The sequence below is a fragment of the Xenopus laevis genome, chromosome 4L (assembly GCF_017654675.1).
Source record: "Xenopus laevis strain J_2021 chromosome 4L, Xenopus_laevis_v10.1, whole genome shotgun sequence".
NCBI classification, from domain to species: Eukaryota; Metazoa; Chordata; class Amphibia; order Anura; family Pipidae; genus Xenopus; species Xenopus laevis.
Window position 1 is genome coordinate 26,200,834 of NC_054377.1, and position 63,959 is coordinate 26,264,792.

Sequence of the window (63,959 nt, forward strand, 5' to 3'; positions counted from 1 at the left end):
TGCTTTAGAACTTAGAATACCCCAATCTTAAATTATAGTGTAAAGTAAGCAAGAGGCTAAGCATGAGGAACATAAAGTCACAAATGACCCTCACCCCATTTAAGTGTATATGCTCATCATTCATGTCATACAAATAATGTGAGTCTCTCAAAAAGTCATAAGCAATAGTTATAACAGAATCATTTTATTTTAGCCTTATGTCCAAATAAAATATTTCAGATATGGGATCCTTTATCCAGAAAGCTCAGAATTATGGCATGGTCGTCTCCTATAAACTCCATTTTATCCAAATAATCCAAATTTTTAAAAATGATTTCCTTTTTCTCTGTAATAATAAAACAGTAGCTTGTACTTGATCCAACCAAATATAAAATGAATCCTTATTGGAAACAAAACCAGCCTTTTGGGTTTATTTAATGTTAACATGATTTTAAAGTAGATTTAAGGTATGAAGATCCAGATTATGGAAAGTTCCATTATCCAGAATACCCCAGGTCCCGAGCATTCTGAATAACAGGTCCCATACCTGTAATGCTTTTGACCAGGCCCAGGTGTCCGTACAGGCAAATGCCCAAGGGGCCGCTTTATATTTAGTTCAAGTGGGCCGCTCCCAAGATAATTAAGAAGGTGAACACGCTCAAGTACCTAGGCTTATTGGTGGCCAAACCTTAGTGCCATTGAACGTCCCGAAAAGAAGTCACTGAGGGGTTCTGTGACCATATAAAGACACAAGGCTGCAGGCTGAGTTATACAGGGAACTCTGAGTATCACTCATGTATTATAAGGGATAATGTACCCCCTACTGTAAATGATAAGGATATTAGAAGTCACTGAGGGGTTGTTCTGTGACCATATAAAGGCACAAGGCTGCAGGCTGAGTTATACAGGGAACTCTGAGTATCACTCATGTATTATAAGGGATAATGTACCCCCTACTGTAAATGATAAGGATATTAGAAGTCACTGAGGGGTTGTTCTGTGACCATATAAAGACACAAGGCTGCAGGCTGAGTTATACAGGGAACTCTGAGTATCACTCATGTATTATAAGGGATAATGTACCCCCTACTGTAAATGATAAGGATATTAGAAGTCACTGAGGGGTTGTTCTGTGACCATATAAAGGCACAAGGCTGCAGGCTGAGTTATACAGGGAACTCTGAGTATCACTCATGTATTATAAGGGATAATGTACCCCCTACTGTAAATGATAAGGATATTAGAAGTCACTGAGGGGTTGTTCTGTGACCATATAAAGACACAAGGCTGCAGGCTGAGTTATACAGGGAACTCTGAGTATCACTCATGTATTATAAGGGATAATGTACCCCCTACTGTAAATGATAAGGATATTAGAAGTCACCGAGGGGTTGTTCTGTGACCATATAAAGGCACAAGGCTGCAGGCTGAGTTATACAGGGAACTCTGAGTATCACTCATGTATTATAAGGGATAATGTACCCCCTACTGTAAATGATAAGGATATTAGAAGTCACTGAGGGGTTGTTCTCTGACCATATAAAGACACAAGGCTGCAGGCTGAGTTATACAGGGAACTCTGAGTATCACTCATGTATTATAAGGGATAATGTACCCCCTACTGTAAATGATAAGGATATTAGAAGTCACCGAGGGGTTCTTTGACCACATAAAGGCTCAGGCAGCAGAACCTTTAACATATTTTACATTTATTACACTAAAGTGAGAAATGCAGCTTTTTTGCAGTTGTACCCCAATATATGAGTGGATGAGTACGAGACCATCACATGTTTACATGTGGGCTGCTTTTTATTCCCAGTCCGGCCCTGCCAGACATCATGGGGTATATTTATGGTATGGGGTATATTTGGTGTGGATCAGTAAGTGGGTATATTTATCAAAGAGTGAAGTTTGAGATCGCCACAGTCTGCTAGAGTGCAATTCCGCCACTCTCCATTCACTTCTATGGGATTTTTAAAAGAGTATTTATCAATGGGTAAAAGTGAAAATACACCCTTTGATAAATATGCCTTTCAAAATCCCATAGAAACTAATGGAGGGTGGCGGAATTTCACTCTAGCAGACGATCTCGAATTCACTCTTTGATAAATATACCCCCATGTCTCTCTACAGGCAGGATTTATGCAAAAGGCAGTTATTTTGTTAGATTTGTTTGTACTGGAATCATTTATTCCTGCTAGGAAAGGAAGCCCCCCCCTTTAAGATATATTGGATCTTAATGTCAATGACTATCTGACACCCAACTGCTGCAAGAAGACAGAATGAAGAGAAACAGATGCTGAGAGAGGGATAGTGAACATTAACTTGATTGTTTCAGAACGTTTAATTGATTTTATTAAGAAAGATTCTTATTTCAGTATGATGAAGCTTCTATAACTTTTTTTCACAATAGTTCCCCTTTAAGGCCTGTGGGAAATAACGTTTTTACTGCCATTTTCAACATATCATATATAACAACAGCATATATCATATATAACATATATAACATCAGCAATATGAAGTAAAAATACCAGAAGGACAATGGTTTTTTTTGCACAAAGGCTGCCAACCCAACTTTAAGTTTCGGGAAGGATGTAAAAGAAGGAATGGCTATTGAGGCAAGTATGTTATTTTGTGCTTTGCTTCATATGCACCTCGAGAGACAAAGCTTCTCTCTGCTTTCCCCGTAGGCTCCCACCCTAATGCTTGTGCTTCCTGGTCTCCAAGCTCGTGAAATAAAAGCAATAACTTACAGTTAAGTGCTAACATCCATCCCACTCCAATTCATGTTTAATGAGATTCATGAGTAATATATTACAGGTACTAACTCCCTTCATTAAAATAATTAGTGTTTGAAGTTTGTTTCAGACCATAAAAAACTAGAACACTTTGGAATGTTTTACATCCACTGGTTACTGTTCTGCTAGGTACCATAGTACAGGTATTGGACCTGTTATCCAGAATGCTTGGGACCTGGGGTTTTCCAGATAATGGATCTTTCCGTAATGTGGATCTTCATACCTTAAGTCTACAAGAAAATCATGTAAACATTAAATAAACCCAATAGACTGGTTTTGCTTCCAATAAGGATTAATTATACCTTAGTTGGGATGAAGTACAATGTCCTGTTTTATTATTACAAAGAAAAAGGAAATCATTTTTAAAAATTTGGATTATTTGGATAAAATGGAGTCTATGGGAGAGGCTCTAATTCGGAGCTTTCTGGATACTGGGTTTCCAGACCTGTACTCTCAATAGGTCGGTGGTCAAAAAGTATTCCCTGCAACACTAGTTTGTAGAATGTTTTGAAGAGAACCTACCATTGTCCCTTCCTTAGGTGCATCTCTTCCACAACTGTCATGCCCCTGGTCCACCCCCATGCTGTGCTCCCTGCTTAGGATGACTTTGTGTGACGATTTCAAAAGAGCAGGTAAATTAGGTTTGGGGAGAAAATTTAGTAAGACAGACCTGTTACGGCAGGGGACTAAGGGCTCTTACTCCGTTTTTCTGCGTTCAGCCGCAGGGGAGCGCAGGAATAGACGCATTACATTTTTTCCAATGGGGCTGTACTCACACAGGCGCCAAACGCAGGTTGAGACGCAACATGCTGCATTTTTGCGGCTGAACGCAGAAAAACGGAACGCAGGGGAGCGCAGGTAAAAACGCTCGTGAGCAAGAGCCCTTAGTATATTGTAGAGAGTGCTATTCTGAGACAATTTGCAATTGGTCCTCTTTTATTATTTGTGTTTTTTTAAATCATATCTTTTTGTATTCCAGTGTGCAATTTCAGCAATCTGGATGCTAAGGTCCAAATTACCCTAGCAACCATACACTGATATAAATAAGAGACTGGAATGTGAATAGCAGGGGGCCTCAATAAAAGGACAAGTAACAAAAAGTAATAATAACAATAAAATTGTAGCCTCACAGAGTAATGTTTTTTTTTTGGCTGCTGGGGCCAGTGACCCCCATTTGAAAGCTGGAAAGAGTCAGAAGAGGAAGTCAAATAACTAAAAAAAACTATAAGAAATAAATTATGAAGACCAATTGAAAAGTTGCTCATAATATGCCATTTTATAAAATACTAAAATTTAACCCGGAGGTGAACCATCCCTTTAAATCAGAGAGATAGCTGACAAACATGTAGAAGTTGACATGCCCGCTTATTTACCATTAAATGCAGCTTCCATTTTAACCTCATCTCTATCAATTGATAGAGAGGCATTTTGTATCACTCTGACAAGCTGACAAGTTATCAGTCGTGTCAATGTTTTTTGAAAATTCTATTTATAACTGCAGCTCGAGTCTAGAAAGGTGTAATTAAATTACGCATACAGTCTTTGCAATTCCAACGGAATTGATATGAACTTTAGAGAGGTTTGATAAACCCTTATATAGTGTTACATCTCTTGTATGAATGCAGCCCTTATTGAATACTGCACAGACCTAGTATAGAGGTCAGCGTGATTCAATGAAGTTAGACAGGTTATACATGTCCGCTTGGGTGACTAGAGGAGGTTAAGGTTGCCATAGACGCACAGATAATATTGTTCTAAGCTAATTTTTGTATGATATTCTGTGCGTGTATGGTGAGAAAAGAGCCAATCAATATCGGCAGAAGACTTGGATTTCGGTCGGCTCGCCGATCGGGCTGGACGGAAAATTTTGATTGGGTGCTTTTGAACATCAGCCATTGTTAGTGCTGAATAGTCAGATACAGGTAGAATTCTATTGTTTCCACCTGTATATCTGCCGATTCAGCTCTACATATGTGTATTGAAACGAACAATCTTTCTTTCTAATGTTGTCTATGGGAGATGATCTTTCCGTAATTCGGAGCTTTCTGGATAACAGGTTTCCAGATAACGGGTCTCATACCTGTACTACGGGCTTGAGGTAGGAACTACTGTAATTGACTAGAATTAGTGGGAAACACCTAACAACTTGCCCCCTCCAAGTAATTCTGTGATTCCATTATTCTTTAACAATACGAAGTAGCATTGGAAACATTCCTTTACTGCATTGTGAACCCAATTCAGATTTTTTTTCTGCCAATTCAACAAATGGAACATAAAGGGAGCAGTGTTTCCTTAAACAAATGATTAGCCTTCATTTCTAGCTTTAATAGCAGCTCTGGTGCTCACTATAAATGTACCTGCTACTGTTTCCCTCCCTAAGGGGTACTCAAAAGGGGCCAATATTTTCAACTGCATATTGTTACGTTGCTCCAGAAATGAGGTAAGGTATAATAAGGTAATGACAATATTTTTATGTTGGTTCACTAATGCAATAAATAATGTATTATTTACGTAATATTTTAAAATACGTTAGGCTGATGGCACAAATGGGGTTATATTTACTCAGAAGTACCAGCGTTTTACCCACAGGAAAGTAGAGATTTTGTGGGTTGAGGACTTGCAGATACGAGTATGGGTGTGTGTTGGCAGATCTCAATATAAGTAGTCACCCCCCACCCAGGACTTTTGACGTTGTCACTTCAGCTTTGCAGCTATAGCAGTTAGGGATGCACCGAATCCAGGATTTGGTTCGGGATTCGGCCAAAATTCGGCCTTTTTAAGCAGGATTCGGCCAAATCCTTCTGCCTGGACGAACCAAATCCAAATTTGCATATGTAAATTAGGGGTGGGGAGAGAAATCACGTGACTTTTTGTCACAAAACAAGGAAGTAAAAAATGTTTTCCCCTTTCTACCCCTAATTTGTATATGCAAATTAGGGTTCGGATTTGGTTGGGTATTCGGCCGAATCTTTCGCAAAGGATTCGGGGGTTCGGCCGAATCCAAAAAAGTGGATTCGGTGCATCCCTAATAGAAGTTCAAGTAACCAGCAGGTAGGGGGCAGATTTCATACAACGCAATTTTGTTATGGATTGGTTAGTGGGGTATATTTATCAAAGAGTGAAGTTAGAGGTTGCCACAGTCCTCTAGAATGAAATTCCGCCACTCTCCATTCATTTCTATGGGATTATGAAAGGTGTATTTATCAAAGGATGAACTTTCACTTTCACCCATTGATAAATATTCTTAAAAATCCCATAAAAATAAATGGAGAGTGGCGGAATTTCACTCTAGAGGACTGAGGCGACCTCTAACTTCACAGTGGGTCCACACGGGTAAAAATACAGAAGAATTTAACAAGATAAAGGGGCAGATTTACTAAAGGGCAAATCGTTGCCAGGGACCACTTCGCACGTATCGCACCACTGCGCCAGGCGCAAATGCGATAAGAATACGCTAATTCACTAAAATACGAAGTTTTGCTAGCGTTACTTCAGAGGTGCGAACATTTCATAGTGAAGTGCGCTAGCATTCCTTTGTGCCTATTGAAAGTTTGCTAGTGATCTTGTGCTTAGATCAATTTGCATACAGTTGGTAATTTAAAGTTGTTTGGACGTCTTTATTATAAATGTTGGTGCAAATGCTTGAAGTTACCACTTTTTATTACACGTCCAGGGAACCTTAATAAAGACAAGAGAGTTAATATACTGCCCTACACATGCGACCACTGTAAAATGAATGTTCCATATGTTATGAAATGTGTGGAGAAAACCAAAAAAATTGTGTCAGCCAAAAAAAGTCAGGATTTTTGCAGGCAATTCCACTTCAAAAAAGGAAAAGTCACCAGCGTTTTTTGAACTTTGATGCATTTTCGGCACACAGGATATGAGGTAAGTGACAGAAGATTGAGGAAGATCTAGCTGCTTTATAGCACTTCACCTGGTCTGAGGTGGCGAAGGCAACTCTGCCAAGAAAGGAAACGTTCAGTAAAATCAGCTTTTTGGTGAATTTGTGGAGTAACGTCCGTTCACCAGAGCGAAATTATTGGAAGCGACGGTCCCGTTCGCTAGCAAATTGTCGCCTATGCCTGTTAGTAAGTTAGCGGTGCCAACGCTGGTGAAAAGCCACTAGCGTTCGTTATTTCACTTTTTAGTAAATCTACCCCAAAGAGCCTTCTGGCTCATTATGTTGTTGAATTCTGTATTTTTACTAGGGATGCACCGAATCCACTATTTTGGATTCGGCCGAACCCCCGAATCCTTTGCAAAAGATTCGGGCGAATACTGAACCGAATCCTAATTTGCATATGCAAATTAGGGGTGGGAAGGGGGAAACATTTTTTACTTCCTTGTTTTGTGACAAAAAGTCACGCAATTTCCCTCTCCGCCCCTAATTTGCATATGCAAATTAGGGTTCAGTTCAGTATTCGCCCGAATCTTTTGCAAATTAGTAATCAGTTCGGCCAGGCAAAAGGATTAGGCCGAATCCTGCTGAAAAAGGCTGAATACTGGCCGAATCCCAGATTCGGTGCATCCCTAATTTTTACAGCCTCTTTTATAGCCTCTGCTATCACAACTGGTTAAGAAGTGCATACAACCTCCAACCTCCATAGTGTATCAAGACTACTTGCAGCATACTTCCCAATGCATTGGAGTATTTTGAAGCTGACTCCTTTTTTTTAAATTAATGCTGATCATTTTGGATGACGGCAATGCACATTTCCCCTTTGTTTGTATTATCCTGCTGTCAAATAATTCCTTGTAATTAGGTTTCCTGACCCAAGCAATAAGGTAGTAGTTTCATTAGGTTGGCAGATGACCTGAAGAAAGTCTGGAATCTTTACAATAGCAACTACTATAATGTAGCTGGTTTAATATCAGGTTAGAGAGAGGCACAACAAAAAGGCACAATAAATAAAATATAAACACAAAATGCAAATTTGCTCAGAAGTTGAATTTTAGGCAAGACTTTCTATTAAAGGGGTACATTTTTTGTGTTATAGAATATCCAATTCCTAGCAACGTTGCAATTTGTCTTCATTATTTATAGTTTATAATATTGCCTTGCTCTTTTGCCTCTTTCCAGCTTCCAAATGGGGGGGTCACTGACCCCATCTAAAAACAAATGCACTGTAAGGCTACACATTTATTGTTATTGCTAATCTTTCTATTCAGACCCTCCCTGACACATATTCGTTTCTTATTTAAATCAATGCATGGTTGCTTGGGTAATTTGGACCATAGCAACTAGTCTACTGAAACTGCAAACTGGAGTGCTGCTGAATAAAAAAGCCAAATAACTAAAAAAAACTTTCTAAATCATACTAAAAGTTGAAGAAATGTAAAGGTGAATAGCCTCTTTAAGTTAATATCAGTGGCCCCCTAATCTCACTGCTTGTATAGGGCCCAGAGGGTTTCTGGTGGCAGCCCTGCCTCTATATAACAACACACATGCAGACATAAATTCTCCCACCTGACTTCCCTGAGCCAAGGGGCTCTCTTTATAACTGGGGGAGCTGAAGGCAGTAACACACTGCTCTGCAACATGATAAATGGATTAGTTTCCGCTCAGAAATCACTTTCCCAAGGGAGTCATTTAGTTCAGAGAAAACAGAGCTGGAGGGCAATGCCAAGCAACAATCTGCCTGCTTTGCATTTTCAGAGAGGCAAAATGGTTTTTCGCTTGCAGCTAAGTAACATTTAAGACGTTATAGAAGAAATACTGTCACACTTGTTATTAAGTATTCCCTTCCATGTAGCGGCAATTTGTACTTCCGAATTACACTTTCTACAGTGACACAATTCATAGCTTGTACAGCTTCATCAAACTGTTACAACCACACAGAGATATTAGGGATATATTAAATCATTAATGTTTTGCCAAATGCTAAATCCTTCACAAAGGATTTGTCCGAATACCAAACAGATTCACAACCCTTATTTGCATATTTCAATTTATAAAAATAAATCTCTTTTTCTTCAGTCGCTTGGGAGACACAGGAAACAGTGGGATGTAGCTAGTAACACTAGGAGGCAGGCTATACTCTCCAGTAGGCGGAGCCCTAATCAGTTTGTACCAAAGAAGGTCTAAAACGTGACCCACGTAAACAATCAATGAACAAAACTGTTAGCTAATGCCAAACCATGTCTAATTACAAAAGCAGGACTCCAACCAGATCCAAAAATCTCCTTTTCTCCATTGTCTGCTTGGGGGACGCAGGAAACTGCGGATGTAACAAAGCTGTTCCCGAAGTAGGGTGGACAAGAGGCCCTATGTGAAAGAGACCACTGGTATAGTGAGCTTTGATCAGGTGGCGTCTGACCTTGTGCAGAGTAGGCTTTCTGAATGGTCTGTTTTATCCATCTAGAGATGACTTTGCCCAGAAGGACTTTCAGATATCTTGTACACTGTGTAGGTAGAACTTGAAAGCCCCGACAGGGTCCAGAGAGTGCAGTGCTACTTCCTTGGGATAAACCGGAGATGGACAAAACGTTGGAATAGTCAGGGCTGGTTTAGATCGAAACTTTAAACTACCTTTGATAGAAATGAAGATACTGTGCGAAGGACTGCTCTATCATGGTGGAAAGCTAGGAAGGGTGATAGAGCACTGAGTTCTGAAACTCGTTTTGCTAAAGTGACTGCCAGCAGGAAAACTGTCTTCCAAGTGATTCACTGAAGGGGACTGAAGCCATTGGTTTGAATGGAGAATGGTGCAGTGCCCTTAAAACCAAGGTCAGGTTCCATGTGGCTACAGGAGTCCTGAATGGGGTAGCTATGTAAGCCACCCCCTGTATGAATATTTTGACATCCGGCAAAAATGCCAGTCTTCTCTGAAAAAGAACTGAGAGGGCTGAAATTTGCGAATTAATAGACCCATAGGAGAGGCCCAATGAAAGACCTTCCTTGAGGAACTAGTTTGGTAATGTTTTACAGAGAATGTCTCAAAATCGTTTTTGCGTCTTAGACACCACTAGTGGTATGTTGCCCACACTCTGTAGTATGTCTTGGCCAATACTGTTTTTCATGCTGCTCACATGGTGTGCACTACTGCTTCTGAAAAATATTTCTGCTTTAATATTCGGGTCTCAAGAGCCACGCCGTCAAGCTGAAACTGGCTATGCTGGGATGACGAATCAGCCCTTGATGAAGAAGGTCTGTCTGGGCAGGCAGGGGCCAGGGTTCCGCTATTGAGGATTGAGGAGGTCTGAAAACCACATTTACCGTGGCCACCTTGGAGCTACCCTAATAAGAGTGGTTTGTTCCCTTTGTAACTTTTTTATCGTTCTGGGAAGTAATGGCAGTGGAGGAAAAGGATACGCCAGACAAAAATTCCAGGGTGCCGTCAGATCGTTCGCATTATCCCACGTCTGGTACTCCCCATGGTAGCATTATCTCTCGAAAGACTTCCTCTTTTAGTGACCACTTGCCTGGATCCAGCTTAACGACTGAGAAAATCTGCTTCCCAATTTTGGAGGCTTGGGATGTAAATGGCCGAGAGGTGAGCACGGTGGGCTTCCTTCCGCCCATTGAAATATGTACTTTACCTTATTCAGTGCTCCTCTGCTTCTTGTGCCGCCTTGGTGGATTATGTATGGGGAGGCCAAGAATAGGCCCAGGTTCATTGCCGCGATGATGGATCTCAGGGATTCCATCTTGAATTTTTGCAGTCAAATATACTTATTGCGCTCCTTTAAATCCAGTACCGGACGAACCGATCTGTCTTTTTTGGGAACCACGAAAAGGTTGGAATAATAGCCCTTGAATTGCTTCACAGGAGACACAGATGCGATTACTTCAGCCTGAAGGAGGGATGTTATCACTTTGTGGAAAGCCTTGCGATTTGCTGTTTCCTGCGGGAGTCTTGACATAAAAAATCTTCAAGGTGGTAAAGACGAAAATTCTAGATGATAATCCTGTGTGACAACCTTGTGAATCCAAGAGACTTGTGTAATCCTGAGCCAATTGTCCACAAAATTGAGTAATCTTCCCCATAGGACAGGCCCGCCCTACTGAGGGGGTACCCCTTAATGCCGAAGACTTATTTGCCGGTCCGGAGGATGGCTTGCTTGATTCCTAAACGTCCCCTACCTGAATACGACTGTCGCTGTGGGGAAAGACTGGACCCTTGTTCTGTGAGGGACGAAAAAACTTTCAAAAGAAAGATTGTGCCTTCGGTTGTGGCAATAGGGTGCTCTTGCCCCCTGTGGCTTGTCTGATAATCTTATCCAGGTTGTGGCCAAATAGTAGTTGCCTTTGAATGGCAGAGAAGTTAGGGATTTTTTAAACGACATGTCTGCTAACCACAGTTTCATCCATAGAGACCTGCGGGCTGCTAAGGACAGTGCTGACGTTCTGCTGATCATGCCATTGGGAAAGCTCATGATGTGGTGCACCAGAGACAATTGCTTGTTGAAGTGAATCTGACCACGATTGGATAGCCCTGCTCACCCAGGCGGTGGCTAAAACTGGATGGAGAGAAGTAACGAAGCTGAAAAGAGAGCGAAGAAATCCCTCCATCTTTTTATCCATGTGGTCTTTAAAGGATTAAGCATCTGGTACTGGAAGGGCTGTATTCTTGGAAAGTCTTGAAACTGGGCCATCCACTGATGGTGGTGAGGCCCATTTTTCAGTAAGGTCTGTAGAAAAGGGGTACAGCTTAAGAAATCTTCGGATAGCCCGAAACTGTCCTTCTGGCTTGTCCCATTCATGTTGAATTATTTGATCAAGCTGAGCGTGACTAGGAAAAACAGGAGACCTGCTGTTGCGCTTGAAAAGGGATTTGGAATTATCAGAACTGCTTCCCGGTTCCTGCACATTGAGGATTTCTAACACTGATATGATCAGTGAGACTCCTCCTCTTGGTCACCTGAATTATGAGATAATTTCCCCTCTGTGCGGCCTCCTTCGTCCCCCCATCTTGGTTAAGTTGCCATCGCTTTCATTCTCTGAGGGAGAGGGTGCCCTGAGGGATGATTTGCTCTTAGGGTTGTCAAGGCAGGTTAGCAAATTGTCTAGAGACATAGCTAGCTTGGGCATACTGGTAGCTAATTAAGTTGCCTATTCTGGCATGGCTTGTGTCCCTGATGAGGATGGGTTGCTCATGGCCCCAGAAGGATCTTCCTGTGGGGGTTTGTCTCCCTCGGCATATACCGAGTGTTCTGTTCAGGTGATTTGCATTTTGAGCAAAGCAGGTATTTGTGACCTGATGGTAGCCTTTTCCACTTGGCGCACGACAGGAACTCCACCAAAGTGTGCTCTCCCCTTGGTTTTCTTAAGGGGTAACCTGGCAGAAGGAGTGACTGTAAACTCCTAGTTTTGCCTCACTACCAGCCTAGTGACATAAAAGAAGCACTAAATTCCCCCGGGTCTGCTCCCTTCACAGCGCTATGGCTTCCAGTCGCGTGCTACCTGATGGCTCCGCAGTCTGCCGCAAAAAAAGTTTCAGTGCAAAACTAACTGGACTGCGGACTCAGAGGAGTGCCACGTAATCAGCCAATATGTGTTCACATAATTCAGCCAAACACCAATTTTGTCAAAGCCTGAAAAAAATGCTAGGATTCAGCCATACACTTTACAACTTCGATGTTTACCGAGATCGTTGGTCACAGGAAAGATTGTTCGTCATTACAAACGTATAATTACCCTTAGGGCAGGGATGTTATAATTGTAGTTATATATATATTCACAACTTTGATATTCAGTGACAAAATGACAATGCCACATACCACACATTCAGGTTGGTCCGAAACCTGTGGGTTAGGGCTGACCAATTGCCCCTAGAGGAGAGTTGCCACCCATCCGCTCCCTGATCTTCAGTAACACTGCTAGCTGTTTTTATACTTGTGTTCACCCTGTCAGTGACATGTCAGTGATGGTGCACCCTGGACATGGGTATATAAATCAGAGCGGCATGGCAGGCCAGGAATGCTAGAATTATTGGATGGCCCACAGACCCCATTTTATGCAAAAAATCCAAATTTTTAAAAATGATTTCCTTTTTCTCTGTTTATAAAATAGTACCTTGTACTTGTTCCAAACTAATATATAATAATCCTTATTGGAGGCAAAACCACTGAAGCGTCCATTTTTTGGTCTGAAATTGATTCTGTGTGCACACTAAAAGGCCTGAGGCACTGATGGAATCAGTTTAGGTATTCCAATTGAAGGCATTGAAGGGGTTGTTCACTTTCAAATTAACTTTTAGTATGATGTAGCGAGTGATATTCTGAGACAATTTGCAATTGATGTTCATGTTTTATTTGTGGTTTCTGAGTTATTTAGCGTTTTATTCAGCAGCTCTCCAGTCTGCAATTTCAGCTATCTGGCTGCTAGGAACCAAATAATCCTAGCAACCATGTATTGATTTAAACGAGGGACTGGAATATGAATAGGAGAGGGCCTGAATAGAAAGATGAGTAATAAAAAGTAGCAGTAACAATATATGTGTAGCCTTTCAGAGCATTTGTTGTTTAAAGAAGAATTAACCACCCCCATAAGAAAAGCCCCATCGACTACAATCCATAGTCCCTGCAGTAGCGCAGTGGTGATCATCTTCCACATCTTTGGTCTTCTTCTGTAAGGGACCACCGACACTGAGCTATTTGGTGCTTATGCAGTTGGAGCCAGTCCGGTATTCATTCCAACTGCACTGAAAAATTTCGTAAATTGAAGAGGATCCAAGGAATAACGACGATGCGGAAGATGGTGCCCTTGAGCTCGCTGCACTACTGAATAAGTGAGCATGATATTCAAGGATACTTTATGAAATAATATACTATGCGCTGAGGAAGCAGGGATTATGGATTGTAGTGGATGGGGCTTTTCTTATTGGGGGGGTTCGTTCTCCTTTAAATGGGGTCAGTAACCCCCATCTGAAAGCTGGAAAGAGTCAGAAGAAGAAGGCAATTAGATCAAAAACTATATAAAAAAAACAAATAATGAAGATCAATTGAAAATCTGCTTAAAATTTTGCATTCTATAACATACTAAAAGTTAACTTGAAGGTGAACTACCCCTTTAATCACCTTATATTGGGTTTCCTTATACAAAATAAAACCTGGGGGGCATTGGCTTTTTTCCTTACAGGATCTAGGGAGCTGTTTTAGAATAGATAACTTCCAAAAGAGAATGGATATATTTTCATCCCGCTACTATTGTATTTCTAGCGAAGAATAGAAATTCCGGACTATTTCTGCCTACTGGTCCCACTAAATATATCTCAAAGTAGCCTATTTATAAAAAGTGTTCATCTTCTATGTATTGTCTTCAAAAAAGACAAACTGACAGAATAGCTTACTGTGTGCTCAGATCATTTCTTTGCTGCCTATATTAATTTATAGGTGCAGCTGTCAGGCTGCTTTTCCCTGCCGAGGCAATGTCAATAACATATCGCTATCTATGGAAAAAAGAAATTACTTGTGCATAGCTCTGCTGAAACCTCTACAGACAGTTAAGTGTACTTATTCCAGAATGCTTCTTTACAGAGGGAAAGTAATGAAGTGCGCCTCATACTGGGAGGCACATATTTTTGCTGAGATCCGAGCAATGCATTTTGATTAGTGTCCCTGTATAAAGGAAAATACTGAGGTATATGAGAGCATCACATTACAACATTAATATTATGTGCAACCATACTGGGTCTGACTGGGTGCCCACTAACTGTCATGGGAAACAAGGAACAAAATGAGACTGTTACGGCAGAGACACATGGTCAGATTCGGGGAGATTAGTTGCCCGGTGACAAATCTCCTCTTCTTCACAGCGACTAATCTCCCCGAACTACGTTCCCGCCAGCTAGAATGAAAATCAACTGCGGGGTGGCACTCAGAGCGCATCGTTTTCCAAATTTGCCCGAAATTGCCTCACATGGAAGGCTTTGAAATCCTACCGACGATTTTCATTCTAGCCGCCAGGAAGGCAGTTCGGGGAAATTAGTCGTCCCCAATAAGAGATTTGTCGCCGGGGCGACTAATCTCCCCGAATCTGGCCGTGTGTCTCTGTCCTAAGTGTTGTCAGGGGCACTCCGGGGTGCCAGAACCACCCCGAATGTTGTATAACCGTCATATTGTTTCCCAGTGTTTTATTAAAGAGGTTGTTTACCTTTCAGTTAACAGCATGATGTAGAGAGAGGTATTCTGAGACAATTTGCAGTTGGGTTTCATGCTTTTTTATTTCTGGCTTTTGAGTTATTTAGCTTTTTATTCAGGAGCTCTCCAGTGTGCAATTTCAGCAATCCGGTTCCTAGGATCCAAATAATCCTTGCAACCATTCACTTTTTTAAATAAGAGACTGGAATATGAACAGGAGAGGACATGAATAGAAAGAGGAGTAATAAAAAGCAGCAATAAAAATATATTTGTAGCCTTACAGAGCACTTGTTTAAATGGGGTCAGTGACCTCCATCTGAAAGAGGACGAGAGTCAGAAGAAGGCAATTAATTCAAAAACTATAAAAAAATAAAAATCAATTGAAAAGTTGCTTAGAATTGGCCATTCTATAACATACTAAAACTTGAAAGTAAACCACTCCTTTAAGGGCCTCAACTCTTCATTTTAAAATCTTGGCATGTTATGGCCTTTAATCATTGCTTAATTTGAAAAATAGCAGCAGCCAGTCCTCTGGAAAACTATACCTGGGACATAAAATAAACAAAATCAACTTGTGTTATTTCCCCTCTGGCATTAGGTTTTATTTATTTGATTCTATGCAAAGTATAGAGTAAATATATATATATATATGCTTTTCACAATAATCACGGCAATCTTTTCTGCATGCAAGTGAATAGTCAGATATTCTGTAGGATGTTTTCTTTATCTGCAGCATACAGGTTTCATAGGCACTCCCAGAACTCCCTTAATTCCTTACTCCGGTGCTCACTACTGAGGTGCATGCCGGGTATGTCTTCATATGTTCTGTATCTGTAGGACAAAACCTGAGAACACACGTGCAATATGCTGCTTACCACAGTGGTAAGTGGGACCCTGCTTAGGTCTGAGATTAAAGGCCTCCAGAATATTTAGAGGGAATCTATGACCTACTCTGCTTGAACATTGCAGCTTGTGAAAGCAGAAATAACAATTAGGGCTTTGTAGGATAGTAGTGTTGGACTGACAAACCACATCCTACAAGTCAGATGTAGTCGCATGGATAAAAATATAATGGGACTGATCTGATGGTAAACTACATGTAAAATTTCCATCCGACCAGATTTGTCCGTCGGATGCGAATGCTGCATCTTCATCTGACGAGATAAAATCTGGTGCCTGACCAAATTTTTTCCCCCAATGAAATAAATTGATTGTCAGATGTAGATATATAAACAAACTACACCATCTGACATCATCTAATCTGATTTTACATTCTAGCTATAGGGGGAATCTGATCTGTAGTGTTAAAAAATCTGACCCACATAATCTGATCAAATTCTTCCCTGTAGTTTTACCCTTGATGATTTCAGCAGGCAGAGAATCCGCTCCCCAACCGCTCCTGCTCTATATGCACCTGGAAGCATTGTCTTCAGTCTGGGTGCAGGCAGAAGCTACAGATTTCGGTGTTTAAATGCAACATTTTGAGCCGAAAACTGCCATGCCTTCAGAAGACATGGGGAGCAGCAGGGCTCCGCCTGCGGAGAATCCACAATCATCTGCATTGTCTGGCCCTAGCCATAGGCCTGACAGAGAGAGAGCAGTAAAAGAGAAAAACTTACACTCGCACACCCTGGCCGAGAGAGCAGTGTCATATTAAGATCCCCTAAAAGTGTATTGGCCAATGAGCAATATAATATGATGTCTGGCAAAGGGCCGGCATGTGGCCCTCTTGCAGGCAGACTGCAAATCCTACTCAAAGAGAGTTCATCAAGTAACAATGGAAAGGGACAGTTTCTGGCACGTCATGCTGTTTGAGGGGCTCCATGAAGCTTCCTAAAGCATTTTTAGAATTAAAGTTAGATCTGTTATCACTATTTCTAAAAGCAAGGGGAGAAAGCTAACCTGAAACATAAGTATAAGTCATACATTTATGCTACTCCTGTTGGGTCCCAACAATACCTTTCTTCTCTGCCATCACCCTCCAGCTGACTTGCCTCTGACTCTGACATTTCAAATTCCCACACATCACAATTCTCCTTTAATCTCACAGGATCTGAGGATTTGGGAATAACTCCCACACCTTCTCGAAGTGCCCACTGTAGTAGAACCTGAGATGGTGAGCGTCCATGTTTCTTAGCCACTGCCTTCACTTCATCCCTACCAAGCAACTCCCCACAGCCCAAAGAGGAATAGGCCTGGAGGTGAACCCCATTTTTCCTGCACCAGGCCAAAAGTTCCTTCTGTGGAAGACGTGGGTGGAACTCCACTTGCAACACAGCTGGTGGAACACGGCAGGAAGACAACAACGGTGTTAAGTGCTTCTCTGTATAGTTAGATACACCAATTGCCTTAATTAGTCCAGTCTCATAGAGATCCTCCATTGCCCTCCAGCTAACTTGTCTTGCATCAACATTACGTGCATCATCACTACGCCAGCCTTGCTTGCCTGGCCAGTGAATTAAATACAGGTCCAGGTAGTCGCATCCCAGTTCTGATATGCTTCGCAGGCAGGCTTCTCGTGTGCCTTCACCTAAGTCAGCAGGAGATAACTTGCTAGTAATGAAGATATCTGAGCGAGTTAAGCCATACTTAGGAAGGAGTTGTCGTAAGGCGCAGCCTAGATCCCCTTCATTTCGATATACACTTGCCGTGTCAAACGAGCGATACCCACAAGCCAAAGCGGCATCCACAGCTCTAATGAGATTTTCTAATCCACGCAGACGAAAGGTGCCAAAGCCAAGAAGTGGCATAGAAACACCATTATTCAGGGTGACTGAATGTTTTGAACCTGTAAAAATAATAGCAAGAAATAAAAAAAAATGCATACAGGTGGGACAATTTCAGTAAAATCCATACTACAAATAAAAATCAAGAAAGGACCATGTTTTAGCTTGGCTTTTATTTACATTTTCAAATTGAAACCAGAAGCTGAAGTTGATATGTTGTTTGTCCATCCCATTTAATTAAATTCCAATGCTACAACACAAAGACAAATGTTTCAATATCCTTTACATTGGGCAGGCCACAAACTGGTGAACATTTTTTATTGGACTGTCAATAATGTGACCTGGTCAAAACAAGGATTCTTTCTTTCACTGACTTTATATGTGAGTATCATGCGTGCCACCACACATAATATAATTTTGTAAAGGTTTGAGTTGTGTTTTCCTCAAAAATTCGAGTTTTCGAGGTGATTTATTTGGTCGAAACACATTTTTGGGTTAACAAATAAAACTCAAATTTTTTAAGATGTATTATACCCAAACCCTGGAAGTAGCTTGAATCCAAAAATACACCATCTAGAACCTGTCAAGGTCATGGCAATGGCAAAGGTCCCTTGAACCATTTGAAGATGTTAATAGCCTGCATGATGTTCGAGTTTTTTTCGGAGGGTTTTGCCCAAGTTTTCGAGTTTTGCAATTCAAACTAGCTGAATCAAGTTTTTTGCATTTGGGTTTTTTCTTAAATAAGACACCATTCAAGTTGTGAGTTCATTTGAGTTATAAAAAAACTCTTACATTCGACCTTTGATAAATAACCCCCTAACATAAATATTTTATTAATAAAATGCTGCTTTATATAGTATGAAAGTAGGAATCTGCTAGTTGCCCTTTAAATCAACGGTTTATAACCAATGCTCTCTCTACATGCACTTAAGTTATGGCACAGCTGTAAAACACACTTGTAAGTCAACATACCCTTAGCCCACCATGTTATTCACACTATTTACTATGTTTGTGAGGGGCCTCTAAGTAATTAGAAGGAAGCTGGTTAGGATCAGGGATGCACAGAATCCTTTGTGAAAGATTCGGCTGAATACCAAACCGAAAGGAAAATGTATATAAAAAAAATTTTCTTCCGCGTTTTGTGATAAAAAGTCACGTGATTTCCTTTCCCGCCCTAATTTGCATATGAAAATTAAGGATTCTGTTCAGTCAGTCACAAGGATTCGGCCGAATCTGAATCCTGCTGAAAAAGGCTGAATCCTGGCCGAATCACGAACCAAAACTTGGATTCGGTGCATCTCTAGTTTGGAATCAATTCTGGAAAGCAGCAATAAATATCTGAGGTCTAGTAAATGTTTGTTCCTAATTTGTTATAAATAAATGCCGATAAGGAAATATGGCAGAACATAGGAAAATAAAAATATGGCACCTACAGGGTGTTAGGGAAGGTTCCTCCAAGAAGAAGTATTACTACCTGTTGAGCCAGTTCACCCACCCCTCCCTTTTAATAACACAAGCCTATTCTGGCATCGCCTGAGGTTAAATGATATAATTTAATAACAGATTATGCTTTAAAAAGCATGAGGTGTGGTGCACCCTCCATTGATTGGCACACCTCTGGGAGACTTCAAACACTGCTTATTCTTCAAACCACCATATGTAATAAAAAGGCACTAAGTTTGCCCAGTAATAATAACCCATAGCAACCAATAAGATGTTCGCTTTTAAAAAGGTGACAGGTTTAACTCTACCTGCTGTTTGCTATGGGTTATTGCACATGGGCAAAATTAGTGCCTTTTATTACATAAACCACCATAGAGTTTAAAATTACAGAACTCCCATAAAAGGGAAGAGTGATATTAGACTTTTTCAAATCAAGTACCTAATACCAATAGCTTCTATCATCATGTCAGAGTATACAGTAAGATCCCCTCACTTGGGAAACCTGCTAACTGAGAGCTTGTTCTCTTATTTTGCCACCCAGAAAAAATCTGAGATCCAATTGTTCAGACTCCAGGCCAATGGTGGACTAATATCAGGATGACTTGGGCAGTAGACCAAAACCTATGGCTTCCAGGGGGCCCAGTGATATGGAGCATGGACCAATCAAGGTCCTCTGCAAAAGTTAATCAGCCCCTTCCACAGTTATACAATTAAATAACAAATGGGGCTCTGCAGACCCATCACGGCCACAGTCAGTCTCCAATGTGGTCCTTAGATGATGTGGTTTTCTTCTTAGCCCAATCAATATCTGAGCAAGCCACAGCTTTTATTACAGACCAACCTCATTTTCTGCTGGATAATTACTGACGACCCCTAAGCTTTGCTTCTCAACAGTGAATGTCACAGACATTTTTCAAGATGGTGACCCCATGACAAGTGTGAAGTCTGGGATCATTGCTGCAATTGAGCAGCTGACACTTTAAGCTGGTACAATAAGTTATTATATAAAATGGCATTTTTAGCCATATTATTACTAGGGTTTTCTTTTACTTTAAACTGCCTGTATGTTTTTTCATAAACTACAGAAGGCAACTGTAGTACAAAGTCCTATGCTAACCACTCACATGCTAAGCAATGGGCTACTAAGATACTTGCCAGCAGGCCCAGACAGGGTCCACCGGGGCCTCTGCCTCAGGGCCCCCCCTCTGGACTCTGAGGGATGCTGCCTCACTGCCTCCCGTCCTGCAACCTTCCCCCCCCCCCACCGCGTCAGCAATGTTTGATCGCAGCAAAAAGCTGTGCTGACACGCATGTGCAAGTGCGCACACGAGCGGAGGCGCGGTTGCCTGACGGGAGGCCCTGAGGTAGAGTCCTGTGCGGAACCGGACCAGACCCCGCAATCCGAACCGAAACCCACTTTGATCTGCTACCAGGTCGGGGGCAGAAACAAGTTTTGTAAAACTTTAAAAGGAGTAATATAGACAATATTACATCCAGGTGGCGGATCTGGGCCGGCGGGGCCCACTAGAGCCGGGGGCACAATGGGCATCCCGCCAGCCCAGTCCAACCCTGGGCCCGGACTGCCAATCTGTGGGTTCTGGCTATGGGCTGCTGTTAGATGACATAGACAGTAATTATATGGTGGGCTAGTGGAGGTAATCACCAGAGTTTTATTTTGCATGGAATTGTCATGTTTAAAAATAACACATGAAGGTGGAGCTCAATAATCCTGTTAACTATGTTATATAGAATAGCTGATTGCAATGTAAAAAGCGGTCTTATTGTTGGGGGGCAGCCAGAAAACACTTTTTTGTTACTTATAAGTAGATTTGATCTAACCTCAATTCGTCTCATTCATACCACTGCCCAGTTGCTAGGGTAAAGTGAACCATAGCAACCTGATAGCTGCTGCAATTCCAAACTAGAGAACTGCTGCACACAGAGCTATCCTCATTTCACGCTAATTGACTCTCGTGCCAATCACATGCCTTTGTCTTCTCACTGTGGAAGAAGTCATAAGTTATCGCAACAACCATTTTGCAAACATGCTTGCCACAGCCATAAAAGCATTTGTTGTTCGAGACCCCCGCAGTATCCCATTCTGCCTTTAGAACAACTTTACCTGCTGTGTCGCCTCCCTCCATCTCTAGCTGCGCGCTGTACACAAGACTGTCACGTGCAATCAGGAAGGATCGTAGTCGCAGTCAGAGCTAGCCCCGCCTTTTTTTCTTGATTGCCATACAGTCTGACCATTAGGATGCTTATATTTTGAGCCAATCAGTGAATGAGATTCCGAAATGTGGGCGGTCATTGTTTAACCAAACCATAGAGTGAAAAGCGTGTGGTAGTAGGGTTAGGGTTTGTGGAGATAAGGCAAAGCTGTCACTCAGGATAAGGCAGGAGAGGTATGTGTAGCTAGGATAGAGTAAAAGTTGCTTTTATAATGCATCCTACTCCTCACAGCTGTCTTAGATAAAGACTGCCCTGTAGCATCTCTGCATTACCTTCATCCTCAGACTGATACTGTGTATGATGAGGTGGCCAAACATGGAGGCCAGTTATAGTGGTACATGTGATCAATGCTTACTTAGGGGCAGATTTATCAAAGGTCGAAGTGAATTTTCGAAGTAAAAAACGTCGAATTTCGAAGTAATTTTTTGCGTACCTTGACTAGGGAATAGTCCAACTTTGATTCGAATTGGAAAAAATCGTCCAAATCGGCCATTCACCAATTGGGGGAGTTTGGGAGATCGACGGTCGAAGTAAAAAAAAAACTTTGAATCAATGTAGCGCTACTTCGAATCGTAAGATTCGAAGTAGGCTCACTTCGACCTCAAAAAACTTCGACCACCATTCAATTGGTCTTTTTAAATGTGAAGTTTTTTTAACTTTGACCTTTGATAAATATGCCCCTAAATGTCTTGGAAAACCTTTGTAACTAAAGCATAACCCATTACTACCATAATTTTATACATCATTTGTCTAACATTATTATGAGCTATATATTGTGTTACCTCAGAAAATCCTCTGCATTTTAGTTTATTGCCAATAGATTAGCCACAATATTTCAAGTTATAACACTATATTCATTCTGCTGAATGCTTTACCATACCTGAGTAAACAGCTCTAGAAGCTCTCTCTGTTTGTTTAGGATAGCAGCTGCCATATTAGCTTGGTGCAATGTCACTTCCTGCCTGAGTCTCTCCCTGCTCACTCATAGCTCTGGGTTCAGATTGCAGCAGGGAGGGGGAGAGGAGCAAACTGAGCATGCTCAAGCCCTAGCCCTGGAGGTTTATGCTGAAAACAGTAAGTCTGATACAGAAGCCCATGTGTACACAATAGAAGGAAAGAAATGAGCTGTTTCTTTTGACAGAGGACTCAGAGCAGCATTACTTAGAGGGTTACTGTTTGTTTATATAGACCTTTCTGATAAAGCTTACTTAATTTTAGCCTTTCCTTCTTCTTTAAAGAGAACCCATCTTTTTGACATCAGCTCATTCAGTTAGGCTCATGTAGAAAAGGTGTATAAACACTTTCTGAATGTGAAAAATAAATACAATTTTTTACAAAGACATACTTGATAGAATAAAAGGAAACCATGAGAGTCTCTCTGTAGGAATACTTACTATGCTTGCAGTCAAGGGAATCTTCCAGATGCGATTGTGTAAAGGTGAACACACCATTCTAGTTTCCGATTTTGTGCGCATACTGATGGTTCTATACAGGGCCACCATTAGAAATCACGGGGGCCCGTACAACAAAACTTTCCCCTCCCCAGCCCCCAAGCCACACCATAGTTAAAAGACCACACAGACAACAGCACTAAAAACAGTAACCCCCCCCCCCCACACACACACACACACAAAAAAAAGCTATTGATGGTCAGGGCCCCCTTATAAGTTGAAAAAAACTGTGGCGCCAGGGCCCCCATAAATGTTTTTTTAACAATTGGTGGTCAGGGCCCCCCTACAAGTTCAAAAAAAATAATTAGTGACCAGGGCCCCATATAAGTTAAAAAAAAAAAAATTGGTGCTAGGACCACCCATCAATTTTTTTTTTAAAAAAACATTGGTGCCAGGGTCCCCCTTACAAGTTAGAAAAAAATTGGGGCCCCGGAGAATATTTTTTAAAGAAACATTGGTGGCCTATAGAGTATTAAAATAACACATTGGTGTTCAGTAGAACTGAACTGGTGGCTTCAATACTTCTGCTCCTTTCTTGACTTTGGGTCTTTTCACTGCTTCAACTTTAGCTGATTTCGCGTCTTTTCTCCGCTTTAGGACTTCAACTTCGGCTCGGGTCTTTTCGCAGCTTCGGGACTTCAGATGTTTGGCACTTTGGCTTTTCGGGACTTCAGGAGAGGTGGCACGGCCGGGCCCCCACTTCATCAGACACATTTCACATTTGTGTGAAATGTGTCTGATATTTTATACCCAGCTTGAAACTGCCGGTGCTGACAGAGACCAGTCTCTTGCCTTAGGCTCACAGTGTAATTTAACCCCTTCCTCGCCTTGTTCCATTGTGAAGTGATGGATTCTAACAGTCCCCCCTGTTTCCGCAGTGGGCACTAAATGTTCTGTAAAACCCATTGAAATATGCCAGGGAACCCCTACTCCTTTAACCCTTGAGCCATAAAAAGTGTCAGGGAGCCACACAAGAGTGCAAAAAGTTTCAACGGCTTGACAAGTAAGGGCTGTGATTGGTAGACAAAGACAAGAGGTCCTATGTACTCATCCATAAACTAATCCGTTTTTGGTTGTTTGGTAACCCCTTTGGTAGACTGCAAGGTGGCAGTAGGAATGTCTTTATGCTACTAGAACATGCCTCAAAGTCTGGAATTGATAAATGAGCCCTGATTAAGCATCAAAGTTGGAACTTTGTTCTGAGTTGGAATCCTTTATATATTTTCTTCTGAATTCATAACAGAGCTCCAAGATCTTCAGTGTTTCTCTCAGTTCCAAGAAACTGCTGTTCGGGGCAACTAGACTTACGATACATTACCAATAACTGACAACATTTAGAATATAATTACTTAGTGATTTAAAAGGCATCTAATTCCTAGCTTAGATCAGTATTTGCCAGTATAAATTCAAAGGGCTTGTGAATTGACCCTCAAGTATAGTAGTCCTATACAAACAAAATTATACTTGCACCCCCCCCATTTATCTTCTGGCTTGCTGGGTCATTTTGGGTGCTATTAGCAAGGCAAAAATGGGTGCAATGCTCCTCTTTCTTGCACTTTGCACTACTTAATGTATAAAAAAAATGCTCTGCACTCTTGTTTGGGGTGTGGCCACCCCATGAATACAGCACTGCCTGAGTAAAGCAACCCTGTGTTCATGATGAACACCACAACTCCCCCAAGCAGAAGTGCTCTGTGAATGAGCACTCCTAGTGCTTCTGTACTTCTGCAATGGAAAATTGTCTCAGAATACCAATGTCTACATCATACTAAAAGTGAGAGGTGGTTAACTTTTGGTATGTTATAGAATGGCCAATTCGAAGCAAAACAAACAAAATAAAGCTACACATTTATTGTTACTGCTCCTTTTGATTACTCATTTTTCTTTTTAAATCCTCTCCTATTCATATTCCAGTCTCTAATTCAATTCAATGCATGGTTGCTAGGGTAATTTGGACCCTAGCAAGCAGATTGCCGAAATTGCAAACGTGGAGAGCTGCTGAATAAAAAGCTAAATAACTCAAAAAACACAAATAATAGAAAATTAAAACCAAATGCAAATTCTCTCATAATATAACTCTCTACATAATTCTAAAAGTTAACTCAAAGATGAACAACCCATTTTAATTTAAAGGATAAGTAAACCTTTAAAATAAGTGAATGTAAAATTGACGAGAGTGCTATTTTAAGGAATTTTGTAATTTATGTTCATTATTTACCGTATTTTGTTTTTATTCCAAGATATTAAGGGATACATGTATGGTTAATATGAATAAATTTTGTTCCAACAACGCCACCTGCTGGTCATTTTCCCACCAGTCTCACCACCAAGTAGTCAAGGAAGTTGCCAGGAGAAAGAAAGAGGCTGCTCTGCTTAGGAAAAAAAATAGAAACCTTTCTCACATCTTTCCTAAGCAGAAGAACATCAGAGCAGCCTCTTTCTATCTTCCTTGACTACTTGGTGGTCAGACTGGTGGGAAACTGACCAGCAGGTGGCGTTGTTGGAACACAATTCATTCATATTAACAGTCAGGGCAGCCATCAGGTGGGGACAGGGGGGAGAGTTGTAGGGGGCCCCAAGGGTAAGGGGGGCCCGGCCACGCCACACTTACTTGATTATCTAGCCCCCCATCTTTCTGAGAGCTGCTGACTTCGGGAAGGCATGGACGTTTAAGGGGCCCTGGCCACCAATTTTCTTATAATGTGGGGGGGGGCCCTGGCCACCAATTTTTTTTTCTCATGTGGGGTCCTACCCATTTTTTAATGGGGGGGCCCTGGCCACAAATGTTTTTTTATGGGGGGACCTGACCACCAATATCTTTTTATATTTTATTAACATGTGGGAACCCTAGCCACCATTATTTATTTTGTTTTTTTTACTGTGGGGTGGGGAGGGCAAACCTGTAGGTGGGGCTTGCGGTGGCACAGCCCAGGGGCCCAGGAAATTTTGTCGTACGGGGCCCTGCGATTTCTGATGGCGGTCCTGTTAACAGTACATGTATCCCTTAATATCTTGGAATAAAAAAAAATAATGAATGAATGTAAACTGCAAAATTCCTTAGAATAGCCCCCTTATCAATTTTACATTCACTTATTTTAACGGTTGACTAATCCTTTAATGGTGAACTACCCCTTTAAAGCCTTAGTGAGTGGCTAGCATTATTGCATGTCTGTTACACAAAGTTACATTACACAGTCCACTCGGTTTACCCACACATAAACCCAAATTTTTATCCGCTTAGGCCATCTACTCAATCTGACCTGCAGAAGCTTTATCCCCAACTGATGTGCCACCTGCCATAAAACCAAAGATCATCTTACATTTGGTGGTGGCATTATTCAGGCAAAGAGGAGGCAGGAGCCGATGTGAAGAAACCTATTTTGCAACTATTTGCCTGAAATATTGTCTCAAACCTCTACCTGCATCTACATTTGCCCAACCCACACACTATAACGTTTTTGGGTGCTATATAAATCTTCTGCAGGACTCACACAGCCCATTTATTGATGTAAAAAGCAAGAAATATAATGCATAGGTGTTCTTGCTGAACAACAAAATTACATTACCATGTCTTACAGATGGTCAGTAAAGACAATAAACTGTTATCAAAACTGTTATCAATAAGTATTTGGTCACTAGAGATCACTATTTCATTGGAATTTTTGTTTTTCTTTGGTAGAGCAATCATGGCTACTCCCACTCAGGGCACAACAGAGAGGACATTGGCCCTTTAGCACCATGTAGTGAAATGTACAAAACATCTATACATTGTGCACCAAGGCAAATGTTAGATGTGCTTATTATAAACTTTTGGAATGTCCAGTTAAGGATCCTCCATAGGCTATAAAGTCCTATGACAAATATAAAAAGAATGTTGCTAACTGATCAGTAGTAGGGTAAATGCCATGGAGTGTTCTGTCAATAGATTTCTATGTATTGACCTGATGGAATAGTTGAAAGGTTCAGGATGAAGTGCAATTAAATGATGCCCTGGAGGAGTTCAGAAAGTGCTTGTTTGTTGCATTGTAGTCTCTAGCGATATAATTGGGTTCAAGGGGTTGTTCACCTTTCAACACTTTTATTCAGTTCAGTTGGTTTCACCAGAAATAAAGACTTTTTTCAATTACTTTCTATTTTCTATGTGTGATCGTTTTTCTAATATTGAAGAGTAAAGTTTCACTTTCACCTTCTTTTGTGTTTCTAAAGCAGCTGTGGGGGGGGGTCGCCAACTGTTCTAAAATGAAACATTTAGTTACATTTCTTATAGTTGTCCCAGCTGAGCAGAATCCTTGAGTTTCATTAAAGGGGTTGTTCACCTTTGAGTTAACTTTTAGTATGATTTACAGTAGAGCATGATATTCTGATATCATTTGCAATTGGTTTTCATTTTTTATTATTTGTGGTTTTTGAGTTATTTAGCTTTTTATTCAGCAGTTTGTAATTTCAGTGGCCTGTTGCTAGGGTCCAAATCACCCTAGCAGCATGCACTGATTTGAATAAGAGACTGTAATATGAATAGGAGATGCCTGAATAGAAAGATGATTAATAACAAGTAGCAATAACAATACATTTGTAGTCTTACAGAGCATTTGTTTTTAGATGGGGGGCCAGTGACCCCCATTTGAAAGCTGGAAATTGTCAGAAGGAGATAATTCAAAAACTATAAAAAAATAAATAATGAAGACCAACTGAAAAGTTGCTTAGAACTAACCACTCACTTAGAATGAACTTAAAGGTGAACCACCCCTTTAAAGGCAGTGGTTGGAATTTATACAATAGTTGCTAATATAGATGTTTCAGAAAAATGTATTCACTAAATGTTTCAAAATTGTAACAATTCAGAATCTGCACCTGGATTACTGAGCTGCCAGACTGAAACAGCAGAGGCAGGGACATTAAACTTTAAAGGAGACATGTTATGTAAAAAACAAGAATGTACCAGTTATACTCATTTAGCTATAGGAGAATTGTGCTTAAAAAAAGTAGTGTTTTAGGCTAATTTATTGAATATTTCTGCAAAAACCCTAATAATCCCTCCCTTCTCCTCCACTTCCTGCTCCCTGAATTCCCAGGCTGTGCAGGGGAGCCGGCGGCTCTCAGCTCACTGTACTGTAGGACAGGAACCAATCAGCAGCTAGCAGGACCTGATAGGGAACTAAAGCCAGTCTGTGCTTGCTTGACTGCAGGGCTGTGATTGGCCGTCCCCCTCCTACTGTGCATCTGGCAGGGACCGTTAGGATACATCCATCCCTCATCTGAAACACAGACAGGGACTAGAGAACATCTATAAATTGGAAAGCAATTGAAAAAAGTCTTTATTTCTGGGGAACAATCTGAAAACAACTGAACTGAAAAACTGTTTGGAAGGAGAACAACCCCTTTAAGATATATTTGCCCGTTCTGTGGGAGGATAGGCACAGAACTGTATTAGAGAAGTCATTTTGTGGTTCTGCAGCAGAGCACTTCGGTGAGGGCTTCACACCAGTGACAGAATGGAGTTCCCATAAGCCCAGAGCTGCTTCTTTCAAGGAATTTATAATGAGACAATTTTGCTATGCGCTCAGCTGTCCTAATTGTGCTGCTGCAAAACACACAGATACTCAGGAGGCAGAATATTTTATGTGCAGGAATGGTTATAGATTTCTCAACTCGAAGGAGGAACCCTAGTGGTAGCATGTTTATCACAGTCTGAGAAGCAAAGAGTTAAATTATGCTCCGCAGCTTTGCACAGCTCTGCAATGAGAGGGATTAATGTCTAATATAAATCCTTTCACGCTTTTTCAGCCTCTGCTAGAGGAAAATCTTCACATTTCAAGGCCGGATACTGTATATATATTATGAACAAACAGGGAATGAATATTTACGTGAGTGTGTATGTATGATGGAAAAAGCGTGCTTGTGTGTGTGCATTAGAATGTGTATAAAATAAAGTGTGTGTGAGAGAGCGGGTGTGTTTGTGTCAGAGACTAAATGTGAGTATGTATATAAAAGAGAGGGTATACGTATGTGAGGGAGTGTTTTCCATGTTTTTATATGAGTGTGTTGTGTATGTGACAGGGTTTGTGTAAATGAGAGAGCATGGAGAAAATCTGAGCGATTGTAATAGAGATTAGGCTCATTTAACAGCACAGCCGCAAGTTCGGTCATGCGAAAAATGGATGCAGTTGTTGCACCTATTAAAAGCATTCATTTATGTGCACTTAAGCACACTCCTTTCATTTGTGCATATTTGCACCATTTTGTCTGTCCTGTCTGTCTGATGAATGTGATGAGTGTGCCAGTATGTTTACTGATGCAGGCACAGTATGGAGTAGACACCTGTGTGGATCTGGTTGGGCAGACCTGTGCCTGACTCCCAACCCACACCCGCCACCCCGCTATGCCTCTGACCAGCTACATGACTCTACACTTAAAGGGTGATTTATCACCTGATCTAGTGACCCATGTGACTAAAAGTGACCTCACAATGGACCGGAAGTGGCATCACTCCGAAAGGCAGATCAATCTGGTAAAGTGGAAAAAATCAACTGCCGCCCAGTTGGTGAATCAGGAACTTCCTAGTCCATACCTGACCATTTTGTGGGTATTCCACGCAGTGGAGTAACTAGATATTACTGGGCCACATAGCAAATTATTTTTCAGGCCCCCAAAATGTTTAGCAGTTGACTTGTTTTACCAATATTTATTGAAACTGTATATGAATTATGGGGGGGCCCCCAATACCTCGTGGGCCCCTCTGCAGCTGCATGGTCTGCTTCCTCTATAGTTATACCCCTGATTACATGGGTAACCGACCCGCTGCAGGTCTCTTACATGGAGGTACCGCCAACCTAAAGGAGGCAGTAATTTTTGAATTTCCACTATGGGTAGGGTTGCCACCTTTTTAAAAAAAAATTACCAGCCAGCGGTGGGGGCGGTAACTAAATGAGTGGGCTGTGACGTAAAAATGGGCAGAGCCTCTGGTCATGATGCAAAAGAGGTGGGGCCACATCGCGAGAGGAGCAGAAGACGAAGAAAAGCTACGTTTCCACCGGAGGGCAAGGGCTTTTATTAAGGGTATTACAAATTACCGGCAGCTACATTGCTGGCTAATTTGTAGCCCCGGCCCTGGCAGGTGTTTTACCGGCTAGGCCGGTAAAATACTGGCCGGGTGGCAACCCTAACTATGGGCTGCTCCAATAAGCATAGCAAAATTGCACCTAAAGAATCTCGTGCAGATGTCATTTAAGGGTCAGGGCACATGCTCAGATTCGGGATTATTAGTTGCCCGGCGACAAATCTCCTCTTCTTCAGGGCGTCTAATCTCCCTGAACTGCCTCCCGCCGACTAGAATGTTGGGATGGCACTGTTTTCCGAAGTCGCCCGAAGTTTCCTCGTGAAGCGCCGGTGGGAGGCAGTTCGGGGAGATTAGTCGCCCCCAAGAAGAGGAGATTTGTCGCCGGGCGACTAATCTCCCCGCATCTGACCATGTGCCCTGACCTGTAATGTCAAGCATTGGAAATTATTCAGCCTCCATTCCAACCTCTCTAGTGCAATTGCATCTGATTTGTAAAAATGCTCAAACACAATTGCACTCGTTTTTACCCAGATTTCATTATGGGTACAAAAAAAAACTTGGAAAATTGCTTTGTAAATTGCAATTATAAATGAGCCATAGTAAGTGAGTGAGTGTGTGTAAATGAATGTTTGAGTCTGTGAAAGAGTCTGCATTATATACTGTCTCTATATATACAGTATGTGTGTGAATATGTGAGCTTACATGCATTATATTGAGCAGAGAATCCTTCCATATTTGTGTAGAGGAGGGATCAGCACACTCTCTTGATGCTTGTGAATATGCACAGACTATATATTACTCCTCTGTGTGTGCATTTATCCAATTACTGCACATACACCCACTCTCATTTCTATGATGTATGCTAATCTATGTTAATTATCTTTGTACTACTATATTTTCCTCGTGTTAACACACTTATTTGCAAGAACTGGTTCTTTTTTTCTGTTTTCCCCAAATCCTCTTTCATTTTTTCTGCCAGTCCTCTGCACAGAGATGTGTTTTCTCTATTACATTGGCAATCACACATTTTTCACTCTCAGTTTCTGCCTCTACCTTCCCTATCTCACACATATTCTCTTCCCCTCACACATTCTCTTTCTCCCGCCTCTCCCCCCCCCCCTTATTCTCATCACAGTGCAGTGTGTATACGCCGATCGCTGCAGTATACAGGGACTGATTAGGGTATTTAGCTGGAGCTGTGACACAGACACACGCTCACACACACATGCCTTCTTACATGCATGCACTTGGATGTCTCCAGACATATGTATCCCCACAGACGCCACTTTACCTCACATCTGAAGGGAAGATGCTCAGCGGTGGATTTAGAAGGTGATTATCACTCACAAATTTTGGGGAGAGGGGAGTGTGGAAGTGAAGGGGATGGGAAGAGATCTGCAGTATGTGGGGGGGAGGAGTGGGAAAAGTAAATCAATATATTATTAGGGAAACAGAGGGGAAGAGAATATATATATGTATATATATAATATAAAGAAAAATGTACATGAGGGTAGGAAAGTGTGTCACATCAGAAAGAGGTGAGTGAAGGACACAGAAAGACATTCAGAGATCAGCAGGTAAGATTCACATGGAAACTTATAGTAGGAAGATCATCAGTGTCAGAGTGAGAAATGAGCATGGGAAAGAACAAGAGAAACACAAGCTAAGGACAGAACTAGAGGCGAGATGTGAATGGAAAATCTAGCCGGCAAGGAGGAAAGCAAATACAGAGGGGTGGAAAATGGTAGAGAGAATAGCGAGCAGAATAGTGCCGGATAAAGGGAAATGATCGGCGTAAACTTCAAAAGAATCTATAGGAATGAGAAATGGGTCAGAATTTAAGATGTAAAAACAGATATTTCTTGGGGAGCAAGCTCACAGGTAGTAATACTGCTCTGTATGACAGTTTCAACCGATCAAGCGAATTCACGCAGTGCATAAAGGCTTAGGGGGGATATTATTCAAAGAAACTAGAGCTGGCCTCTAGAAAAAAAAAATCACATCTCTCTCTTCACTTGTATGTGATTGTTAGGGGAATATATTTATCAAAGAGTAAAATAGAGTTCACTCTTATTCTTGTCAGTCTCACATGTGAGATGGGTCTCTTAGTTGCATGTGTAGGACAGGTTATGTCTGCTGTCAGTTTTTCTGCAACACGGGGCAGATAAACGCTGTGTCTGCCATTACTTTTAGTCTGTAGGTGTTGAGTACTTTCCCAATATTCTTGTTTTTTAAGATCAAAGTTGTGGGCTTCATTACTTCCCATAAGTATTTCCTTTAACTTTCCAAACTAACACAGATTCTAAATGTGTATTGTGAATCTATATGTCTCATATTCATAAGAGAACACTTTCATCCTGTAGTCCCTGACTCATGGAAAAGTGATAATCCTCCAACCTCACACATATGGGTAATTCATTAAGCTTTTGGTTGTTTGGCATTTCATTAGTCTGCAGATAGGGTTGCCACCTTTTCTAAAAAATGTTACTGGCCGGTGGGGGGGGAACAAAAGGGGGCGGTCCATGATGCAAATGGGGCGGAGCCATGCACAGTGCCGCAAAAGGGGCAACATGCGTGATGGCCAGACGCCTGGATAAAAAAAAGGTTCTGAGCGAATTGGGGACGGGCCAAGAGCATTTTTTAAGAGTATTACAAAGTAAATTTGTAATACCGGCCTCGGCAGGTGTTTTACCGGCCAGGTGGCAACTGCAGCCTGTCAGTGTTGTCAAACTATGGATGCACCGAATCCAGGATTCTGTTTGGGATTCGGCCAGGAGTCCGCCTTTTTCAGCAGGATTCAGATCTGGGTGATTTCTTCTGCCTAACCGAATCGAATCTGAATCCTTATTTGCATATGCAAATTAGGGGCGGAAAGGGAAATAGTGTTACTTTTTGTCACAAAACAAGGAAGTAAAAAATGTTTTTCCCCTTCCCACCCCTAATTTGCATATGGAAATTCAGATTCGGTTCGGTATTCGGCCAAATCTTTCGCAAAGGATTCGGCCGAATCCAAAATAGTGAATTCAGTGCATCCCTATGCCAAACCCACACTTTTACATTTTAAGGATGTTAAAAATTATAGTCCAGCAATCTGGGGATATCACTTGGGCAACATTGTCAGCAAGGATCTCAGTGAGTCCTTACTTGCTACAGATGCAGGACAGAGCTATATACTTTTATTTGAACTCAGGAAAGTGATACGTTTAGCCTGATATTGAGCTGTAGCCATCTGTGTAAGGTCATATATGGAGCAGGTCATTTAGTTTGTCACTATTATACACTTACTTGAGTTCACTTAACCGATTTTATAAAAAAACAGTACTACAGGTATTGAATTCGTTATCCGAAAACCCTTTATCCAGAAAGCTCTGAATTACGGAAAGGCTGTCTCCCATAGACTCCATTATAATCAAATAATTCAGATTTTTAAAATTGATTTCCTTTTTCTCTATAATAATAAAAGAGTACCTTGTACTTGCTCCAAACTAAGATATAATTAATCCTTATTGGAAGCAGAACCAGCCTTTTGGTTTTATTGAATGTTTAATTGATTTTCTAATAGAATTATGGTATGATGATCCAAATAATGGAAAGATCCGTTATCCGGACAACCCCAGGCATTCTGAATAACAGGTCCCATACCTGTATTGGTATGAGATCCCTTATCGAGAAACCCGTTACAGAAAGTTTTGAATTACAAGAAGGACATTTTTAAAAATAATTTCCATTTTCTTGTAATAATACGATAATACCTCGTAGTTGTTCCTAACTAAACTTGTGAATCCATAGTGGTGGCAAAGCAATTCTATTGGGTTTTTATCAGACTTAGTGTATGGCGATCCAAATTACAGAAAGATCCCTTACCTGGAAAACCCTAGGTCTCAATCATCATGGAGAGAAGAACCTATAACTGTAGCAATTTGGTTGTTACTGATAATTCATTAAAAATACACAGGAGAAAAAATAAGGTAATTTATTTTGTGATGTGATTATGGTAGCTATTTTTTCCAAACAGAGAAACTCACATGAATTGAAGTCACTCAACTACATTGGTGTCATGGTGCTGTTGAATGCTACATATAATCATGTTGCTGTAAAATGTTAAAAATGTTTAGTAGAACTGAGATCCTTGATAAAATGTTTTGTAAAAATGACACCAACAGTGGGGCATTTACTAAAAATGTAATTTATCTCATTATTTTATTAAAACAAAGTTGACCTAACTACCATCCACAAATTTAACTCATTTATCAAATAATCACCTGGAATAAAGTTGATTTGAATCGTGTGACTTTTTTCAGATTATTGTACAAAACCCAGAGCAGATCATAACCTCTTCATGTTACTGACTTCTAAATGACCTTGACAGGTTTTAGATGGCGCATTTTCGGATTCAAATTTTCAGCAGCTTTGGGATATAATAAATCTCTAAAAATTTGCGTTTTCCCTTCAAAAACTCAACCAGAAACAATTTAGGTTTAATAAATAGGCCTCCAAAAAATGAGAAACACCATTATTTCCCCTTAAAATCCATTCTTCTCAATTACAAATTAAGAAGATTTAACTATATGTCAAAACAGTATTTCAAACGTTACAGTAAATTGGGCAAACCATTGTGTCAAAGTTAGACTTCTAAATCAAGTGGGAAGTCATTGCTGCTTCTAAGATGCTTGGGATTCCACCATATGAGAAGTTATCAGGGGAAAGTAGGGACATTACTTTTCTGCCACAAATAGCAGCAATTAAAACACTGCATGAGCTATAGCCCAATGCCATTTTATATTTACACTTGACTAATTCAAGTCTCTTTTTTTCTAGGTGATTCAATTGATTTATCCTCATTATATCCTGCTTCTCTGCAACATGGCCTTCTTGGTCTTTTTCCTTCTGCTCTTGCCATTACCCCTTCCTACTATAGGCTCCTCAACCAACTCTACCTCCTGTGGACCCACCGATGAACAAAATGGTGAATGCATAGATGGGGTCCTGCTGCCCGCCTGGCTGCCTCACCCTCCCTCCACAGGAGACAGAGCAGCCCGAGCTATTGTGTATTTCGTGGCACTTGTCTATATGTTCCTGGGCATGTCCATTATAGCTGATCGTTTCATGGCATCCATAGAGGTCATAACATCACAGGAACGTAGAGTAACTTTCCGGCGCCCGAATGGAGAGGTGACAGTCACCAGTGTACGCTTATGGAATGAGACTGTTTCCAATTTAACATTGATGGCCTTAGGTTCATCAGCCCCGGAAATATTGCTTTCAATCATTGAGGTGGTTGGACGAGGGTTTGAAGCTGGGGATATGGGCCCTAGCACCATTGTAGGCTCAGCAGCATTTAACATGTTTGTTATTATTGGCCTTTGTGTTTCAGTTGTCCCTGATGGAGAGACCCGACGTATCCGACACCCACGTGTCTTTGCAGTCACTGCATTTTGGAGTGTTTTTGCCTATGTATGGCTTTTCCTGATCCTGTCATGGTCCTCACCTGGAGAAGTGGAGGTGTGGGAAGCTTTGCTTACATTCCTATTCTTCCCTCTGTGTGTTTTGCAAGCCTGGATAGCTGATAGGCGTCTTCTTTTCTACAAATATGCTGGACGTGGAAGGGAAGGTAGAGCAAAATACAGGGCAGGCAAGAGCAGAGGAGTACTTGTGGGGGCAGAAGATGCAGAAGTTCAAGAAGAGGCTGGAGAGTTAAGATTGGCTGCAGGAGAAAGACTAACAGATGAGGAGGAAGAAGAGGAGAGAAGGGATATGGCCAGAGTTTTTAAAGACATGCGTCAAAGATATCCAGGAAAAGACATGGAACAGTTGATGGAGTTGGCCAATTACCAAGCCCTTGTTCAACAACAGAAAAGCAGAGCATTCTACAGGATACAGGCCACCAGAATGATGATAGGAGCAGGAAATGTACTGAAGAAGCATGCTGCAGACCAAGCTAGGAGAGCCTTGACAGATGGAGGGACCAGAAGTGGAGAAGGGGGAGGGCGAGACGATGAAGAACCCTGGACTGAGGTGGAATTTGAACATACACATTATCAGTGTTTTGAAAACTGTGGTACAGTTAGCCTCTGGGTGGTGTGTAGAAGGGCTGAAGGAGAGGGTGCAATCCAAGTGGACTACAGGACAGAAGATGGCACAGCCAATGCAGGGTCTGATTATGAGCTGGCCGAAGGTACACTAATCTTCCAACCTGGGGAAACCAGGAAGGAGTTGCGCTTGGGCATTATTGATGATGATGTGTTTGAGGAGGATGAGCATTTCTATGCACAATTGAGCAACCCACGGAAAGCAAGAGGAGTAAAGGAGGGAGCTGGCAGGGTAAGACTGGGGAATGGCTGGAGGGCCACAGTGACTATTTTTGATGATGACCATGCAGGCATCTTCAGCTTTGAATCAGGCAGCATGAGGGTGAGTGAGAGTGTGGGCACAATGAGGGTAAAAGTAGTAAGAGGATCAGGTGCCCGAGGGAAAGTGGTGATTCCCTACAAAACCATGGAAGGCACAGCCAAGGCAGGAGAGGATTATCTCGAAGTGGCAGGAAAGGTCGAGTTCCAGAATGATGAGACCTCGTAAGTAAAAGATTTCCTTCCTTTATATTGCCATATTCAAATCTTTTATATTTCTGCTTTGTTTATATATGCTACTGTGTGTCAGCTACATCTGTGAATGTAGCAGATATATAGACTGATTACCTACTTTGCCTCATTAAAAAGATTACAGTATGGACTCTGCAAAATTAATTCTAATTATAATAAAGGCTTTTATAATTTAAATTAAGAGAGATGATATGTAAGTGAAATAAAATGACAGAATACAAAGATGGTGACGGAAGTGTTATGTAAGTTAAAGACTACAATAGTAGAGGTGTATTAATAGGGGAGGGGAGACTAGGGATGAGATAAAATAATATTGGGAGTAAAGACCTTGGAGAGAGGCAGGCAGTGGGGAGAGGGGAGAGCTACTTCTATATTGTTACTGTCTGTTGGTCAGCGGGTTGAGGAGGGGACCGGTTAAGAGGCACCTCACGTATTTTGTTTGCTTAGAGATCCTGATCAGTATGCAGGACCATTTCAGGGAAAAAAGAAAGGAGGGAGTGAGGAAGACAAAGAGAGGGCTTGAGAATGCATAGTGTGAAACACCTAAGGGTAATATCTCCTTCTGCCATCTAGACAAAGTATTCAGAATTAAAAATGGAAAAATCAGGGAAAAGAGTGAAACTATGGCCCCTTTTTATATCCCTGAAGGCTTAGAAAACAGTTCATTCTGTAATTTCTCAGAAAACTCAGAATCCATATTTGGGGGGGGGGTAGTATATGTGTTCTTAAATATATCTTATTTCTTAGCAGAGTATGGTACGGCAGCTTTGGATCAAACCCAGAGCTCCCATACAGCAAAACAGCAGGTTGTTTGTGTTCTATTGGCCATGAGTTTATTACAACAAGCATTATCTACTATTATTTTCTTTACTCTCTTAATAAAGCATCTAATTATCATATAGGTTATACATCCATTGCTATTTTTGCTAAAAGGGTAGAAATGTGTAAAATTGGACACACACACGGCTAAACTAAAGCCTGCTGTATGACAGGTGTCATTGATCCATAAAAAAACTAGCAATGGAATAGGAGAAGAAGCAATGAATATAACCATATGATATAACCATATCTGACTGGTTACATGGCGATCTGCTGCATTTGCATGCAATTTATGAGTAATCTCATAGAGATGACTTGGCTTTTGGCTCTTTGTACAAGTATCAAGATTGGACCAAAGTTGCGGCCTGCTTCAACTCCTTCCAACTCTCGCTCGTCACTATAACCCACTGTCACTCTCCAAACTTAGCCTGATTAAATATGATCATTCAAACTGAAAACGGAATACACCAAGGGGCAGATTTATCAAAGGTCGAATAGTGAATCCGAATTCGAAATTGAATCCCCCTATTCGAATGTAAATTTGAATGTGAGATTTATCACACCTTCACCATGGAAACAGTCCTAATTCGAATATTCGTCACCTGAAACCTGCCGAGTTCATGTGCAAGTCAATGACAGAGGTCCGTTGAGTCATCTGGAGATGTTAGATATTAGTAGCCTTCGTGACATGGGATCGAGAAAAACTCAATTTGTACGAATCTAATAAGAATCGAATACTCTTCGAAGTTTCAGGTCGGAACCATTCGATCAAATTCAAATTTTTCCTTAAATAACCTCCCAGTCAATTGTGGATATATTCGAATTTAAAAAAATTCCCATGAATTTCGAAATTCGACCTTTGATAAATGGGCCTCCCAGTATATAAGGCCTTAGAGATGAGGCCAGGACATTTAGCCCTGCTGGACAGGCTGTAGATGATACAAGAGAGAACATTTGTGCCTACTATTGTGACCTAGAATTTTAGTTACCATATTGTGAAGCAAGGATGGGCAAGGGGCTGTCATAGAAAAATTTACAGCAGTACAAGGATAATGCCAACTGAATATGAAATATTCATATTTATTGTGCTGCACTTTATGCCCTGTAAATTATGCTGCATAGCACTTTGTGCACAATGGCTTTTCTCCTTTATGTTTAGCACTTAGTACAGTATAAGAGCAGCTGCACATGCCTTATGCTTGCATCTAATTACAAACTGGTTGCTAGGAATCATATCATACATATTCCATGGTGTGTTGTTTCATTTTCCCACATAAAGAAGTAGGATAGTAGCCCGAGCCATTGGAATATGGTCATATGTAGTTGGATATATAAGCAGCAATAGGCTACTGTAACCAGCCCCCCATTCTACTGGGTGTCTGTATAACTGAAAAATTGATTTTCTTTTGTCCTGGATAATTTATATAGATAGTTATCATATTATTAGTTATTGTTTTCGTAATATAATTTGTACACAAGTTTAAACAGTGTTATTGTCTGTCGCAATACAGGGCTGGATTTAATGTATTTATGTGTTTTAAAAGTTGAATGGTTTTGATTGCTCTACAATAGCTAAGCTTTCATATCTCTTCCACTAGAGTGATGGCACCCCAGGTGTATTGTGTCTTGCGAAAAAAAGGTGCTTCTGTGGGCAAAAAAGCTTTAGAAAATACCTAACCATTAGAACTGGTCCTGTTTTCAGGATAGCTCTTAGGGCAATATGCCTTCTGCATATTTTATACCATGCCCATTTATGCATGGCATGGACCTGATCTGCTCAAATTCCCACCCACTTTCCAGCAAGCACCATCATCTTAGAAGTATAATTATGACCATTGGGAGATATGAGTCACTGCTGTATAATGATTATATATCAGTTTGTGTGTGCTTAGCAATCCTGTGGCAAACTCATGTGCCTTATACCTCATTTATGCATGTTTCTTTTATATATATATATATATATATATATATATATTTATATCTTACCTGAAGTTACATAGTGAGGAGCATATAACATTAAGAAAGGCACATACAGTATGTGCCTGTATGGCTAACAAGAAGATCATTGTTCAATTTGACTGATACATTCAAGCAGCAATCTGATTGTCTAATGATTGGATCCCGTACACTTGCACATATACTCACGACCCAAATTACCTTAAAGGAGGAGGAAAGCTACGGAGGCATTTTATTGCCAATAGATTAGCTGCAATAGCGCAAGTTAGAATGCTATATTTATGCTGTTGAATGTTTTACCATACCTGAGTAAAAAGCTCTAGAAGCTCTCTGTCTGTTTTGGATAGCAGCTACAGTATTAGCTAGGTGTGACATCACTTCCTGCCTGAGTCTCTCCCTGCTCACTTATAGCTCTGGGCTCAGATTACAGCAGAGAAGGGGGGGGGGAGCAAACTGAGCATGCTCAAGCCCTAGCCCTGGAGGTTTAAGATGAAGGCAGGAAGTCTGATACAGAAGCCCATGTATACACAATAGAAGAAAATAAATGCAGTGTTTATTTTGACAGACGACTCAGAGCAGCACTACTTTGAGGGTTTACTGGTATATTTAGGTGGACCTTTCATATAAGGGTTACTAAGTTTTAACCTTTCCTTCTCATTTAACAACATCAGCCATCTCTACCCATGTGTACCCACCTCTTTACATACCCTATGTATTTAAGCTAGTGTGGTAGCTGTAGATTTGCTCTACAACAAACTCAATTGTCCCCATTTTAAATTTTAAAACGCCTTGTTGGCCCATATCTGCTTTTTGAATGGCAACACCATTTGCTCTGAAGGATTCCCATAAGAGATGCTTAATCCTTCCTGCATTTGCATGCATTGCCGGCTTTATGCACCATGCTGTTTGAGAAGGCTATTAAGTGTAGCATGTCACCATGCAACATACTTACTGTCTCAGCAACATCACAGATGCCATTCCTAGGGAAAGATTTTGACATATTCTGTTTCCATGAAAATGAAATAATGAGGATGGATTCACTGCAGACACTGGAATGTGCAAGATAACTGTAGATGGAATTTCTTTTCCCTACCTAAAAGCAGTAAAACATAGGAGCGTGTTTTCTTTGAATTAGGATTATTATCAGGTATTTAGAAAGCAGCAATATACAGTATTCTGCAGTGCTGTAAATAAATGGATGTATACATTGAACATACAGATTGCATATAAAAACAGAACCGATACAATAGGTAAAGAGCTTACAAACTAACATTTTAATTTTGGAAAACAAACCTGTCTGTGATATAGCCAAACAGAAAACATGATAGCCATTGGCATAATCATCCTATAAAACTGCCCTTGTGCTGTAATGAAAGGGGTTGTTCATCTTAAAATTAACAAAAAATGTAATTAATAATGAAACGCAGGCCCGGTCTGGCAATCTGTGGATTCTGGAAAATGTAAGTTGACTCTATTTATTGTGCTTGTGGGGGGTTGTTTGGGCCTCTTTGTTCTTCAAATGCCAGGGTCTGTTTTGAATCCCAGTCCAGCCTGATGGAGAGGGTAATGATCTGAGACGATTTGCAATTGTCTTAACTTTTTATGATTTATGATTATAGTCCAAATTACCGTAGCAGCCAGGCAGTTGTTTGGCTAAGAGATTTGAAAATGTATAAGAGAGGGCCTTAATCAAACAATAAGTAATAAAATGTAACAACAATAAATTTGTAGTCTCACAGAGCAACAGTTTCTGGTTGGTGGGGGTCAGTGACCCCTATTTAATAGCTGGATAAATTCAGACCAAGAAGGAAAATAATTGTCCATTCTATTACCTTACAGGTCATCTAATCGTTTAATTAGATAAATGCATACATTTTTATTGGAAGGGTCTTGTATTTATGTAGAATCACAACAATGTAGTTGCTGATGAGCCCCTTGCAAATAACCAATAAAATTAAAATATATTATGCTTATAGTAGCTAGTCTCTTACAGCCATGTAATGAGACTTTGTGCTCCAAAATGGAGTGCAAAAATCTGCATCTCTCCAATTAATACAGCGCTGCTTGTGCTTGACAGAGTTCTAATCGCGAGGGGCAGGCTGCGAGTTCCATGTAGGCATCTACAGTTCCCTCCATAATGTTTGGACATTTTTGTCTTTGATTTTTCTTCCAATGACATGGGTACACAAAGAACCAGGCAAGTTTTTTATTCTCGTAAACAAGGAGACAAGCTAATACAGAAGCAAGCTGCAGGTTACCTAGTTACATAGTTAAATCAGGTTGAAAAAAGACAAAGTCCATCAAGTTCAACCCCTCCAAATGAAAACCCAGCATCCATACACACCCATTCATACTTTTACATAAATTATATATACCCATATCTATACTAACTATAGAGTTTAGTATCACAATAGCCTTTGATATTATATCTATCCAAGAAATCATCCAAGCCCCTCTTAAAGGCATTAACTGAATCAGCCATCAAAATATCACCCAGCATGATGTCTGACTTCAGGTTGTCTGACGTATACATAGAGTTGCCACCTGTCCGGTTTTGACCCAGACAGCCTGGTATTTTGAAGGGCTGCCCGGGTCAAAACTTCCTGCCGGTTTTCCAAATAAGGAAAACTGGGCAGGATTCCTTTGATTGACATGGCGATCTGCCAATCAACGATCACTGCGTCATAACCCTGCCCCCTGATGTCACGGGCGTCCCGCCCCTAACGGCACGACCCTGCCCCTCTGCCTGGTCACCACCGCTTAGAAAGATGGCAATAAATTTCATAAATTTCAGTTTCACTATGTAGAAATTACAACACTTTATACATAGCGACTTTATACAGGTGACTGGCTTGGCCATTTTAAGAATTTTCCCAATAACTTTAAATGAAAGTCTGGAATGTGCACTTTAATCCCGTCTGAATTGTTTGATTTAAACAAGGAGCAGAGGGGTAAATCAAAGGAAAATGTATCTTTGTCCCAAACATTATGGAGTGCACTGTATAATTGTGTAGCCTGGGCATTATGTCTACCATTTTGGTGCCTACACCAGTTTTAATTAAAAAAAATGGGTTTTATGTTTAATTCAAAGGGACTTTTAGGGGGTTATTTATCAAAGGTACAATTTTTATACCTTTTATACACAACTCATTTTAAAGGAGAATTCAACCCGTAATAAAAAAAACCCTCCCCCTACCCTGGGTAGACCAACCTCCCCCCAGCCTACCTGCTCCCCCCCCCCCGGGCAAATGCCCCTAATTTTTTACATACCTCTCCGCGCAGATTCGGGCCTCTGAGTTCACGGCAGTCATCTTCTTTCTTCTGTCTTTTTGCGGAAGTTTCAGTGCATGCGCAGTTGGAGTAAATTTTCGGTCCCAAACCATTGTGCATGCGCCGAAAGCCATGAAAATTTACAAAAAAATTTCTAAAAATTTCTTTACTTTCGGCACATGAGCAGTGGTTTGGGACCGGAAATTTACTCCAACTGCGCATGCGCCGAAAAGGCCGCCAATACACGAAGATTACGGAGAAGAAGAAGATGGCTGCGTGAATTCCGAGGCCAGAATCTGCACGGAGGGGTAAGTAAAAAATTAGGGGCATTTGCCCGGGGGGCAGGTAGGCTGGGGGAGGAGGGGGGGCAGGTAGGCTGGGCGGATGAGGGGGGGTCTACTCAGGGTAGGGGGGACTGTTTTTTTAAACTATGGGTTTAAATCGAGTTGAACAACCCAAAAACTCAAATTGATTGAGTTTTCCGCTGGAAAAAACTTGAATCGCTAGAATTGAATAAGTTGAGTAAAACCAAACAAAAAAAACTTGAACATCATGAAGGCTATTAACACCTCTGCCATTGACTTCTACGTGACCTCGACAGGTTTTAGCTTGAGTATTTTCGGATTTGAGCCTTTTCCAGCTTTGGGGCATAATAGATCTTGAAAAATGTGAGCTTTTTTATTTTTAATCCGAAAATTCAAGTTTTGACTGAAAAATACCCCTGAAAACTCACATTTTTCAGGTTAAATACAACTCAGCCTTTAATAAATCTGCCCCAAATATACAGCTGCTTTGTGACAGGTCCCCTTAACTGAGAAGTCACAGATATGAGGGTGTATGAGTATGACTATGGATGCACCAAGTTCTGAATTATCCATATGCTCTTATTGCTTCAGTCCCTCCAGCTTGTTTGCATTAGGGAAAAGCTTTTCCTATTGTTTCTATGTAAACACGAGTGTTTAGCTCCATGGTACACTTTCTCTTCTCTTCATACAGCACTATGCTAGGAATCCATTTGTTTTATAATGACTCAGTTAATTCTTAATTGCCTTCATATCTGAGCTAATGTGTGTAGGCAGCATGATGCTATACTAGATATAACCAAATTATCTCAGATATACTATAACCTTATGAAGATGAATTCTGACAAACTGGGATGGTCAGCACAGTTGGATATTCTTTCAGGAGGAAAATGCTGAAGCTGCATTTAAATGTCTATAGCTGATAACAAGGTCAGACTGTCAAGCAGTTCTCTGTTAGACTGTACACTTGATTGCACACACAAGTGTCTCTGTAATCTGCTATAATGGTCGTAAATATTTAGGTCGGCAGTTCCACATGATTCCAATCCCATATAACCAGGGACTTCCAGAACACAATGGTCAACACGTACGCATCACCTATTTCAAACATCACCACTAAAATGACCCATAGTTTAATAGTGTTTATAAACATTATCATTATGGGATCAGAACCACATAGTTTTTTTGCGGTAGCTTTGGTCTGTTACTCAGGATGGTTCTTCAGAATCAGATCCAACCAATTCAATCATCAAGTTTCTTTAGCTACTGGTGTTCTTGGCTCCATTTGCTGGGCTACCTAATCCGATTGAATCTATATTGTGATTTTGAATAGGAATGAGTATCCAATTAAAATTGTTTGTGTGATGTTTAGATGTGCAGTTAATCTGCAGCAGTTATTCTACCATCTACCCAGTCATCTTTATTAGGACTCCCACAAAAGGGCACCAAAGGAAAAAGGGGAAAAGGTAAAAGTGATGTGGGGAAGAGTCCAACTCGGGTTCTGTTGGGCAAACCCATGCCCGACCCAGCCACGACCTGCACCTGCCACCTAATATGTTCCTCTACCTAGACCCTTTACTTAACCCAGCCCACAAATAGTTAATTTACATTCTGACCTCAGGGCCCACGAAATCGGAAATGGTGTCATTGTGAACCGGAATTGACACTTTGTTGGGGACAAATTGTGTGATAACCTGAGGGGAGGGTAGGAGGGATCAATCCCGCACCTTAGCCAGGTATCCAGGTACCTGGCATGTACTTTTAATGAGAAAATCATATGTGTAATAATGAAACAGTTGTGATTAAAGATCTATGATGCATACAGAAACAGGGTTCCAGTACTCTATACTAGGACAAAGGGTACAGAGCTTAGCTTCATCTAATTACTTTATGTTTCCATGGATAGGAGGCTTTATTTTTATGCTCTTCATATTCTGTGCATGTGCAAAATAAAAGATGATAGATTAAGCTTTACAGACTCAACAATATGAAGAAATGGGAATATAGCTCTTGCCTAAACTGCTTCCACTCTCTCTTTTCTGCAAAGCTTTCAACAGAAAATACACATCATTAGACAGATTTTCAGCTTCTTTTATATTACCTCTAGGTCAGGCTAACTTAAAGTGGCCATATACGGGCAGATTAAAGCTGCTGATATCAATTTGGCATATTATCTGCCCATGTGTGGGTCCCGCAGGCCTCAGGTCGGCCCGAACATCACTAATACCTAGCACCACTCCATACAAATGCTTTTTTGGAATTGCTCTTGGTTTGTAGGTATGGGATCAGATATCTGCAAACACATTATCCAGAAAGCTCTGAATTAAGGAACGGCCATTTCCCATAGACTTCATTTTAATCAAATAATTCACATTTTAAAAAAATGTCCTTTTTCTCTCTGTAATAATAAATCAGTAGCTTGTACTTGATCTCAGCTAAGATATAATTAATCCTTACTGGAGGCAGTATTTATTTCAAGCAGCATATTTTTCAACTGAAAAACAATCCTATCTGACTTAATTAATGTTTAAATGATTTTTTAGTAGACTTAGAGAATGGTGATCCAAATTACGGAAAGCCCCCTTATCCAGAAAACCGCAGGTCCCAAGCTAATAGTTCCCATACCTGTAATTGTATACTGTATTATTATTTAATTTATTTATATACAGGTCAATACATTTTTGTAGGCTTTTTTTACCATTTTATTTTATATACAAAAACTGCAGGCAGCTTGTAAAACCTATCAATAGGATAAATATAGGATAAATAAACCTTAATTTTGTAGACAATAATGTATAGTATATGGTGCTGGCTTTTGCCCAAAAATTAATATTGTCTTCAAAATTAGCCTCTTTATTGGAGCTCCCCATAGATGTTCTCTGGTCCCTGTTTCAAATTAAAAGTGGGCGTGTCCTACTGGTCCCTGCCAGAAGCACAGTAGGAGGGGAAAGCCAATCACAGCAATGCGGTCACACAAGCAAAGACAGGCTTTAGTTCCCTATCAGGTCAGCTTAGCTGCTGATTGGTTCCTATCCTTCAGTGCAGTGTTCTGAGTGCCAGCATCTCCCCTGTGCTGCCTGGGAAAGGAGAAAGCAGGAAGTGGAACAGATGGGCGGGACTATTGGGATTTTTGCAGAAATTTTCAATAAAGTAACCAGAAACACAACTATTTAAAGCATTTTCCTTCTATATCTAAAAGAGTATAATGCACTGGCACTGTATCCTTTAATAGTTGACTATTCCTTAACTGAGAGAGGGAGCAGTAGAAGATTTTCAGAAGATTTCCAGAAGTAGAGAGTAGAAGTAGTTTGATTGCATTGAGGAGAGCATCAATAAACTGTTAGGAAAAACATTAAAGAGAAACATGTATTTCTGATCTGAGAATCATGATAGAGCCATTAAAAAACACCTAGAGCACCCAAAAGCCCATTAAAATGTGCCAAACTATGGCAGCTGGTAAAGTTTGCTGCTAACAGGAGGTAGGGTGGTAGGGTAACAGGAGGTTGCCAGGTAAGCAGTTAGAATCACTGGGGGGGGGTGTCTAACATTTGGCATCCCTGATTGATTTTAAGTTTAGTTTTCCATGAACCACGTAATTAACTATATGACCTGGTCCCAATATGTTTTTTTATGATTGAGCAAGACCAGAGTTTGTGAAACATGGAACCCACTTGTGAATTATATCTCTAGTTTTGCAGGGAAAATCTTGTGGAATTTATATGGGGTATTGAACCATTTAATTAGGGTGTTATTCAACTCCTGAATTTCATTACACTTAGAACCAGGTAACACATGTGTGATTGTCTCCTTGACATCTGTCAAATTTAATACCGGATCCTTTTCTGGCTATACATGTGCCAATATTATTCTACAAAATGATTACTAGTACTAACCTGCCGCCGCCAGTTTTGATTAATATCTGTTGTCCATGTACTTTGAATATCGGCAGGTTTGGGAATTGGATGGGTTTGAAAATGTAATCTGCCGATGCACAATGGACAACAGATGAGGAAGTAGAGAGGAACCACAACTCCTCTTCACTTCCTGCTGTTCTGATTTATAAAAAAAATAACAAAGGGCAAGGCACTGCACGATAAACACAACCGTGTTTTTTTTTTTCTAATACTGTGATTAGCTGTCTGATTTAACTTTCTGACACACATTGAATACGTCTGATTATTTCTGTTCTTTGTTCAGAAGTACAAGAAGGCCATACTAAGTGTGTGGCCCCTAGCACACTCTCCATTTGGTTGACCCACATGCTGATTGGGCGTAAAGCATACCTGGTTGGTCTATACTAGCATATATTAGAACAGTGCTGTCCAACTTCTGTGGTACCGGTACATGGTGGAGGGCCAATAATGTGTTGACCACTCCCTGTTTTTAAACCACACCCACTTTAAAAGGACAAGCAAAGGTTGAAATTTAGTGTTGCACATTCTAACTGCATCTATACACAGTTTTCAAAACACTAACTGTTTCTCATATTGGTGCTTTTCTTTCGCTCTGTATGCTGCTCTTTTGAAAACCTGCCGGCTGCACTAGGGTAACATCACCAAACTCTTTACATTCCATCCTCCCACTGCCCGGGCAGCATTTTCTGTTCTAATATTACGCGCAGCAGCATTATAAGTATAAATATATTATTTTATTATTATATAAGTGCTGCTTTGCTTCTTTGATTGATGATGCGCTATGGAGTCGCATGCACAACAGGTTACCAGTACTCCAGCCCCATGATGAATGGAACTAAGAGACTTAGATTTTAACTATAAAAATGCCTATAACAAAAAATGCCTTACTGATTCAGCACACTATAAAGTGAACTTTAATTCCAGCAAAGAATATGGAGTAAGCTTTCCTTCTCCTTTAAACCACACCCATGTTACCACAAGACCATGTCCACTTTAATTGTGGTAGCCCACCAAAATACCAAAAGGTTGGTGCTCACTGCAGAGATATCACTTATCACTCATATGTGGAAAAAGTCATATTAAGACCTACTCTTAAATCCATATGCCTCCTCGTCCCCTGTGGATAACACAGCACCTCTAGCACATGATTAAACATCTTAGGGACCCCTAAAAATAATTTTCAAATGCTAACAAACCCCCAAAACAAATACCAGGCTTATGTTCCACAGGCAGATTAAGGCACACCCCGGCAAAGTATCGCACACCCAGGGAGCATAGGGAAGTCAGAGTATGGCACACATAGGCAGAGTATGGCACACCCAAGGAGAATAGGACAGGTATAGTATGGCACACCCAGGGAGCCTAGGGCAGGCAGAGTATGGCACACACAGGGAACATAGGGCAAGCAAAGTATGGCACACACAGGCAGAGTAGGCTAGGCAGAGTATGGCACATACAGGGGGCATTGGGCAAGCAGGAAACCAGGACCACTCTAAGATGTACTGTATAACATACACAGTGCTGGCACTGGAGCACTCGGAGTGCTTCGTTTTCCAAAGCCCCCTGAAGTTGCCTCATGACGAAACTTCGGAAAACGAAGCCCTCTGAGTGCCATCCCGCCGGCGATTTACATTCTAGCCGGCGGGAGGCAGTTTGGGGAGATTAGTTACCCTGAAGAGGAGGAGATTTGTCGCCGGGCGACGAATCTCCCCGAATCTGAGCATGTGCCCTGACCCTTAGAAAATACTCTCCAGTATCTAATTGATCTGCCTGTGGGCTGAAGGACGGAAACATTTGTTTATTTAGGCTAACTGCCTGAACAATAGTAACGGCAGGACGTTTGAATGAATTGCAACTCCTCTTAACTTTGTCATCTGTCAATGCCCCAATTCATTCACTGAAATGGTTCACTCGCTGATATCAGGATTGGTGGAAATCTGCTGAAGCAGTCCCCTAATCTGGTTTACATGTCCAACTGTAGAACAGTATGTTTAAAATCGGCCAGGCTGCCCCAGCAAATATGGACATTTATTAATGGTCAACCTGATCCAGAAGGATTCCCAGCTGTTCAGGAGGTTTTTACAGTTTATTAAAATGTACCTTACTGTCAGGAGATTTTTTCAATGAAACTGACACATTTATCTAAGCTGATACATCAAAATGTTCTTGACTATGAGCTATCGAACACCATTATGTTTAATGGGGTGGTAGCTCTATAAACCATTTGAATCATTACTTCCTGATGCAAATCGACTGTGAAAAGAAAGGATTTGAACAGTTATATTCCACGCTGGAAAGAATTGCTGCAGCACAGAAATATTTACCGTCCGACAAGTGCCCAAAAATAAACAGCCGCTGTTGCTAAAAACAGTTTCCCAGTAGATCTTATTTTTTTTAAATAAATCTGCTGTCAAGATAAATACCACTAAGCAGTGCATCACTGATCTGAATAGTTTCTCTCATTACCCTTTAGGCAGGGGATCACTGACACCCGCCTGTAGCAACTTACTGAATCAGTGGTGCTGGAATTTAAGAAGATGTAATATTTTTAATGATGGACTGTTGATATTTCGACACTTCTCTGAAGGTAAAACATCCCTTCAAAGGAACAGCAACACCAAAAAATGAATATATAATATACTGTTAGCTTGCACTTGTAAAACTGGTGTGTTTTCTTCAGAAAGACTACTATAGTTTATATAAACAAGCTGCTGTGTAGCCACGGGGGCAGCCATTCAAGTTGGAAAAACAGGAGAAAAGGCACAGGTTACATAGCACATTACAGATGAGCCCTGTCCAATACAATGGTGTTTTATCCGTGATGTGCTATGTAACCTATGCCTTTTTTCCAGCTTGAACTGCTGCCCCCATGGCTACACAGCAGCTTCTTTATATAAACTATAGTAGTCTTTCTGAAGCAAAAACACAATTTTACCAGTGCGGGGCAACAGTACTGTATGTTATATGTTAATTACTTTAAAACACTTTAATTTTTTGGTGTTACTGTTCCTTTAAGACTAAATCTTTTGTTACATATTGGTACCACTCATAAAAAGTTGATAAATCAACCCCTGTGTGATAAGTTTTAAAACTTAATGAGTAGGGGAGATTAAATGTATGAAAGAGCGTGCAAATTGAGCTGAAAAAATGAAAGTCCCCTAACCCATTAAATGTCTCCCCCCATATGAGAGCAAAAGTTGGAAAATAGGAGGTGAAAGTCTATAAATTGGTGCATTCTCCAACAAATCTAGATCCTGTGACTTCCATTTCAGCAGCTAATCCCCAAATTGTTCCATTTCCAAATCTGCAGGTAAAACAGGATAGTTTACTAGTAGCAAAAGGGAAAAGGGGTATTTAGTGAATTACAGAGTGTCTGCTCTTATACATTCAGAGTATTAGAAAGTAGCGGGTAGTATTTGTGAAACATTCTCTTGTGTGTTTTATCTTTCCATGGCAGCTGTGTGAGATATAAGCAGGAGGACTGTTCTATATCATTCCAAAATTGAATTTAATGCTGCATATTGATAATACTTGGCACAGCCTGGTAAAACATCTCTCCCTCGAGCCTTCTCTTAACATCAGAATTGGAAATGTTATCGTAAGTGAATGGTCCTTCCATATGAATTAGTTAATAACAACTTGAAAGGCCCATATCAAACTATTGTAAATGCTTATTAGGAGAGCTTGGAAGAGCTATTGTGTTAACTCTTCAATCCCAGGTGAGGGGTGTGATTCCCTCAAACGGAGCTGATTGGGTGCAATTGCACCAGGGCCCGTTCCCCTTGGGGCCCGCCAGAGACCACACAGCAGTGAACGCGGTAAGGAAACCACACATCTGGAGATGTGGGGCCCCAAGGGGGGTAGTTAAGTTACTGATCATGAGTCGGACATAAGTATATATCAGAATATCTATGGCTAGCTTGACAGAGCTGAGCCAAGTGATATAGTTGAGTGCTTGGCTTAGAAAAAATAGTCAAGATGGTTGATAGACTTTGCCTCTGTCAACTCTTTTCTTACAATCAACTCCCCATACACTGGTACCTATGGTATTCTGCTTTATCCTCTGGTAAAGAGCTGATGTGCCCGTTGCCCAAGCTATTCAGATAAACCATAATAAGATTAATTCATTTGTTCCATAAAACGTATCAGCAATTGTTACTGAAATTGTAATAGAGTGTGAGTAGAATTCTATAGAAAATTATCGACTTTCAACCTGAAAACTGTTGTTTGCCTAATGAAAGAAAACATAATTCTAAGCAACACTCCAATACACATTCATACAATTTTTCAAGGTGTTTGTAAATGTAGCAATTGAAAGTTGTTATTGTTTGTCCCTTCTCTCGTTTACCTAATAGGAGGCTGTAGGAAAGCTTGTGATTGGGGAGGGGCCTTGTGACTAGTTTGACCTCTAGCCCAACCCTTGTGCAAAGAGGTTGATTTCTGAGGGATTCGGGATGAACTGCACCCCACTCCCAGCCAAGACTTAGATTCCCATAAAGCCTTGCATATTCCATGATTAGAAGACTTAAGAAGACAGAGACTAAAGCTGGCCATAGATACCAGGGTATAGTCATATGAACATTTGTACGATTTGGACCGCATGTGGATCCAATAGTCAACTCTGCTCCAGACAATAGTAGTTGTTCTCCAGTCAATAGTCAATTCTCCTCCTGCCAATAGTCAACTCTTCTCCAGCCAGTAGTCAATTCTTCTCCAGCCAATAGTTACCTCTCCTCCAGCCAATAGTCACCTCTCCTCCAGTCAATAGTCAACTCTTCTCCAGCCAACAGTCAATTCTTCTCCTGTCAATAGTCAGTTCTTCTCTAGCCAATAGTCACCTCTCCTCTAGCCAATAGTCAACTCTGCTCCAGCCAATAGACAGTTCTTCTCCAGTCAGTAGTCAATTTTCCTTCTGCCAATAGTCATCTCTCCTCCCACCAATAGTCAACTCTGCTTCAGCCAATAGACAATTCTTCTCCAGTCAGTAGTCCATTTTCCTTCTGCCAATAGTCATCTCTCCTCCCACCAATAGTCAACTCTGCTCCAGCCAATAGACAGTTCTCCACTCAATTCTCCACCTAATAGTTAATTCTCCTCCTGCCAATAGTCAACACTTCTCCAGCCAATAGACAGTTTTCCTCCAGGCAATAGTCAACTCTCCTCCAGCCAATAGTGATACCCCTGATTGTCCCCACCCTGTTAAGATGACATTATAGAGGGGGCTTTCTGGTAGATTAGTCACCAGAGAGGCTGTAGGAAAGCTTGTGATTGGGGAGGGGTATTGTGACTAGTTTGATCTGCAGCCCAGCCCTTGTGCAAGGATGTTGATTCCTGTTGACACCACTCCCAGCCAAGATCCAAATTCCCATACACACAGTATTCCATGATTAGAAAACGTAATAATACAAAGACTAAAGCTGGCCATAGATACGAGGATACAGTCATATGAAATGAAGATTCGTACGATTTTTGGACTATGTGCGGATTGTCCCAACATTTTTCGTACCATGGCGTTCGGTTGTTTAGTCAATCATACAGGTTAGACGAATTCTAATGATAATATCTCCGCATGTATTGCCTACCTGACAATATCAATAAGTGACTGTCACTACTATTTGTCAGGCAACTTTCAAGCAATTGTCTGTCTGTCAACTAATGGCCAAAACATCGTCTGATTTATTTTTGCTACTTTATTTAATCTAAATGGTTAATAGCAGGTCGATCCATCGGAACGTGTACATGGGAATAAAATTTGCACGTCTATGGGAAGTGTGAAAAGGCATTCTTGGCTGGAGGAGAGTTAATTTTAATACATTGTTTCTGCAGTCTGGCAAATAAAGGGCAATAGCAAAGGACTCACAGAATCTGCTTTCCATTCCAATTTAATTTACAGATAACGTTTCTGCTGATTCCCTTATCAGCTATAAAGGCAGTGTGTCCTAAGGGGAAGACACAGCAAGGGGAAGCCGATGTACATGTTCCTTGGTTCATTCCCATACTTGGTGGGGGTTGAAGTTTGAATGATTCATTTCCTTCAGTACTTGGGATGCACATGTTCCTGAATAAGCTCTGCCTGGTGCCTCAATGCCTGAGGGTGATTTGTTAGAGCCAATATGTGTTGTTATGAGCCCCACCTAGGCCGTATTGCTCAGGGAGAAGCCAGTAATACATTAAAACTGGAGACAAGATTTCATTTTATTAACCACAATATCGATTGTTTTCCCCTCACACTTTATTTCCTGTGCAGAGACAAGATGTCAATACGCTTCCTCTCCTGTTCTTTTGGCCCTGCTTTAGCAATTGCCTTAAAAGCGATTCTTCATGCAGGGACACCAGCCAAGTCATTGCATTGCACTATGGCACCATTTCATTATCACTTCCAACCAGCTTCATAGAACAGCATACAAGGACCATTCGCACCTGTGAGCAAGAATGGGTTTGTGCAATGGTGCCCCAAAACTGGGGAAGAACATTTGTTTTGTACACATTTATATTGAAATTAATGTTATTATACCTCTAGAATGGTCAGTTCCTCGCTGCTTTTTATTGGTGTCTGTGAAGACTGTACAGAATATTGTGGTACAAAAAGAACAGTATATAAGCAGAATTGAAGGTTATTATATTCCACGTTCTTATAAAAGTATTGTAATGTTATACTAGAACGTTAATAGAGCTGCTTTCTTAGTTCCATTGCTTTTGTGATCAAATAAGACAAAAAAAATGGAACAGTAAAAAAAGAAATTGTAATATATAATAAAACAGGAGAAAATCTTTGCCAGTTCAGAAGAAACACAGAAGGACCAAAGATGCCTTTATGTGCTGAGACACCTTGATGCTGTTCCTTGAGTTATACTTAGTATCAGCTCTCTGCCAAAACCTTGAGCCCAATCAGTTATAAGCATATCTGGCTTAGGAGAGGGGAAGAGAAACTATACACTGAGAATATGTGTGCACACAAACATACGGGGCAAATTCACTAAGATCCGAAGTGCGCCGGCGACAGCTTCGGCACACTCCCCCGCACTTCGCCAGGTGTAGCTTCGCCAGCGCTACGCAAATTCACTAAAATGCGAAGTTGCGCTCAGGGTGGAGAACAATAGCGAAGTTGCGCTAGCGTTAATTCGTCAAGCAAAGCGAAGTTACACTAGCGATGCCTAATTTGCATACGGTGCCAAGTTAAAGTACAATGGACGTATGTGTAGCACCAAATACATTACACTACACAAGCTGGAAAAGCTTCATAAAATAAAATAGAGTTGTTATTTTGCCCTATACATGTGCCCACTGTATAGTTTAGGTGCCATATGTAAGGAAATGTAGGGGGGAAGGAGGGTACCCCCAAAAAAATGTACGATCTTTTTCAGCCTATCACCCTTAAAAAAGGAAAAGACGCCAGCGTTTTTTGGGACTTAGAAAAAATGTCAACTTTTTTTTGAAGCAAGCCCTATCTACTCTATTGCACTTCGCCCGGTCTCAGTTGGCAAAGGCAAGTCTGGCGCAAGAGGTAACGTTCATGAAAATCCGCAAGTTAGTGAATTAGCGTAGTTGCGTCCCTTTGCCATAGCGCAACTTCGTCTGGCGTAAGGGTGCGAAGTAGCGCTAGAGTAGGTCCACTTCGCTAGCGAATTTACGCCAGGGCCCGTTAGTAAATCGGCGAAGTAACGAAATAACATCACGCTTGAGAATTTGCGCTAGCCTTAGCCACTTTGCGCTTTAGTAAATTTGCCCCATAGAATTCAGGGGGTATATATCTGTATTGTCTTATGTTATTCAAAAGGGACTTTCATGTTTACAATACCTTTTCTGTAATTGTAATTGAAAGTAGTATTTGTTTATGCCCTTTTGTTCTCTGCACTCACTCACTCCAAAGCCATAAGTCAATGGTTCCCAATAAAATGTCTGTTTTGGAAACAAAGTAACATAGTAAGTAAGGTTGAAAAAAGACACATGTCCATCAAGTTCACCTTTTAATTCTATATATAACCTGCCTAACCTGCCAGTTGATCCAGAGGACAGCAAAAAAACATTTGAAGCATCTCCAATTTGCCTCAGAGGGGGAAGAAATTCCTTCCTGACTTCAAGATGGCAATCGGACTAGTCCCTGGATCAACTTGTACTATGAGCAATCTTCCATAACCCTGTATTCCCTCACTTGCTAATCACCATCCAACCCCTTCTTAAAGCTATCTAATGTATCAGCCTGTACAACTGATTCAGGGAGAGAATTCCAAATCTTCCAACTCTCACTGTAAAAACCCGAATATTTAGACGGAACCTCTTTTCTTCTAGTCGGAATGGTTATCTTCATGTCAGCTGGAAATTATGATAAAATTATTTTCTATTACCTCTATTAAGCAAGACTCCACCTGACCCCAAAAACAACATGGCTCAGGTTGAGAGAGGTTGAGAAGTTCCCATATAGAGTTTGGCTACATCACACAGATGATCCAGTTCTTCTCCAGACCATCAATTCTGTATTTATGTAGAGCACAAAGCTATAAGAGGTGAAATACCCATTTAAGTGATTGCAAGGTCTGCTACCCCATTGCTGCCGTCGTTTAAGATGGGACCAGACCACCCATGAATGTAATTAAATGTGTACAATAAAAGATGAAGCCCTACAGTACTAAGTTATACGTGCACATATACTTATTCAGCCATATTTTATGAAGTAGTAATACTAATGTGTTCATATTTCACAATTTCTTCTTCACACAGGAGACTCATTGAAATACAGGTTATCGACGATGAAGAATATGAGAAAAACAAAAACTTCTTCATAGAACTGGGGGAGCCAGAAATGCAGAGAGGAGGTAAGAAAAGCTGGAGATGACAGAAGAATAAGGTGACTGAGTGGGGAGACTGCAGTGCTTGAGAGAAGAGAAAGATAGGAGGAGTGCAGAGAACTGAAGATGCAGATTATGGGAACTGGAGGGGGAGACAGAGAAATGCATTTGCAGGAAAGCACAATGAAGAAGGCTTGAAATACAATGTTAAAGGAACTTGGGAGCATTTTTTCTGTGATGGGTCTGTTATAACAAACAAGGGAAAGTTGTGCTCACCACTAGTTTTTAAAACCATTAGGCGGGGGTGCAGCGAGACTGTGACCACAAAATACATATAGACAATTACAAGAGTCCTCTGCACTCAACCCATTATCAATATATTTAAGACAGAGACATTTTGTGCATACTGCTACTGAAAAATGCCTTACCCTTTAAACAAAACAGGGATTGTTTGTCCATATATTGCAATATATTTAAGCTGGCCCTTTTATAAAATGTATAATGAAACTATAGAATTCTTAATGAATCAGATGAAAATTGAGCATAGGACTGGCCAGATATGGGATGACTTTGATGTAGTTGGCCAGCTTAAATATATTGCAATATATGGACAAACAATCCCTGTTTTGTTTAAAGGGTAAGGCATTTTTCAGTAGCAGTATGCACAAAATGTCTCTGTCTTAAATATATTGATAATGGGTTGAGTGCTGAGGACTCTTATAATTGTCTATGGGTCTGTTATACTCACATAGGTGAATTCTATATTTCCCTTTCTTTTCCCATGGAGATTCTGGTGAAAAGTGGGTGCTGCCAACTGCTGGAGGAGGAGAAGTTGCTGGAAGTCCCAGTTTGGGGGAGCACCGTAAGATGGAAATCATCATAGAAGAGTCCTATGAGTTTAAGGTGAGATGGAGAGAGAAAGAAATGTATGTTCAGCAGGGGATGCCCTGTTTATACAGTTCCATTTAAGATTAAACAAGTTTCTGATGGTGTGCATTTTCTCCCATATCCACCCTCAACATTACAGTTTGGGGGTTTAGCTTTCATGTTCTCATTCCACAGTGAGCTCATGTTTTCTCCAAACCACCCTACTCTCAAGTTTTGCCCAAATTCTCACCTTGTTGCTGTTCTTCACAGAACACTGTGGATAAGCTGATTAAGAAAGCCAACCTGGCTCTTGTTGTTGGGAGCAGCAGCTGGAGGGAGCAGTTTGTGAGTGCAGTGACTGTCAGTGCTGGTGAGTGTGCCAGTTCTCAGACTTTTATCCTGTATACATAATATGCCACTTTATGCCTGCATACCAATCACCTTTGCACTTGCACACTGACATATATCCTGCACACAGGGCTGTATGCTCATGCCTTTCTTAATAAACGATCCACTCATGCATGCAATGCTATTGTTCCTCTGCCTTCCTAGCTCAACTAACACTATTTCCTTCTTCATTGCACTCTCTGCTGGCATGTTTCTTACCCACATCTCCCCCTCTTACCTGCAACTCCCCTTCTATACTCTTTCTGTTCTCTCCACACATCTATGTACCCTTCACATCTATCTCGTTCTTTTCTCTGCCAATTTTTCTGTTACCTCTCTCCATCTGTTTTTGTTTGGTTTGCTGTTTTTCTCCCTTTACTTTCTATCCCTCTTTTCTATCTCCACCCCTTTTCTTCCCATTCCTACTCTCCTTGCCACCAACCCCCTTCCTTTCCATGGCCTACCTGCATGTCCCCATGGGCAGGAGATGATGATGATGATGAGAGCAGTGAGGAAGGGCTGCCCAGTTGCTGCGACTACATCATGCATTTCCTGACCGTCTTCTGGAAGGTTCTCTTTGCTTTTGTGCCTCCCACTGAGTACTGGGGTGGATGGGCCTGCTTCCTTGTTTCCATCTGCATCATTGGGATACTCACTGCTGTCACTGGGGACCTGGCCACTCACTTTGGCTGCACTGTGGGACTGAAGGACTCTGTCACTGCTGTGGTCTTTGTTGCTTTGGGAACATCTGTACCAGGTGAGGAATGGACCACTTTACTGTATTCAACATATTACATGTAGATTATTTGGATATCAAGTTAGCAGGAAAATGTATCACTGTCTGTGTTCCTCCACCCTGGCTATTTTGTCTTTATCCACATCAGCATTCACGTATTTGCATTGGTCATTTTCACCACCTGGAATGCTGTGCACTAGAGGCCCGGCACAGTTTATTGGACTGGTGTGGGTTGTGTGGGCTTTTGTGTACTTGAAATACCAGATCTTATTATAAAAATCCAAGTCCAGACCTGTGTGCACATATCAAGATAAAAAGTAGGACGTTAATCACAAGGAGGACAGTAAGGGAACAGAGAGGCCTATAATTTTACTTGCGCCTTACCAATGTTCTCATATAGCAGTCCTATGCAAGTAAGCAACCTTACACACAGGAATGTGCTTATTCATTCCCTTTCAGCTGAACTAAAATAAGCGCAGGCATAAAGGGAATTGCCATCCTGTTGCTTCTGTCAAGGGAGATTAAATATCTCCCAAACATTCCAATGAGATTATACGTTGCGGTGACCAGAATAAAAAGGAAGATCCATAACTGCTTGTTATAATGTCCCTGTGTATCTGAGGTAGAGAAGGGACAGTTCGTTCTTTCTCTCAGTGTCTGAATTCCATCTAGCAGCTGTGCGTTAAGGTGCCATGCACATGGTTTTGTTATGGTCACATGGAAGCTGTTCCTGTATATCGACCTGTGACCCTCATCTGTCTTGAGTCATGGGTTAGCCATTTTGTTTTAGCCTTGTATCCTCCTTTAGAACTGTGTGTGTGACATGGATGTGAAAAGAATGCTCATCACTCATTTTGGATGTAATGTGGTTGGCCCAGTGAGAATCTAAAGTACGTATGCACCAAATCCAGGATTCAGCCGAATCCAATTGCCTGGCCAAACCAAATACGAATCCTGTTACGTGACTTTTTTTGTCAAACACACAAGGAAGTTGAAACATTTTTAACATTTGTTCTCTTTAATCCTTCATTGTCCTAATTTGCATGTGCAAATTAGGGTTTCCCCAAAATAGTAGATTTGGTGCATCCCTAAAGCTGTGAAGTGGGAAGTGAATGGAAACAATGAGCATAGGGCTACTGGATATTTGTATGTTACTGACAATAAACTCGTTCCCGTTCTCTCCTCAGACACTTTTGCAAGTAAAGTTGCGGCTGTGCAGGACCCCCACGCGGATGCTTCCATCGGTAATGTGACAGGCAGTAACGCAGTGAATGTTTTCCTGGGACTAGGTGTGGCATGGAGTATCGCTGCCATATACTGGGCTGGGAAAGGTCAGAAATTCTATGTGGTCCCTGGGAACCTTGCATTCTCAGTCACCCTCTTCACAGGACTCTCCATTATCTGCCTCGTCATTCTTCTCTATAGAAGGCGCCCACCTATTAGTGGGGAATTGGGAGGCCCGCGGATCCCTAAAATCATTACCTCACTCTTCTTCGTTGGGCTGTGGTTGGTGTACATCCTGGTGGCATCCCTGGAGGCTTATTGTCACATCCATGGCTTCTGATTCATCGGCAGAAGTCGTCATTGGAATCTGTCTTCCAGGAGTCCTGGGGCATAGCTAATATCTAGGGTTTTAAGGAATGCTTCTGGGACAACTTATTGTATCTCTGGTGGCGCTGACAAAGTGTGTCTTCCCAAACTCCTACTGGGGCAATAACTAAACTAACCCTCTAGGAAAACTTCTTAAGGCCCTAGACTGGTAGGCAATTACAACTGTTCTGTATTTTTAATGGGATAATAATACCCCAATGAGGCAATAAATACCATTTCCATCTTCTGAACTCACCAGCCATACAAGAGGCACAAATACCGTTAGAGCTATGGAGAGGAACAGGACATCCAAGGAGTCCAAGGCCTTTCCCTACTACCTTATTCTATAACCGTTACTACAAACAGCACAATATAACACAATGGGGCTTGCCTTGTCTTTTTCGGGTGTCTGCTCATTCCAAGGACTTGTTGATCATTTTGGAGATAGATTTGCAATTGTTAAATTGGGTTCATGTGTGGAAGAGAAAAGTGTCATAGAAGACAGAATAAAGGGGGAGGGTGAATGAATAAAAGTAGTAGAGGGGGTTGCAAAGTGGAGCTCTCAGGAGGGTAGGTAGAGAAGTTGAAGGGACCTTAGGGCCCCAGATAAATAGAGCTGTTACACATGAAAATGATACATGAATGGGACAGTTCTGTTGCCACAAGCACAAACAGGTCAAGTATGGGTGGATTGATGGGGTGAAATGAAGAATCTTGAAGGCATTAGGGACATGGGTGTTAGGGTCAGTGTGTGCGCTTGGTAAACAGGATGATTGGAAAGACTAAAGGAGGAGAAGAGAAGTCAGGCTGGGAGAATGCTACTGCAGTATGTAAGTCGGACACAGCTAGAAGGCACAAGGATGAAAGGAGATTAAAGAGATGAAACATACAAATGGGAATTTTTTTCACCACATTAAGCTTAAAAAGAGCTTATTTAATGGATGCCATGACTACAGAACGACTTCATGTTTAACAGCTGTCTAGTATTTTGGCTAAAATTTATAGGCCAACACTTGAAAAAGATACAAATTAACACAGTATTTTGTCTATGTATCTTTGTCAAGGACAAAGTTTCCCCCATTTCCCAATGTTGTTGTTGGTGTAGAGTCAGCAATGCACACTGTGCTGTAGAAATGGTCCATGTGCCATTTGTGTGCTTGTGGGGGCAGAGGTACAAAACAGCGATGGGTGAAAAGGTAGTGCCTGGTATGAAGGGAACATCAGCTGAGTTGTCCTATTAGTCTTCCCTCCATAATGGGCAAAGGAAGGATAAGCCAATGTCACATGCACACGGAATGTGTGGTATTAACATCGCTCCCTTTAGAGCTACAGTTCAAGGGTAGACACTTGAAAAGACACGAATGTTCACCCAGGGGAAGAAGACGAGGAGGCAACAGATGAATGAATATAAGAGAAGGTTGGAGAGGACCTTAGTAGGAAATTACTTCTTGATTCTGGGTCCCTTTCAGGTTAGGTCACTGTACCTTCTATAGATAGATTGTTGGTGAGTGCTCGGTGCCTTGTGTGGTACCTTAGATACGTACACCAATATGGAGTTTTGCATGTGTAAATGACCCAAAGAGCAGTGGGGTGGGAGATTGAATTCCATTGTGATATCAATAGTGGTGAGGTGGTGACACAATTCCACAGCAGATGGACTGATACTTGTTGCTTCTCCTTGTAACTTTGTATGTAGTTTTTATGGTCCGTGTGCAATGACTTGTGACACGTGTTTTTGTACGTGTGCATCTGTTAGTGTGTGTGTGTGCGTACAGCAGCTAATGATTATTATACTATAGCGACAATACTGTATAACAGAAGGGTAGTGGAAACAGAACATAAGCCTGGGAGAGTTTACACACAGTCACAATAAATGTGCCGCCACACTTGCGCTTCTCTATTTACTCGTGTGTATACGTGCAGGATCACATTTTATTTGTGTTTCTAACTTCATGAAAGGGATATATGTATGATTGTATCTACATAACAGCATGCTTCCATATTGCTCTGCTCACAGATATGTACTGCCATTAATGGGGAAATATCACCCCCCTTTTGACATGAGCTCAATCAGTCGGGACTTATGTGGAAAAAAGTGCATAAACACTATCTGTACTACAAAAAATAAATATATATATGTTTTTTGTTTTTTTTACACAGACATACCTGATTGTACAGATGAAGAGAAAGCCATGATAATCTTCCTCTGGCTCACAGAGACCATTTCCACACCCCTCTTAGGCTTGCAGAATTACTTAAAGGAGAAGGAAAACTACCAAGGCAGTTTATTGCCAATACATTAGCCACAAAAGGGCAAGATAGAACGCCAACGACTTTAGACACTGTCTGTTAGTTTAGGATATCAGCTGCCATATTAGCTTCCTGTGAGATTACTTTCTGCCTGACTCTCTCCTTGCTCACTCATAGCTCTGGGCTCAGATTACAGCAGGGAGGGGGAGAGAGGAGCAAACTGAGCATGCTCAAGCCCTAGCCCTGGAGGTTTAAGCTGAAAACAGGAAGTCTGATACAGAAGCCCATGTGTACACAATAGAAGGAAAGAAATGTGGTATTTCTTTTGACAGAGGACTCAGAGCAGCACTATTTTGAGGGTTTACTGGTGTATTCATATAGACCTTTCTGATAAAGCTTACTTAATTTAACCTTTCCTTCTCCTTTAACCCCTCACTTACCTTGTAACATGTTGGAATGGCTGGTTCAGTTCAGCCTCTCTACTTTTAGTTGAATCCGAGCACTGGCCACCATTTTACATTCCTCTAGGGCTGGGACCATGCCCAGTGGGATCTTGCTCCCACCAAAATTCTTATATCTCATTTGCTAAACAGGTTGAGAACAGTGGTGGGTGGTACATGACCCAAGAGGGTGGGGAAATGGTTTCTGAGTGTCAAAAGCAGACGACTATGGTTTCCCTTCCAATCTGTGGAATCAGACAGGTCTGTGTATAAACAGGTATAGGATCCATCATCTAGAAACCTGTTATCTCCCATAGACTCCATTTAGTCCAAATATTCTAAATTTTAAAAAAACTGTTTTCTTTTTCTCTGTCATAATAAAACAGTAGCTTGTACTTGATCCCAACTAATCCTTATTGGAAGCAAAACTAGCCTATTGGGTTTATTTAATCTTTACATGATTTTATAGTAGACTGAAGGTGTGAACATACAAATTACGGAAAGATCCCTTATCCCGAAAGCTCCAGGTCCTGAGCTTTCTGGATAACAGGTCCCATATATATATATATATATATATATATATATATATATATATATATATATATACATATATACACACACACACACACACACACATTAAAAAAATATAAATATAAATATATATATATATATATATATATATATATATATATATATATATATATATATATATATATATATATATATATATATATATATATATATATCTAGAGAGAGAGAGATATATACATATATTTATTTCTGGATGTTCCTATTGTGTTTCTGCACCTTTTCTACATAAACCCAACTGAATGAGCTCACGTCAGACAGGGTATTCCTTTCTTTTAACCACATTTGTTCTATATAAAATATATATTTATATAGAGTGTGACATATAACTATATATAAATCTTTTTCTATATAATTTCCATTAATACATATAATAAGGTTACGACATAAAGACGGGGCAAATTGCATTTTGGCTATAGTTTCCTTCCGAGTGTGTATGTGGTTCCCTGTTATTAATCTTATTATTGCAGTACTTGAGCACATTTAGGGCTAGGTTTTATATAGAAACAAACGATTGTACAGAAACGATTATATCTGTGTGTGTATTTATTTGCACTTGTACCATTACTAAGCCACAGCCAGTAGTGTGTTAGCAAAGCCTGGACGATACCTGTATAGAATCTGGCCCTTCTGATGCAGAATTCTTCTTCTTGGTGTGTTTGTTTCAAAGTGTCTTGGATATTTCCCAGTGAACGTTGTTTATGTTTGTTACACAGTTGACTTGTGCCATGAATATACGGCTAGAATTGCCAACATTTTTCTGTGGCTCTTTGATGTATCCCACGTTGTTCAACTGTTACCATATGGTGGTGCACTGCTAATGCAGAGAGAGAGAGAGTAAATACAACTAGCAGTGGCTCATCTGGTCTGAAGGTCACTACAGCACCTGGGAAAAATTGCTTCTTGCAAGACTCAAGTTGGACAAATGTGTAATAAAACCAAACCTACGTCCAGCTTGCAAACATGGTGGTGGGCTTTTACATTAGCTTCCACAGAAACAGATTTAGACAATTTTACTCTTCTTTATGGAAGCCATTTGCAATTTATTTGTTTATCTAGCAGCCCAAACAATCGGTCATGTGCCATTAATTCAAAGAGAACTGCACAGTGTTCGACTGGACCTCTTAGGTCCCACCAGAGAACCTGACCCTGAGGGCCCACTCTCACAAATAATAGATGAAGACAGTGCTAAATGTAATAGAGATCTTTAGTGGAAAGGTGGCTGATGGGAATTGTCCTGGGCTTGGGAGGTCATCTGCTACTCTGACAGGCCAGTCCAACCTTGGAAATGTAGCTATTGGCTTTCAGGTTAAGCTCTAAGACAGGGATCCCCAACCTTTTTTACCCGTGAAATGTAAAAAGAGTTGAGGAGCAACACAAGCTTGAAAAAAGTCCCTTGGGGTGCCAAATAAGGGTTGTGATTGGCTATTGGTAGCTCCTATGGGACTGAAAGCCTACAGGAGGCTCTACTTGGCACTATAATTTATAGTTTTTATGCAATTAATACCTCTTCCAAGCCTGGAATTCAAAAATTGGCACCTGCTTTGAGGCCAGTGAGAGCAACATCCAATGGGTTGAAGAGCAACATGTTGCTCACTAGCTTCTGGTTAGGGATCACTAATCAAATGAAAATGTGGGACACCTGACTACATTTATGTGGTTTCTACTGGAGGTAAGTGGGAAAG

At 40.9% G+C, this 63,959-nt stretch overlaps 2 protein-coding genes across 3 annotated transcripts; one reads left to right on the forward strand and one right to left on the reverse strand.

Moving 5' to 3' along the window:
• Positions 1-15,436: 15,436 nt before the first annotated feature.
• XB5994047.L (uncharacterized XB5994047 L homeolog) lies at positions 15,437-21,286 on the reverse strand. The gene is made up of 2 exons (XM_018257617.2): positions 21,153-21,286; positions 15,437-17,649 (listed from the first exon to the last, which is right to left on the reverse strand). Exons 1-2 carry the CDS (start codon positions 21,172-21,174, stop codon positions 16,790-16,792), a joined length of 882 nt encoding a protein of 293 aa, XP_018113106.1. The 5' UTR covers positions 21,175-21,286; the 3' UTR covers positions 15,437-16,789.
• Positions 21,287-30,896: 9,610 nt separating this feature from the next.
• Positions 30,897-60,130, forward strand: LOC108713907 (sodium/calcium exchanger 1). Of its 2 annotated transcripts, XM_018257618.2 has the most exons (7): positions 30,897-31,102; positions 34,589-36,342; positions 55,349-55,443; positions 56,204-56,319; positions 56,554-56,653; positions 57,155-57,427; positions 58,594-60,130. In XM_018257618.2, exons 2-7 carry the CDS (start codon positions 34,634-34,636, stop codon positions 58,968-58,970), a joined length of 2,670 nt encoding a protein of 889 aa, XP_018113107.1. In that variant the 5' UTR covers positions 30,897-31,102; positions 34,589-34,633; the 3' UTR covers positions 58,971-60,130. The 2 variants fall into 2 exon arrangements, with proteins under 2 accessions (XP_018113107.1, XP_041445935.1); XM_041590001.1 differs by lacking the exon at positions 57,155-57,427.
• The last annotated feature ends 3,829 nt before the right edge of the window (positions 60,131-63,959 follow it).

Bases quoted from the DNA above. Each gene is read 5' to 3' on its own strand.
- XB5994047.L (XM_018257617.2), bottom strand. From the start codon at position 21,174: ATGGAGGGAGGCGACACAGCAG. The intron at 17,650-21,152 runs GTAAAGTTGTTC...TTATTTTTACAG, and splicing joins GGAGGGAGGCGACACAGCAG to GTTCAAAACATTCAGTCACC.
- LOC108713907 (XM_018257618.2), top strand. From the start codon at position 34,634: ATGGCCTTCTTGGTCTTTTTCCTTCTGCTCTTGCCATTACCCCTTCCT. The intron at 56,320-56,553 runs GTGAGATGGAGA...TGTTCTTCACAG, and splicing joins AAGAGTCCTATGAGTTTAAG to AACACTGTGGATAAGCTGAT. The intron at 57,428-58,593 runs GTGAGGAATGGA...TTCTCTCCTCAG, and splicing joins TTTGGGAACATCTGTACCAG to ACACTTTTGCAAGTAAAGTT.